The following is a 71,886-nucleotide window of genomic DNA, read 5'->3' as shown; positions in this document are numbered from 1 at the left end:
TCATCCAAAGGCCATCTAGATGGTTTTATAAGACCATAGGTAAGGAAAGGGACCCTCAAAGGCCATCTAGATGATCTTTTAAGGCCATCAGAAGACCGTAAATAAGGAAAGGGACTCTCAAAGACCATTTAGATGGTTTTATAAGACCATAGGTAAGAAAGGCAGCCCTCAAAGGCCATCTAGATGAGCTCATCAGGCCATCAGAAGACCACAGAGAAGGAAAGGGACCTCAAAGACCATCTAGACAATCTCATAAAACCATAGGTAAGGAAAGGAACCTCAAAGACCATCTAGACAATCTCATAAAACCATAGGTAAGGAAAGGGACCCTCAAAGGCCATCTAGATGCTCTCATAGGACCATAGGTAAGGAAAGTGACCTCCAAAAGCCATCTAGATGGTCTTATAAGGCCGTAGCTAAGCAAAGAGACTTTCAAAGACTATCTAGACGATCTTATAGGACCATAGGTAACCAAAGAGACCCCCCAAAACCAGGTAGACTTAGGTCAACCCAGGTCTAAAGTTTAGGACAGGGGGCAGGTAAATGACCTTGGAGGGCCACATCCGGCCCACGGGCCTTAATTCGGAGACCCCTGTCTTAAACCTACACCTGTTGATAGACTATAAGATAGCTGGCATTGCCTCCCCCATATACGACGGGAAGTTGTTGCCAACTGTGAAAGCCACCCACTGCATGACTATCAGCCTCCTTCCAGTAGACGCAAATCAAGGAAAAGCTTCGTGAGAACCGCCACTCCTCTTTTTGGTCTAAAAACTATTTAACTGCTTGTGATCCCTTTATTTTATCCGTTTTAAACTTATTTATCATGCAGTGGTTTTGACACAAAATAAAAAATGTGGGAATGTGAGCGTATGAGTTCTAATATGATGATGACTACCAAAAAAGTGCATTATTGTAATGTTAGTCCCTTAACTGGAGAAGCTTAGCAAGCACAACAATATCCTTTAGAAGGACATGATTGCATTAGCTTTGTTCTTTTTTCTTTCTTTTTTCAGAGCTCTGTTCACCAGTAGTTGGAACAATTCAGAGAAGAGAGTGTATAATATCCCCGGCATTACCCCAGACATGATGAAGCTCATTATCGAATACGCCTACACAAGGACAGTCCCCATCACTGTGGACAATGTGGAGAGGCTTCTGGTGGCGGCCGACCAGTTTAACGTGATGGGCATCGTCAGGGCCTGCTCCGACTTCATGAAGTGCCAGCTGTGTCTGGAGAACTGCATTGGCATCTGCAAATTCACAGAGTACTATTACTGCCCGGAGCTGCGGCAAGCGGCCTACATGTTCATCCTCCACAACTTCGAGGAGATGGTGAAAGCGTCGACCGAATTCCTGGAGCTCTCGGTCAATGAGTTTAAAGACATCATTGAGAAGGACGAACTCAACGTGAAGCAGGAAGACGCTGTCTTTGAGGCCATCCTCAAATGGATTGGCCACGATCCTCCCAACAGAAAGCAGCACATGGCCGTCCTGCTCCCAAAGGTGAGCCCTTTTGCAAATACTTGGTCCTGTTGCGCTTCCAGTTCAGTGTTGTGGTTCAGTCTGATGATGAAGGGAGATTTGAAAGGGGATTTGGGTTCCACATCAATGCTTTGCTCCAAAGGTCGGGTTAGCAAGTTACTTTGTGGGGAGACCTAGTCATCTTTTTGCATTTGTTTGCTCAGCTGCCTGCCAAGTGGGAAACATCACTCATCTGGTGGATTCTGAAGGCTCGTGCCATAATAAATTGGTTAAATCATCAAGTGCTGCAAGATTCTTGTCACTTTTACTATTTGTCAGAGCAGGCAGTGGCAAATGCGTCCTGGTTTGTGCAGCTGTCAGGATCTTTCCCTCTTGTTGAGCTAAGAAACCTGCCTGGAGGCCATCATAGTTTCCAAAACATCAGAGGAAGAAACCTGATTAGAGTGGCTGTACTTATGACCTGGGAGGAAGCTGGGTTATTATTAGCTCCCCAACTCTCCCTAGAAAGAGAAAATAAAGGTTCCTTGACTCTCAGAACTGGTCTCTATTATTATATTTGTCCAAGTTATGTCTTTCCATTTTTCTGAGACTGATGGGTGCTGCTTCATCACATAAGTTGTATTGCACTATGACTACTGGGGTTGATTGCAGTTACTCATGTTTAATAAGCCTATCTCACAAAACAAAACCTGGGAAGTTTCTTGGTTTTCACCCGTTTCCTCCACTGTTGTAGTTCAGCCCATGATTTTGCCTGCTCCTAATGTCAATGACGAAGTGGATCATGGGATTTCTGGACCTGCAAGCCAGCATGAGATTTTAAGTCGGTCTGTGTCTCCAGCAGTTAGTGAAAGGCATATTCCAGAGAGAGGCCCAGCTGCTGCTGAGGAGTTTTTCTCTAGGGAAGCAACGTCAAAGGCTGAAATCAGTTCAGAGAATGAGATTCCAGGTGGAGAGCTTATTGAGCTGATAGATAGGAGACTTAGTTTTCGTAAACTTTGGGCTGCGAACATAATCGTTGAAGGTCACAGCGCTTGTTAGAAAAAAAGCCATTATCAGGTAGTCAGGGAAAGCGCCATGGTTTCATGTCTATATTAGTGAGGCCATAGGGATTTTCCAGCAGTCTGGTCAATGTTAGTAATTAAGGCAACATCTTTTGCCAAGTTCTGGTCAAATTTGCTAAGGGAATTCTAGTTTCATGTCTTTGTTCATGTTTCATGCTTCCAAGTTTGAAGGATTGTTCCTGGATTTTTGCTTTGGGTTTTATGTTGCTTGTGTACTCTGGTTCTTTTGTATCTCTGTGTTTATAAATATACTCTTCTACCTTGAATCTTGTGGACTATTTCATCCATTTCGGCTTTGACATTTTCACTATTTTTGCTGAACTGATTTTTACATATAATCTTCAATAAACTGCTTTGCTGATTTACCTTGGACTGAAGTGTGGTGGTTACGTAGAGGTGCAACCTGCTCTGGAGTAGAACATCCACTCATAGTCCCATAAATCTTCCTTTCTTTTTTTCAGGTCCGCCTGGCCTTGATGCATGCCGAATATTTTATGAACAATGTCAAAATGCACGACTACGTGAAAGACAGCGAGGAGTGCAAGCCCATTGTTATCGATGCCCTGAAGGCCATGTATGACCTGAACATGAATGGTCCGTCCAGCTCCGACTTCACCAACCCGCTGACCCGGCCCCGCCTACCCTACGCCATCTTGTTTGCCATCGGCGGCTGGAGCGGCGGGAGCCCAACCAACGCGATTGAGACGTATGATGCCCGTGCAGACCGCTGGGTGAACGTCACCTGCCAGCAAGAGAGCCCCCGGGCCTACCATGGTGCCGCCTACCTGAAGGGCTACGTTTACATCATCGGGGGCTTTGACAGCGTGGACTACTTCAACAGCGTCAAGCGATTTGAGCCCGTCAAGAAGACGTGGCACCAGGTTGCGCCGATGCACTCGAGGCGCTGCTACGTAAGCGTCACCGTCCTGGAAAACTTCATCTACGCCATGGGTGGCTTTGATGGCTATGTGCGCCTCAACACGGCAGAGAGGTACGAGCCCGAGACCAACCAGTGGACCCTGATAGCCCCTATGCATGAGCAGAGGAGTGACGCAAGCGCTACCACGCTGTACGGGAAGGTAAGTGATGACGGGCTATCCCCAGTGTGGACAAAAGTGCCATATTGAGCAAACTGCAGGGTCTGTCAGGGACTTGGAGACCCCGACTAACTGATGAGCAAGGTCTCACCTGTGCCCATTCGTCAGACCACTCTGCAAACTGCGAAAGTGGCACTGACCAAGAACGACAACTTCGCTGATTTATCTCTGCTGAAGCCAGCAGCATTGAAGCTTTTATTTACATTATTTACAGTACTAATTAACCAAAGCTATCAGGACACATGTTGCATCCACAAGCTCAAACATGGAGCACGTCCGTCTCTCTCAAAGTCCGTTCTCTGTGCACTGAAGCACCTCCTCTGCATTGCACAGCCCGTGATGCATCTTCCTGTCACGTAGCACAAACGGAAGTCCTTGCCATTTGCCCTTCCAGCAATCAATCAGGGTTGGCTACGATTATTTATTTATTTATTTATTTACAGTATTTATATTCCGCCCTTCTTTCTCACCCCGAAGGGGACTCGGGGCGGATTACAATGAACACATATATGGCAAACATTCAATGCCAACAGACAACAACATACATTAGACAGACTCAGAGGCATTTTTAACATTTTTCCAGCTTCACGATTCCGGCCACAGGGGGAGCTGTTGCTTCACCGTCCAGTAGTGGCTGTACTTCCGCATTCCTTTCCTCGTGTTTTGCTGGCAGTTTTATGGTGTTGTAAATTAGCCTCCCGCATAAAGCGTCTCTAAATTTCCCTAATTGACAGGTGCAACTGTCTTTTGGGGCTGCATAGGTCAACAGCAAGCCGGGGTTATTAATGGTCGGAGGCTTAACCCAACCCGGGCTTCGAACTCATGACCTCTTGGTCAGTAGTGATTTATAGCAGCTGGTTACTAGCCAGTTGCGCCACAGCCCGGCCCCCACTTGACTGCTGGAATGCTTGCTGGAACGAACGCACACAATCCAACCTGTCAGTCAGCAGTCCTGCCGGCACCAGGTTTAACCCATTGCGCCAACGGGGCCTTTCCTTTTCAGTGGAAACGCATCATTCAACTACGATTCATGCACATTGCTACACTAGGGCAGATCCAACGTTGTAGGATAAGCCCTGACCGAGGGCGATCTTATTCCTCTCCTGTATGATTTTTTAAAACTCTTTTCAAGATTGCGTAGAAGTTCAAACTGTTGAAATGTTGCAATATTTTATCTCCTTTTTTATTTCCTTTTTTTTTTTTAAAAAAAGGTCTATATCTGTGGCGGATTCAATGGGAACGAGTGCCTGTTTACGGCGGAAGTGTACGACGCCAAGGTTGATCAGTGGAGCTTGATCGCACCCATGAGGAGCAGGCGGAGCGGCATTGGCGTGATCGCATACGGAGAACACGTCTATGCAGTAAGGCCAGGCTCCGTTTGCGCCTGCAAGTCCTCTTTTTGCCTTGCCCTTTTCTCACCTCTTCACTCGCCCTGTTTTCCCCCCAATCAGCCAAAGTTTGTGGGTTTTCTGGATCCATGATCATGTTTTGATTCTTGTTTCCCTGGATTTATGCTCATGTTATGACTCTTGTTTTCCTGTACCTTTTGGTTTATCTGAATTATTGCTTTACTCCTCACCAGGTTGGTTGGGCGTTTTACTTATGGACTACCTTTTGGATTTTGCTTTTCTTATCCCTTTCGGTGATTTTTGTATATGTACTTCAAAAAACTGTTTTACTACTGCTTTTGGAGTCCCGATTGGCGCTAAGGGCAAGGTGGTCTTTGCTTTTTATCATCTCAGTGTTTTATTATTTTATTGTATTATATTATTGTGGTTTCAACTTGTTTATCTGTTTGATGATGTTTATTTATTTATTTACAGTATTTATATTCCGCCCTTCTCACCCCGAAGGGGACTCAGGGCGGATTACAATGAACACATATATGGCAAACATTCAATGCCAACAGACAAACAACATTCAGTTTTAGACAGACACAGAGGCATTTTTAACATCTTTCCAGCTTCACGATTCCGGCCACAGGGGGAGCTGTTGCTTCACCGTCCATTGGTGGCTGTTCTTCCTCTTCTTTTCCTCGTGAGCAGTTTTATGGTGTTGTAGATTAGTTAAATTAGCCTCCCGCATAAAGCGTCCCTAAATTTCCCTAATTGACAGATTCAAATGTCTTTCGGGGCTGCTAGGTCAACAGCAAGCCGGGGCTATTTTTTTTTTTTTTATGGTCGGAGGCTTAACCCGACCCGGGCTTCGAACTCATGACCTCTCGGTCAGTAGTGATTTATAGCAGCTGCTTACTAGCTAGCTGCGCCACAGCCCGGATGTTGTTTATATATGCATTTTATTTTGTTTACTGTTTGTTCTTTGGGCTTCGCCCTATGTTAGTCGCCCCGAGCCCCTGTGGAGAGATGGAGGCGGGATAGAAAAATAAACTATTATTATTATTATTATTATTATTATTATTATTATTATTATTATTATTATTATTAGAAACACAACAAGATGAGTCCACAGCAGACACTCTGCTGGCTGTTATATTGGATCACAGGTTGGACACTTCCCAAGTGTTATATATTATTATTATTATTGACACAACGACGTTGTATGACACAGCAAACGAGATAGATATGCTGGATTTCGTTTCACAAAATCACAAGTCGAACACTTCCCAAGTGTCTAGGACTGTGTGATGTATTTTCGGATGATGCGCGCAGATCCCAGTAGGGTGGCCTTTTGCAGTTGGCAGATCGTAATTTTGTCAATGTCTATAGTTTCCAAATGCCGGCTGAGATCTTTTGGCACGGCACCCAGTGTGCCCATCACCACCGGGACCACCTGCACTGGTTTCTGCCAGAGTCTTTTATATATAATAATATATTATTATTATTATTATTATTATTATTATTATTATTATTATTATTATTATTATTAGAAACACAACAAGATGAGTCCACAGCAGACACTCTGCTGGCTGTTATATTGGATCACACGTCGGACACTTCCCAAGTGTTATTTATTATTATTATTATTATTATTATTATTATTATTATTATTATTATTAGAAACACAACAAGATGAGTCCACAGCAGACACTCTGCTGGCTGTTGTATTGGATCACACATCGGACACTTCCCAAGTGTTATATATTATTATTAATTATTATTATTATTATTATTAGGAACACAACAAGATGAGTCCACAGCAGACACTCTGCTGGCTGTTATATTGGATCACACGTCGGACACTTCCCAAGTGTTATTTTTTATTATTATTATTATTATTATTATTATTATTATTATTATTATTATTATTATTATTATTATTATTAGGAACACAACAAGATGAGTCCACAGCAGACACTCTGCTGGCTGTTGTATTGGATCACACATCGGACACTTCCCAAGTGTTATATATTATTTATTACTAGCTTTTCCCGGCCACGCGTTGCTGTGGCGTTGTCTGGTGGTGTTGGTGAGAAATTGTTGAGGTAGTGGTGGTATTGAATGTCTGTTGTATGGTTGTCTTTATGTTTAGTATGCACACTGAAGTGGATTATATGGCAGTGTGGAGTCAAGATAATTCAGTTCAAAGCAGATAATATAAGATTATAAATGGGTTATATAGCTGTGTAGAAGGGCCTTGAGTCTACACTGCCATATAATCGAGTTGAAATCAGAGAATCTGTGGAAGAGGCCTAAGTGAGGCCTAACTGTGCCTGTCCCCTGGACTGAGTAGGTTGCTAGGAGACCAAGTGGGCGGAGCTTAGCCTTCAAACTGGCAGCAATTGGATAAAAACTATTATTCCTCTCCCTGTAATTAGGACTTTATTTTTCTTTTCTTTTTGTTGTATCAACCTAGAGCCGTGAATGATGGGTTGTGTTGTCAAATTTCGAGGTTGGGGGGCCTGTAATTTTGTTGTTTTGTCCGCTGCCCTGATGCCATCCCTCTTTTATATATATAGATTATTATTATTATTATTATTATTATTACTATTATTATTATTAGAAACACACCAAGTTTTATTATTATTATTATTATGAGTCCACAGCAGACACTCTGCTGGCTGTTGTATTGGATCACACATCACTTCCCAAGTGTTATATATTATTTATTATTATTATTATTATTATTATTTGGCCACAAAAGACACAGTCATCCAATCAATCTGCAGGTGGCAGCGTGTCAGCAAAAATGGCTAGGCGTGTCAGTGCTGACACGCATGTCTTAGGTTGGCCATCACTTCAATAGGACAATGGAATGCTTTGACTGTTGGACTAGGACAGTGGTTCTCAACCTGTGGGCTCCCAGATGTTTTGGCCTTCAACACCAAGAAATCCTAACAGTTGGTAAACTGGGAGTTGTTGGCCAAAACATCTGGGGACCCACAGATTGAGGACCACTGGACTAGGACCTTGGGATTGAGACATGGAGTTGGCCAATGGCAAAGTTGGCCCATGCTTGGTCTAAAGCAACCCACATGGTGGTGTTTTGCTCCCTGCAGGTGGGCGGATTCGACGGGGCCAACCGCCTCCGGAGCGCGGAAGCCTACAACCCGGTCGCCAACACCTGGCGGACGATCCCCACCATGTTCAACCCTCGGAGCAACTTTGGCATCGAAGTGGTGGACGACCTCCTCTTCGTGGTGGGTGGTTTCAACGGCTTCACGACCACGTTCAACGTTGAGTGCTACGACGAGAAGACGGACGAGTGGTACGACGCCCATGACATGAGCATCTACCGCAGCGCCCTGAGCTGTTGCGTGGTGCCGGGGCTCCCCAACGTGGGGGAGTACGCGGCCAGGCGGGACAATTTTGTGGGGTCGACCCCGAGAGATGAGGTCAAGTACTCCTCATCCACCAGCACGCTCCCTGTGTGAAACGCTCTCTCTCCTTGACTAATAAAGCCCTCTAAGCAAGAACTCTATGCACAGCTGGGTTCATCTTGTCTTTCCCTCCAAAAAAAAGTATCATAGATGAACTAAGAGTGTCTTAACAACCTAATTTGTTTATTCTGTAGACAGCCAAGGAGCTGGAAAGATGCAGAGGATAGTGGCAGGCCAATGATAGGGCTTTGCCATGTCTGCACTTGTTGCTTTAACACAAAAGCAGTCGGGGAGGATTCTTGAGGGATTCAGAAATAAAGAACTTCAGAATGCCATGGCTACTTACTGTGCAAGAGGGGAAGTGTTTGTAAATCGTTCTTGTTTTGCTCCTCTTAAGATTTCAGCTTACTTTTCCAGTCTGCCTGATGAAGAGCCCTTTGCAAGTAGACAGTTCGCATATTCCTGCACCGACAGAAGTCAATCCAATAAAACCCATTCGCACAGACTGTCCATTTTCTATTGCTTATTGTCTGAAATAGATTAGCAACGTCACATTGTACTAAACCAGTGATGGCCAACCTATGACACGCGTGTCAGCACTGACACGCCTAGCCATTTTTGCTGACACGCTGCCGCATGCAGATTGATTGGATGATGCCAGGGGATGATGGGGTGCAGAGTGGATTCCAAAATTCATCATCCCGGTCTCACCTCCTTCTCCAGACTGTATTCCCATGCGGAGAATCAGCACTGGTCAAGAAAAAACTCCAGCAGGCGAAGTCCAACTGTTGATTAACTTTATTTACATAACTATTTACAGTTTGCATTTCTCGGCTTCAGAGCATAGCATTCATAGTCCATCGTTAGCGAATGCTCAAGCCGAACTCCACAGATAAGATAAGAAACACAATCCTCTGTCCAGAGGAAGTTCCGACTCCCAAAGGCCTGATAGGTCATAGCAATCACAACAGGCTGTCAGTCAAAACTAGCCTGCTGTCAACTATTTCATTACTGAAAAATACACACTCTTGCTCATCAGCAGTAAACACTTGATTTACATTTCATACAAATACAACCATACTCCAACAGATGACTATGTATTTTGTGGCCAAATTTGGTGTGATTTGGTCCAGTGGTTTTGTAGTTTACTCCATGGGAAATATGCACATTACACACACACACACACACACACACACACACATATATATACAGTAGAGTCTCACTTATCCAAGCCTCACTTATCCAAGTTTCTGGATTATCCAAGCCATTTTTGTAGTCAATGTTTTCAATATATCATGATATTTTGGTGCTAAATTCATAAATACAGTAATTACAACATAACATTACTGCGTATTGAACGGCTTTTTCTGTCAAATGTGTGTATAATATGATGTTTTGGTGCTTAATTTGTAAAATCTTAACCTAATTTGATGTTTAATAGGCTTTCCCTTAATCCCTCCTTATTATCCAAGATATTCGCTTATCCAACGTTCTGCCGGCCCGTTTATGTTGGATAAGTGAGACTCTACTGTATAATAATATTTTAGTAAATTGAACAAAGCAAGGTATAAATAAATTTATATATTTATTTATACCTTGCTTTATCTCTCCCAAAGGGGACTCAAAGCAGCTTGACATAAAAGCAAGGTATAAATAAATATATAAATTATATAATATAATTAATAATATAATATAATATTTTAGTAAATCGAATAAAACAAGGTATAAATAAATACACACACACACACACATATAATATTTATTTATACCTTGCCTTTATGTAAAGCTGCTTTGAGTCCCTTTTGGGAGAGATAAAGCAAGGTATAAATAAATATAATATTTTAGTAAATCGAATAAAACAAGGTATAAATAAATATTATACACACACACACACACACATATATATATATATATTAATATTTATTTATACCTTGCTTTTATGTAAAGCTGCTTTGAGTCCCTTTTGGGAGAGATAAAGCAAGGTATAAATAAATATAATATTTTAGTAAATTGAATAAAACAAGGTATAAATAAATATTATATATACACACACACACACACACACACATATATAATATTTATTTATACCTTGCTTTTATGTAAAGCTGCTTCGAGTCCCTTTTGGGAGAGATAAAGCAAGGTATAAATAAATATAGTATTTTAGTAAATCGAATAAAACAAGGTATAAATAAATATTATATACACACACACACATATATATAATATTTATTTATACCTTGCTTTTATGTAAAGCTGCTTTGAGTCCCTTTTGGGAGAGATAAAGCAAGGTATAAATAAATATAATATTTTAGTAAATTGAATAAAACAAGATATATATATATATAATATTATATTATATTAATTTATACCTTGCTTTTATGTCAAGCTGCTTTGAGTCCCTTTTGGGAGAGATAAAGCAAGGTATAAATAAATATAATATTTTAGTAAATCGAATAAAACAAGGTATAAATAAATATTATATACACACACACACATATATATAAAGTATTTATTTATACCTTGCTTTATCTCTCCCAAAGGAGACTCAAAGCAGCTTGACATAAAAGCATCAACACACAATCGAAAATATTATTATTAGATTATTATTATTATTGACACAACAACGTTGTATGACACAGCAAACAAGATAGATATGCTGGATTTCGTTTCACGAAACCACAAGTCGAACACTTCCCAAGTGTCTAGGACTGTGTGATGTATTTTCGGATGATGCGTGCAGATCCCAGCAGGGTGGCCTTTTGCAGTTGCCAGATCGTAATTGTGTCAATGTCTATTGTTTCCAAATGCCGGCTGAGATCTTTTGGCACGGCACCCAGTGTGCCCATCACCACTGGGACCACCTGCACTGGTTTCTGCCAGAGTCTTTGCAGTTCCATCTTGAGGTCCTGAGAGCGGCTGAGTTTTTCCTGTTGTTTTTCACCTGGGATGGCGACATCAATGATCCAAACCTTTTTCTTTTCCATAACTGTGATGTCTGGTGTGTTGTGTTCCAGAACTTTGTCAGTCTGGATTCGGAAGTCCCACAGTATCTTTGCGTGCTCATTTTCCACGATCTTTGCTGGTTTGTGATCCCAGATTATTATTATTATTATTATTATTATTATTATTATTATTATTATTATTATTATTATTCGATTGACTAATATATTATTATAAATTATTTTTTTTATTATTATTATTACTGTTATTCATTTATACCCCTCTTTATTTCCCCCAAAGGGGACAAAAACATAAAAACATTAGCAAACAATTTATAAATATACCAGCCTTATTATTATTATTATTCGATTGACTAATATATTATTATAAATTATTTTTATTATTATTATTATTATTACTGTTATTTATTTATACCCCTCTTTATTTCCCCCAAAAGGGACAAAAACATAAAAACATTAACAAACAATTTATAAATATACCAGCCTGACATTTGCTTTCTGACTGGAGAGGCCTTCCAAGGCCTCAAGCGGAAGCTCCAGCAGCCAGCGCTTTCCTAGAGCGGCCCACCGGAAAGAAGGCAGCGTGCCGCCGCGAAACAGCGCCCGGGCGAAAAGGTTCCGCCTCCAAAAGGTTCCCTTTTAGCCGTTGCTCCTTCCTCCTCGAGGCGTGTTTCGTGGGGGCTTCTCTGCCGGACGGAGCGGATGGGGCTCCTCCTGGGCCTCTTCCTCCCCTTCCTCCTCATCCCCGGAGAGTCGCTGGGAAAGGATGGAGGCTGGTGAGAGAGGGAACCGAGGGAAGATTGATGCGAAAATTTATTCGAAAATGCATAAGGATGTGGGACAGGGGTCCCCAAACTAAGGCCCGGGGTCCGGATGCGGCCCTCCAAGGTCATTTACCTGGCCCCCGCCCTCAGTTTTATAATATAATATTTTTATATCAGTTTTAATAATATAATATATTGTATATACATATAATATTGATAAAATATTATAATGTTATACAATATAATATTAATAGTAATACCCTATAATAATATTAATTGTATGTTATATATTACATATTATATAATAGTATAGTGGTATAGTTCAATACAGTAATATATAATGCTAATATTGTGCTATGCTAATAATATAATATATTGTATGTACATACAGCTGCTCTGAGTCCCCTTCGGGGTGAAAAGGGTGGGATATAAATGTAATAAATAAATGTAGTACAGTAGAGTCTCACTTATCCAACGTAAACGGGCCGGCAGAACGTTGGATAAGCGAATATGTTGGATAATAAGGAGAGATTAAGAAAAAGCCTATTAAACATCAAATTAGGTTATGATTTTGCAAATTAAGCACCAAAACATCATGTTATACAACAAATTGGACAGAAAAAGTAGTTCAATACGCAGAAATGCTGTGTAGTAATTACTGTATTTACAAATTTAGCACCAAAATAACACGATGTATTGAAAACATTGACTACAAAAATGCGTTGGATAATCCAGAACGTTGGATAAGCGAGTGTTGGATAAGTGAGACTCTACTGTAAATAAATAATTAATTTTAGACTTAGGCTCACCCAAATTCTGACATGACTTGAAGGCACACAACAACAACAACAACAACAACAATCCTAATTAACTTGACTATCTCATTGGCCAGAAGCAGGCCCACACTTTCCATTGAAATCCTAATAGGTTTATGTTGGTTAAAATTGTTTTCATTTTAAAATATTGTATTGTTCTTTCATTGTTGTTGTTGCACTACAAATAAGACATGTGCAGTATGCGTAGGAATTTGTTTGTATTTTTTTTCCAAATGATAATTCGGCCCCTCCACAGTCTGAAGGATTGTGGACTGGCCCTTTGCTTAAAAAGTTTGGAGACCCCTGATGTGGGAGAACTACAACTCCCAGAATCGTGGGTCAGTCACCCCCAAATCCTGCCAGTATTCAAAGTTGGTTGTGTTGGGCCTGTGTGCTAAGTTTGGTCCATATCCGTCATTAGTGGGGTTCAGAGTGATTTCTGGATGCAGGGTGAACTATAACTCCCAGATTCTGAGGTCAATCACCCCCGAACCATTACTGTTAGTTATGTTTGGCCTGTGTGCCAAGTTTAGTCCAGATCCGTCATTGTTGGGGTTCAAAGTGTGCTCAGGATGTGGGTGAACTATAACTCCCTAATATACAGAATAGAACAATGGTAACAAACAAATTATAATCCTTACAGGGGCATGAGTAATGCACAACTGCAAACTGTTTATAGCATTACGTCAAACATTATATTCATGCTTGTATGTTTTTTCAGTGACAGATAAGTATATTCAGTGCCTGAGTACAACACTTGGAATTTCAGTATTGTCCTACGCAGATAAAAGTCTTAGGAATACATGGTCAAAGAAATAAACAACTGATAATTTCTTCTGTAAATTGTGGTTCACACTTTAGATAAATTCATCATTGTCCCATGCAAGTTAATGTCTCGTTCTACACTCCTTTATGTTTTACATTCCTTTATACGCATCTCCGAGACATTGAGTTGCATGGGACAATGATGAATTTATCTAAAGTGTGAACCACAATTTACAGAAGAAATTATCAGTTGTTTATTTCTTTGACCATGTATTCCTAAGACTTTTATCTGCGTAGGACAGGGGTCCCCAAACTAAGGCCCGGGGGCCGGATGCGGCCCATCGAAGCCATTTATCCAGCCCCCACGGCACAAGGGCAGAAAGGGGTTGGGCTCAATGACCCAAGGGGTCTCTTCTTCTCTTAAAGTCATCATCATCATCATCATCATTATTAGAAACACAACAAGATGAGTCCACAGCAGACTCTCTGAAGGTTGTTGTATTGGATCCCACGTTGGACACTTCCCAAGTGTCTAGGACTGTGTGATGTATCGGCAAATAATGCACGCAGATCCCAGTAAGGTGGCCTTCTGTAGCTGGCAGATGGTAATTTTGTTAGCATCGATTGTGTTTAAGTGCAGGCCAAGGTCTTTAGGCACTGCACCCAGTGTGCCGATGACCACTGGGACCACCTTGACTGGCTTGTGCCAGAGTCTTTGTAATTCGATCTTTAAATCCTATATCGTGTCAGCTTTTCCAGTTGTTTCTCCTCAATCCTTCTGTCACCTGGGATTGCAACATCGACAATCCATACTTTGTTTTTTAACACAATTGTGAGGTCAGGAGTATTGTGTTCCAAAACCCTGTATTATTATTATTATTATTATTATTATTATTATTATTATTATTATTATTTATTACATCACTTCTACCCCGCCCTTCTCACCCATCAGGGAACTCAGGGCGGCTTTATTAACATTGAGGCTGGGTGGCCATCTGTCAGGGGTGCTTTGCTTGTGCTTTTGGTGCACAAAGGTAGAAGAGAGTTGGACAAGATGGCTCAAGGTGTCTCTTCCAACCCTCTTTATAATTTTTTTTATTATGATCATTATTATTAACATTGAGGCTGTATTTCTTTCTGTTTGGTTTTTTTTTAACTTCAAAATAAGAGATGTGCAGTGTGCAAAGGAATTTGTTTATAGGTTTTTTTCAACTATAGTCCGGCCCTCCAACGGTCTGAGGGACCATGAACTGGCCCCCTGTTTAAAAAGTTTGGGGACCCCTGGCGTAGGACAATACTGAAATTCCAAGTGTTGTACTCAGGCACTGAATATACTTATCTGTTACTGAAAAAACATACAAGCATGAATATAATGTTTGATGTAATGCTGTAAACAGTTTTCATTTGTGCATTACTCATGCCCCTGTAAGGATTATAATTTGTTTGTTACCATTGTTCTATTCTGTATATTAGTTAGTAATAGGACAACTGTATCTCTAAACGTATTATAGATTTCTGTGTACTTTAGTGTGAACTATAACTCCCACCCAGGTTAGTCAGTCCGTCCAAACACCTCCAGTATGTTCTGTTGGTCATCAAGGTTCTGTGTGCCAAGTTTAGTCCAGATCAATCAGTGGTGGGTACAGAATGCTCTCTAGATGTGGGTGAACTACAACTCCCACCCAGGTTAGTCAGTCCCTCCAAACCCCTTCGGTATGTTCTGTTGGTCATCGGGATTCTGTGTGCCAAGTTTGGTCCAGATCCATTATTAGTGGGGAAGAGAATGCTCTCTAAATGTAGGTGAACTACAACTCCCACCCAGGTTAGTCAGTCCCTCCAAACCCCTTCGGTATGATCTGTTGGTCATCGGGATTCTGTGTGCCAAGTTTGGTCCAGATTCATTATTAGTGGGGAAGAGAATGCTCTCTAGATGTGGGTGAACTACAACTCCCACCCAGGTTAGTCAGTCCCTCCAAACCCCTTCAGTATGATCTGTTGGTCATCGGGATTCTGTGTGCCAAGTTTGGTCCAGATTCATTATTAGTGGGGTACAGAATGCTCTCTAAATGTAGGTGAACTACAACTCCCACCTGGGTTAGTCAGTCCCTCCAAACCCCTTCGGTATGATCTGTTGGTCATCGGGATTCTGTGTGCCAAGTTTGGTCCAGATCCATTATTAGTGGGGAAGAGAATGCTCTCTAGATGTGGGTGAACTACAACTCCCACCCAGGTTAGTCAGTCCCTCCAAACCCTTCCAGTATTTCTGTTGGTCATCGAGGTTCTGTGTGCCAAGTTTGGTCCAGATCCATCAGTGGTGGGGTACAGAATGCTCTCTAGATGTGGGTGAACTCCCGTAAAATAAAATATTAAATCTTTCTCTTTGCACTTCAGGCCCGCAAACAAACGCGCCGCCTTAACGGAAGAAGAGAGCTGCACCATCGAAAGGCGAGACGCCAGTTTAACCTACTCCGAGTTCATTCAGCAGTAAGTAGGCTTGGTTGTAGCACAGCTGGTAAATCACTAGCAGTAATAAGATCTACCAACTGAAAGCCCGGTCGGGGTGAGCACCCGACCGTCAAGTCCTACTCACTGTTTACCTAAGCAGTTCGAAAACATATTATAAGCTGTAAGTAGAGAAATTAGGTACCACAAATCCAGCATCTGGAGGCGATGTTCAACTCCGGCCATGGGGAGGTGCTCTTGTTCCATTTTTCCATGCCGAGGAGGCTGTTGTCTGTAGACATCTCTGATCACGTTTTTCCAGCATGTATGCTTGGGGTGTCCTTTTACCTTCCCGCTGAGGCGGTACTTATTGATCTACTCGCATTGTATGCTTTCAAACAGCTACCCTGTTTCCCCGAAAATAAGACATCCCCAGAAAATAAGACCTAGTAGAGGTTTTGCTGAATTGCTAAATATAAGGCCTCCCCCGAAAGTAAGACCTAGCAAAGGTTTTGTTTGGAAGCATGCAGGATCGGTAAATGTACAAACCATAGATGGTTGTACATGGAAATAAAGGTAGTACAGTAGAGTCTCACTTATCCAACATAAACGGGCCAGCAGAATGTTGGATAAGCGAATATGTTGGATAATAAGGAGGCATTAAGGAAAAGCCTATTAAACATCAAATTAGGTTATGATTTTACAAATCAAGCACCAAAACATCATGTTAGACAACAAATTTGGCAGAAAAAGTAGTACAATACGCAGTAATGCTATGTAGTAATTACTGTATTTATGAATTTAGCACCAAAATATCACGATATATTGAAAACATTGACTACAAAAATGTGTTGGATAATCCAGAATGTTGGATAAGTGAGACTCTACTGTAACAAGAAATAATAATAATAATAATATAATAACTTTATTCTTGTATCCCACCTCCATCTCCCAGAAGGGACTCAGGGCACCTTGTACAGGCACAAGCCCAACAACAACATAAATTTACATACGAAGAGAAATTTAAGACAGTAATTTAAAAACAGTATAGCAATAAAATATAATATAGAAATTCTTGAAAGGATTATGCTAGTTTGCGATAACAACTACTGTACAGTAGATAATAAATTTTCATTTTTTTAAAAATTCAACCATAAATGTGAATTCTTCTTTGTGGAAAAATAAGACATCCCCTAGTGCATATTTGGGAGCAAAAATTAATATATTTTCGGGGAAACAGAGTAGCTTGGCAGAAGCTAGGGCTAACAGTTGGGAGCTCACCCGGACTCGTGGCCTCGAATTGCCACATGGATTTCCTGCAGCTAGTGGTTTAACCTGCTGAGGACTGAAAGTTTCAGTGACAAGGCTGAAGACTTTGTAAAACATGCAGTTTGGCTAAAGTGAAGCCAAACTGCATTAATTCTACAGTGCAGATGCTCCCTTACTGGGTTACAGGAGGAGGGGAAGAAGGGAAGATGAATGTCGATCCTATGCTTCTATGCCCATAATAAGTAGAGTGTCGAGAAAGTACACCACTCTTGAGATGACTTGCAGGACTCAAGAGCTGTGTGACAAACGGATATTGACAGCTGTTATTTGTGACACTGCACCTTCCTTCATTTTCCAGGTATGCCTTTTCTCGGCCGGTTATACTCCAGGGAATCACAGACAACTCGGTGAGTTAATGCTGTTTTCATTGTCTTGGGCGCATCTTCGGAGAGTATGGCTGCCATACCCTCCGAAGCCTGATTATTTATAAGGCAAATGACATATTTAAAAACTGTTTAAAGAGACTGTTTATCTATATATATAAAAGGGTAATGAAATTTCGGTCTAGGACAAAACAACAAAACTACACATCCCAGAAACACTAAACTTGGCAGCACAACCCCTCATCCATGCCTCTACGTTCATACAACAAAAAGAAAAGAAAAATAATGTCCTAATTAGAGGGAGAGGAATAATTGTTTGTATCCAATTGCTGCCATTTAGAAGGCTAAGCTCCGCCCACTTGGTCTCCTAGCAACCCACTCAGCCCAGGGGCCAGGCAGAGTTAGGCCTCACTTAGGCCTCTTCCACACTGCCTATAAAATACAGATTATCTGATTTCCCATACCACCATACTTCGCCACAGCAACGCGTGGCTGGGCACAACTTGTAATATATATGTCAAATGTGCCTATATATTAAGGAGAGGCGGGTAAGACATAACTTTATTATTATTACTATTATTGCTACTTTTAATGTCACAAAGGGTGTCCACCTAACAATGAATATATATCTATCTATCTATATAAAAGAGTGATGGAATCCTGGCGACTGACAAAACAACAAAACTAAACACCCCACAACCTCGAAAATTGACAGCACAACCCCTCATCCACGCCTCTAGGTTGATACAACAAAAAGAAAAGAAAAATAAAGTCCTAATTAGAGGGAGAGGAGTAATTGTTTTTATCCAAGTGCTGCCAGTTAGAAGGCTAAGCTCTGCCCACTTGGTCTCCTAGCAACCCACTCAGCCCAGGGGACAGGCAAAGTTAGGCCTCACTTAGGCCTCTTCCACACTGCCTATAAAATACAGACACCACCAGACAACGCCACAGCAACAAGTGGCCGGGCACAGCTAGTTCCCTATATTCTCTGTGAATTCAGAAAGACTGACGTATATATTGTTGCCCTGTTTGAACTCTTGAACTGAAGTAAAGATACTGTTACTTGCCTGAGTGACATTTTATTATACTGCAAGGTTTATCTTGATTCAGAAACGGTGGTAAAGCTCCTATGTATTTATTTCTACAACCCTCAACATAGTATTTATGTCCATGTTTTGCTTATTTATCAGATCGGGAGACTGCATGTTGTTTCATAATTTGGATGGGTTTGGGAGTCACTGTGGTTTTAGATTGTTCTCTTGCATCAAGGATGGAGAGTTTGGGCAAGGCATGCATTTTCCTCTCTTGATCTGCATCTCTCTGGCTCCAGGAGTTCCAGGCTCAATGTACCAAGGAGGAGCTTCTGGCCAAATTTGGGGACCGTCCCATCCGGCTGAGCACCGCCAATACCTACTCTTACCAAAAAGGTAAGGAGAGCATGACTGCCGGATACTTATCCAAACAGTGTTTGCAATGTGATGGAAGGAAGCGTCTTTACGAGAGATGTGTGCGATTTTTTCCTTTGTTTCCTTCGTGCTATCGTTTTGTTTCAACGAAACGAATGGCGTCATTTTTGTAGGAAACGCGAGGAGACACGAAAACAAAAGCCAAACAGTGATCCGTGCTTGCTTTCGTTTTCCTTTCGTTTCGGCCCCATAATAAGAAGCAGGTACTGACAGAGGGATGCTTTCCCATGACAGCTGATGTGTGCCAATGAGTGTTAATAATAATATTAATATAAATAACGATCGTTATTCTGGGACCCTCAGCTGAGTCTGGGAGAGGAGTGCCTCCCCATTATATCTGATGTGTGCCAGTGGGTCTTACTAATTATATAAATATATACATATATATTAATAATAATAGCTACTCTGGGACCCTCAGCTGCCTCCTCATTACAACTGATGTGTGCCAATGGATCTTAATAATAATAATTATTATTATATATATATATACTAGCTGTGCCCGGCCACGCGTTGCTGTGGCGAAGTATGGTGGTATGGGAAATAAAGTATTGAGGAATTGGTGGTAGTTAAGGTAAAGGGTCCCCTGGGCTGAGTGGGTTGCTAGGAGACCAAGTGAGCGGAGCTTAGCCTTTTAACTGGCAGCAATTGGATAAAAACAATTATTCCTCTCCCTCTAATTAGGACTTTATTTTTCTTTTCTTTTTGTTGTATCAACCTAGAGGCATGGATGAGGGGTTGTGCTGTCAATTTTCAAGGTTGTGGGGTGTTTACTTTTGTTGTTTTGTCCGCTGCCGTGATGCCATCACTCTTTTATATATATATATATATATATATATATATATATATGTATGTATACACACACACACACGCACACACCCTGTTTCCCCGAAAATAAGACATCCCCAAAAAATAAGACCTAGCAGAGGTTTTGCTGAATTGCTAAATATAAGGCCTCCCCCAAAAGTAAGACCTAGCAAAGTTTTTGTTTGGAAGCATGCCCGGTGCCCGCCAAACAAAACACCAGAACTTGCAGGATCGGTAAATGCACATACCAGTTGTACATGGAAATAATGGTAATAATATATTAATGTTACATTATTTATATTTATATAGTAGTAACAAGAAATTATTGTCAGGAGTCATAGTTTGTCTGGTTTGGTTATGTTGGTTTGTGATGACAACTACTGTACAGTATATAATAAATGTTCATTTTTTGGTTCAACAATAAATGTGAATTCTTCTTCATGGAAAAAATAAGACATCCCCTAAAAATAAGACCTAGCACATCTTTGGGAGCAAAAAATAATATAAGACACTGTCTTATTTTCGGGGAAACACGGTGTGTGTGTGTGTGTGTGTGTGTGTGTATATATATATATATAGTGATATATATATAGTGTGTATATATATATATATAGTGATAGCTACTCTGGGACCCTAAGCTGAGTCTGGGAGAGGAGTGACCCGATGTGTATCAATGGGTCTTTATATATATATATATATATATATATATATATATATATATATATATAAATAAATGATAGCTACTCTGGGACCCTAAGCTGAGTCTGGGAGAGGAGTACCTCCCTATTATATCCGATGTGTACCAATGGGTCTTACTAATAATATTAATATATATATTAATAACGATAGCTACTCTGGGATCCTATGCTGAGTCTAAGAGAGGACTGCCTCCCCATGACATCTGATGTGTGCCAATGGGTCTTACAATATATTCTTCACACACATACCTTCTCCTTGTTGCAGTTGACCTCCCCTTCCAGGAATATGTGGATCAGCTGCTGGAACCCCAGGATCTGGACTCTCTTGGGAGCGGTAAGTACTTCAACTCCCACAAGTCACGAGGCTTTTATCCCCAAGGCCACCGGAGGCTCCAATGCGATATGACATATAGACAGACAGAGAGGCAATTTAACATTGTCCAGCTTCCGGCTTCATGAGGATATGCTCGATTCTGGCCACAGGGGGAGCTGCTGCTTCATCATCCACTGTGACACCGAGTCCTTGATGGGTTACTTCCTCATTCTTCTGAACGCTGCTAGATGTCATAAATTAGTTAAATTAGCCTCGCCACATAAGCGGTTCCTAAATTTCCTACTTGATAGATACAACTATCTTTCGGGTTGCTTAGATCAACAACGAGCAGGGCTATTTTTATTGCACTGCCCAGAATGGAACACCGTGCGATTCCAGTTGTGATTTGACCAAGGCAGAATGGAAGGGTAGTATGACTTGTGTGGATCTAGTCACTAGACTCCTCTATTTTGTTTCCTTTCCCCCCCAGAAACACTCTACTTCTTTGGGGACAATAACTTCACCGAATGGGGCTCTCTGTTCCAAAGATACAGGCCCCCACCTTTCCGAATCCCGGGCACCACGGGCGCCTACAGTTTTGGGATCGCTGGTCAGTAAGGAGGGCGGGTGAGTGGGTGGCGGTTTTTTTTTTAAATTGTTGATTGACTTGTTTTATTGCTTTTTTTAAATATTGTTGATGTCCACGCTTGGCCCCATGTAAGCCACCCCGAGTCCCCTCGGGGAGATGGGGCGGGGTATACAAATATTATTATTATTATTTTATTATGACACAGCAAACAAGATAGATATGCTGGATTTCGTATCACAAAATCCCAAGTCGAACACTTCCCAAGTGTCTAGGACTGTGTGATGTATTTTCGGATGATGCGCACAGATCCCAGCAGGGTGGCCTTTTGCAGTTGGCAGATTTATTATTATTATTATTATTATTATTATTGTGGCACCTGCAGGGAGATGTCAGACTCAGCACCTGCTGTAATATTCAAGTGATTCACTTACACGAGAAGTGTACATATATGTATATAATTGTATAAATACTAGCAGTGCCCAGACACGTGTTGCTGTGGTGTATGGGAATGCTTTGTTGGCCCGGTGGAATAGCAGTGAATAGCCTTGCAGCCTCAAAGCCTGGCCGTTTCCTTCTTATAGGAATCCTTGTTTGGTGAGCTGGAATGCAACGGAATTGGATTTCTGCTTGGAAGGTTCAGTACTTGCGTTCTAGGGGAATGGTTTTTTGGGGTTCTAGAATTGCATTGAATAGCCTCGCTGCTTCAAAGCCTGGCTGCTTGCTACCTAGGGGACTCTGTGGTTGGTCAGCTTCAACAGTACGGAGTAGTATCGCTGCTTCAAAGCCTGGCCACCTTCTGCCAAGATTAATCCTTTGTTGGTCTGGTCAAATTGCACTGAATAGCCTTGCAGCTTCAATGCCTGGCTGTGTCATACCTGGGGGAATCCTTGTTTGGCGAGCTTGAATTGCACTGAATAGCCTTGCAGCTTCAGTGCCTGGCTGTGTCATACCTAGGGGAATCCTTGTTTGGCGAGCTTGAATTGCACTGAATAGCCTTGCAGCTTCAGTGCCTGGCTGTGTCATACCTAGGGGAATCCTTGTTTGGCGAGCTTGAATTGCACTGAATAGCCTTGCAGCTTCAGTGCCTGGCTGTGTCATACCTAGGGGAATCCTTGTTTGGCGAGCTTGAATTGCACTGAATAGCCTTGCAGCTTCAGTGCCTGGCTGTGTCATACCTAGGGGAATCCTTGTTTGGCGAGCTTGAATTGCACTGAATAGCCTTGCAGCTTCAGTGCCTGGCTGTGTCATACTTAAGGGAATCCTTGTTTGGCGAGCTTGAATTGCACTGAATAGCCTTGCAGCTTCAGTGCCTGGCTGTGTCATACCTAGGGGAATCCTTGTTTGGCGAGCTTGAATTGCACTGAATAGCCTTGCAGCTTCAATGCCTGGCTGTGTCATACCTAGGGGAATCCTTGTTTGGCGAGCTTGAATTGCACTGAATAGCCTTGCAGCTTCAGTGCCTGGCTGTGTCATACTTAGGGGAATCCTTGTTTGGCGAGCTTGAATTGCACTGAATAGCCTTGCAGCTTCAGTGCCTGGCTGTGTCATACCGAGGGGAATCCTTGTTTGGCGAGCTTGAATTGCACTGAATAGCCTTGCAGCTTCAGTGCCTGGCTGTGTCATACCGAGGGGAATCCTTGTTTGGCGAGCTTGAATTGCACTGAATAGCCTTGCAGCTTCAGTGCCTGGCTGTGTCATACCTAGGGGAATCCTTGTTTGGCGAGCTTGAATTGCACTGAATAGCCTTGCAGCTTCAGTGCCTGGCTGTGTCATACTTAAGGGAATCCTTGTTTGGCGAGCTTGAATTGCACTGAATAGCCTTGCAGCTTCAGTGCCTGGCTGTGTCATACCTAGGGGAATCCTTGTTTGGCGAGCTTGAATTGCACTGAATAGCCTTGCAGCTTCAATGCCTGGCTGTGTCATACCTAGGGGAATCCTTGTTTGGCGAGCTTGAATTGCACTGAATAGCCTTGCAGCTTCAGTGCCTGGCTGTGTCATACTTAGGGGAATCCTTGTTTGGCGAGCTTGAATTGCACTGAATAGCCTTGCAGCTTCAGTGCCTGGCTGTGTCATACCGAGGGGAATCCTTGTTTGGCGAGCTTGAATTGCACTGAATAGCCTTGCAGCTTCAGTGCCTGGCTGTGTCATACCTAGGGAAATCCTTGTTTGGCGAGCTTGAATTGCACTGAATAGCCTTGCAGCTTCAATGCCTGGCTGTGTCATACCTAGGGAAATCCTTGTTTGGCGAGCTTGAATTGCACTGAATAGCCTTGCAGCTTCAATGCCTGGCTGTGTCATACCTAGGGGAGTCATTGTTTGGCGAGCTTGAATTGCACTCAATAGCCTTGCAGCTTCAGTGCCTGGCTGTGTCATACTTAAGGGAATCCTTGTTTGGCGAGCTTGAATTGCACTGAATAGCCTTGCAGCTTCAATGCCTGGCTGTGTCATACTTAAGGGAATCCTTGTTTGGCGAGCTTGAATTGCACTGAATAGCCTTGCAGCTTCAATGCCTGGCTGTGTCATATCCTTGTTTGGCGAGCTCGAGTCGCACCTTCAATCAAAGAGCCTCTTTGAAGCTTGGCTACTTCCTTTGTAGGAAAATCCTTGTTTGGCCAGCTTGAATTGCACTGAATAGTCTTGCAGCTTAAAAGCCTGGCCGCTTTCTACATACAGGCATGGTGTTTTTTTATTATTATTATTATTATTATTATTATTATTATTATTATTATTATTTTATGGTCACTCCTTGGAAAGCGATTAGTTTTGTGGCCAAATTTGGTGTGATGTGGCCCAGTGGTTTTGTTGTTAACTTGGTCCTAATTATGCACATTACATTTATATATATAGACTAGCTGTGCCCGGCCACGTGTTGCTGTGGCGTTGTCTGGCGGTGTTGGTGAGAAATTGTTGAGGTAGTGGTGGTATTGAATGTCTGTTGTATGGTAGTCTTTATGTTTAGTATGCACACTGAAGTGGATTATATGGCAGTGTGGAGTCCAGATAATCCAGTTCAAAGCAGATAATATAAGATTCTAAATGGGTTATATAGCTGTGTGGAAGGGCCTTGAGTCTACACTGCCATATAATCCAGTTCAAATCTGATAATCTGTGGAAGAGGCCTAAGTGAGGCCTAACTGTGCCTGTCCCCTGGGCTGAGTAGGTTGCTAGGATATCAAGTGGGCGGAGCTTAGCCTTCAAACTGGCAGCAATTGGATAAAAACTATTATTCCTCTCCCTGTAATTAGGACTTTATTTTTCTTTTCTTTTTGTTGTATCAACCTAGAGGCGTGGATGATGGGTTGTGTTGTCAAATTTCGAGGTCGGCGGGCCTGTAGTTTTGTTGTTTTGTCCGCTGCCCTGATGCCATCACTCTTTTATATATATATAGATAGATATCGCCTAGACCAGGCATGGGCCAACTTGGGCCCTCCGGGTGTTTTGGACTTCAACTCCCACAATTCCTAACAGCCGGTAGGCTGTTAGGAATTGTGGGAGTTGAAGTCCAAAACACCCGGAGGGCCCAAGTTGGCCCATGCCTGGCCTAGACTATAGGAATGAAGGTTTTGTGGTGGTGAAACAACACACATCATCTTTCTTCCTTTTGTTTTCTACAGGATCCGGCTCAGGTGTGCCGTTCCATTGGCACGGCCCTGGCTTCTCCGAAGTTATCTTTGGCAGAAAGGTGAGAAGCACCTGTGGTTAAATAACACTATGTAACAAAATGTGCAATTTTTTTTTTCCGTTCCCGGTTGGAAAGTGTTATTTCCCGTTTCACTGTGCGGTACTTATTTTGAAAGTAGTTGTTCCACTCCCGGAACTTCGTTGTTTTGTGGTTGCTGCAAACTAGGTAGAATTGGTTGAAACTCATTGAGAAACTAGAGCAAAATGTGCTATAGCAGGACGTCATGCAAAAATAAATATTTTGCAATTTAATAAACTTTTCCCATTTTTTTTATTATGGAACCAATTTGGAAATACAGTAGAGTCTCACTTATCCAACATAAACAGGCCGGCAGAATGTTGGATAAGCGAATATGTTGCATAATAAGGAGGCATTAAGGAAAAGCCTATTAAATATCAAATTAGGTTATTATTCTACAAATTAAGCGCCAAAACATCATATACAGTAGAGTCTCACTTATCCAACATAAACGGGCCGACAGAACGTTGGATAAGCGAATATGTTGGATAATAAGGAGGCATTAAGGAAAAGCCTATTAAACATCAAATTAGGTTAGGATTTTACAAATGAAGGACCAAAACATCATGTTAGACAACAAATTTGGCTGAAAAAGCAGTTCAATACGCAGTAATGCTATATAGTAATTACTGTATTTACGAATTTAGCACCAAAATATCACGATATATTGGAAACATTGACTACAGAAATGCGTTGGATAATCCAGAACGTTGGATAAGCGAGTGTTGGATAAGTGAGACTCTACTGTACAACAAATTTGACAGAAAAAGTAGTTCAATATGCAGTAATGCTATATAGAAATTACTGTATTTACGAATTTAGCACCAAAATATCGTGATGTATTGAAAACATTGACTACAAAAATGCGTTGGATAATCCAGAACGTTGGATAAGCGAGTGTTGGATAAGCGAGACTCTACTGTACTTGTGGAATAATGTCCAGGGTGAGAGAAAGAACTCTTATCTGTTTGAGGCTAGTGTGAATGTTGCAAATCACAAGCTTAATTACCATTTAATGGCCTTGCAGATTCAAAGCCTGGCTGGTTCTTGTCCTGGGGGAATCCTTTGTTGGGAGGTGTTAGCTGGTCCTGATTGTTTCTTGTCAGGAATTCCCGTTTTCCGAATGTTGTTCAGAATATTCCAAGCAACATTCTCAAAATAAGTGGATCCTTATATAGTAGTGTCGAAGGGGGCATTTCTGGTTCCTTTCAGGTGAGCCGCTGCATCTTTCTGTCTCCTCAGCGCTGGTTTCTGTATCCACCAGAGAAGACGCCCGAGTTCCACCCAAACAGAACAACCCTGTCTTGGTTGCTGGATACGTACCCTTTTCTGCCGTCGTGGGAAAGGCCCATGGAATGTACCATTCACCCTGGGGAGGTAGGTACCGTATATACTCAAAGATAAGCCGAGTTTTTCAGCCCTTTTTATGAGCTGAAAAAGCATATATTTCTCCCCTCCCTTATCAGTGTTTTATTTTCCAAAGCCTCTCTCGCTCTTAACCAAGGGAATGTTTTGAAAAGGGAAAGAAGCCCTTACAAGAAGAATGTGTATATATACATATATACCGTATATACTCGAATATAAGCTGAGGCACCTAATTTTACCACGAAAAAACTGGGAAAACATTGACTCCAGTATAAGCCGAGGATGGCAAATTTCAGAAATAAAAATACAGTAGAGTCTCACTTATCCAACATAAACGGGCCGGCAGAATGTTAGATAAGCGAATATGTTGGATAATAAGGAGGCATTAAGGAAAAGCCTATTAAACATCAAATTAGGTTATGATTTTACAAATTAACCACCAAAACATCATGTTATACAACAAATTTGACAGAAAAAGTAGTTCAATACTCAGTAATGTTATGTTGTAATTACTGTATTTATGAATTTAGCACCAAAATATCACGATATATTGAAAACATTGACTACAAAAATGCGTTGGATAATCCAGAACGTTGGATAAGCGAGTGTTGGATAAGTGAGACTCTACTGTAGATACCAATAAAATTACATTAATTGAGGCATCAGTAGGTCAAATGTTTTTGAATATTTACATCAAGCTCAAATTTAAGATAAGACTGTCCAACCATTATTCTCATCTTCTTCAATGTAAATGGGCTTATGTATCCTTTTAATAATAATAGAGTAAAATAATCCATGTAATAATAATATAATATTACAATCCATGTAATAATAAATAGAGTAAAATGATAAATGCAATAATAATAAGAAGAAGATCAGAGTGAAATAATAAATGTATTAATAATAATAAACATAGAGTAAAATAGATGTAGTAGTAGCAACAATAATAGAGAAAAATAATAAATTTAATAATACCAATAATAATAGAGTAAAATAATAAATGTACCATATATTCTTGAGTAAAAGCTGACCCAAATATAAGCCAACCAGGACCCTCACCTGAGTATAAGCCGAGGGGGGCTTTTTCAGTCTTAAAAAAAGGGCTGAAAAACTAGGCTTATACTCGTATGTGTGTGTATGTGTGTGTGTGTGTGTGTGTGTATATGTATATATATATATATATATATATATATATATATATATATATATATATATATATATGAATGAACAAATATTTCATGGAAAATGCTATTATAAGATTAATGGGTGTGTGTGTGTGTGTGTGTGTATACACACACACACACACACCCATTAATCTTATAATAGCATTTTCCATGAAATATTTGTTCATCTCTGCTACAGATATATAGGCATTTCCCCCTGCAAGCCTTTGCAGTCCCTATGTACTTTAATATTTGTATCTATCTATATATACATTATTTTTATATACGAATTTTCACCTCGCATGTTTGCAAGTCTTTGCAAATCTTATACAGATATATTTATCTATATCTAGAGAGATGTCTAAATAGAAATATATGAATATAAAGGGCTTGCAAATATTGCAGGGGAAATGCATATAGAGAGAGGATTTGCAAACATTTCAGGGGGAAATGCATATGTGAAATTGGTATATATAATTATAGATCTATAGCTCTGCATTGTTTATATAGGCATTGAATGTTTGCCTGTTAGTATGTTGGAAGCCAGGCTGAGTCCCCATGGGAGATAGATAGGGTGGATACAAATGATGTTTTTATTATTATTATTGTTATTAATACCATATTGTTTTTGTTGACACTACTTTTCCACTTATAGAGCTAGTTTACTGTTTTTCTTTGAAATATGGTAAATATTCAAAAAAAATAGATACCAATAAAATTACATTAATCGAGGCATCAGTAGATTAAATAATGTATATACTGTATATACTCGAGTGTAAGCCTAGTTTTTCAGCCCTCTTTTTAAGACTGAAAAAGCCCTCCTCGGCTTATACTCGGGTGAGGGTCCTGGTTGGCTTATATTTGGGTCAGCTTATACTCAAGCATATATGGTACATTTCTTATTTTTCTCTATTATTGTTGCTACTATTACATTTATTTTACTCTATTTTTATTATTATTAATACATTTATTATTTCACTCTGATCTTATTATATTTATAGTTATTATTTTACTTTATTACTACATGTATTATTTTCCTGTATTTTTTTAATTATTATTACTACATGTATTATTTTCCTCTATTATTATTAAAAGGATACATAAGCACATTTACATCGAAGAAGATGAGACTAATGATTTAACCAGAGTCGGACAGTTTTATGTAAATATTCAAAAATATTTAACCTGCTGATGCCTCAGTTAATGCAATTTTATTAGTATCTATTTTTATTTCTGAAATTTACCACCCTCGGCTTATACTGGAGTCAATGTTTTCCCAGTTTTTTTGTGGTAAAATTAGGTGCCTCGGCTTATATTCGGGTCGGCTTATACTCAAGTATATACAGTATCTATTTTTATTTTGAAATTTACCCGTAGCTGCTGCGTTTCCCACCCTTGGCTTATACTCAGGTTAATAAGTTTTCCCATTTTTTGGTGGTAAAATTAGGTGCCTCGGCTTATGCTCGAGTATATACGGTATCTATTTTTATTTTGAAATTTACCCGTAGCTGCTGCGTTTCCCACCCTTGGCTTATACTCAGGTTAATAAGTTTTCCCATTTTTTGGTGGTAAAATTAGGTGCCTCGGTTTATGCTCGAGTATATACGGTATCTATTTTTATTTTGAAATTTACCCGTAGCTGCTGCATTTCCCACCCTTGGCTTATACTCAGGTTAATAAGTTTTCCCATTTTTGGTGGTAAAATTAGGTGCCTCGGCTTATGCTCGAGTATATACAATATCTATTTTTATTTTGAAATTTACCCATAGCTGCTGCATTTCCCACCCTTGGCTTATACTCGAGTCAATAAGTTATCCCAGTTTTTTGTGGTAAAATTAGGTGCCTCGGCTTATGCTCGAGTATATACAATATCTATTTTTATTTTGAAATTTACCCATAGCTGCTGCATTTCCCACCCTTGGCTTATACTCGAGTCAGTAAGTTTTCCCATTTTTTTTGGTGGTAAAATTAGGTGCCTCGGCTTATGCTCGAGTATATACGGTATGTTGCTATCATGTTGGATAGGAAATACAGCAGGCAGCTTTCCTTAACCTTAGTGATGTCCAAAGCCAATATTAGTTTGTTTGTTTCGTTTATTCTTTGTGTTAGTTTGTTTGCTTCGTTTATTCTTATCGCAGCTACCTGCCAATATAGGCGCTCAAAGCAACTAACAACAGCTAGTTGGACATTGAATTCCAAGTGCATTTGATGATTCTTGCCTTTGGGACTCTGGAAATAGTGGCATTAGCCACATTTTCTGCATTTCCCTCACCCTTACAGCTCCAAAACCCGCCCCGTCTAAATCTCCCGAAAGTAGAGATTATGCGCTCTGCGGCAGACGGCAAACATTTCCCAGTGAAATTCTCAGCGGGTTGCTTAGCAAGCAGCCACCCTTTTTCTCTTTGTTTGAGGGTGTTTTTTCCCCTTCCTTTCAACCTTTCTGCAACCGTTTCAGCTGCTGAAACTCAACGCGGCCTGCCCTACTTAAAGTGAGACTCGGTAAGCCCTGAGTCAGGGGAAAAGAGACTTTAGAGCTGCTCAGCAGGAGAGAAGCATCCTCACCTTGAGCTGGGCAGATAGATATTTTGCAGAATTCTTCCTCTCCAAAAACCTATTGTTTTCTTTTTCTCCCAAGTTCTTCTTTCTTGCAGTGTAAAGCAATAGATACACTATGTTGTCGAAGGCTTTCATGGCCAGAATCACTGGGTTGCTGTGAGTTTTCCAGGCTGCCTGGCTATGTCCCAGAAGCATTCTCTCCTGACTTCCGCCCACATCTATGGCAGGCATCCTCAGAGGTTGTGAGGTGTGTTGGAAACTAGGCAAGTGGGGTTTATATATCTGTGGAAAGAACTCTTGTTCTCAGTTGTTGCTGAGTTTATGCTTTTATGATTTTTATATGTTTTTATGTTTTAATTCATTATACAGTAGAGTCTCACTTATCCAACACTCGCTTATCCAACATTCTGGATTATCCAACGCATTTCTGTAGTCAATGTTTTCAATATATTGTGATATTTTGGTGCTAAATTCGTAAATACAGTAGAGTCTCACTTATCCAACACTCGCTTATCCAACTTTCTGGATTATCCAACGCATTTCTGTAGTCAATGTTTTCAATACATCATGATATTTTGGTGCTAAATTCGTAAATACAGTAGAGTCTCACTTATCCAACACTCGCTTATCCAACATTCTGGATTATCCAACGCATTTCTGTAGTCAATGTTTTCAATATATTGTGATATTTTGGTGCTAAATTCGTAAATACAGTAGAGTCTCACTTATCCAACACTCGCTTATCCAACATTCTGGATTATCCAACGCATTTCTGTAGTCAATGTTTTCAATACATCATGATATTTTGGTGCTAAATTCGTAAATACAGTAGAGTCTCACTTATCCAACACTCGCCTATCCAACATTCTGGATTATCCAACGCATTTCTGTAGTCAATGTTTTTAATACATCATGATATTTTGGTGCTAAATTCGTAAATACAGTAGAGTCTCACTTATCCAACACTCGCTTATCCAACATTCTGGATTATCCAACGCATTTCTGTAGTCAATGTTTTCAATATATCATGATATTTTGGTGCTAAATTCATAAATACAGTAATTACTACATAACATTACTGCGTATTGAACTACTTTTTTCTGTCAAATTTGTTGTTAAACATGATGTTTTTGTGCTTAATTTGTAAAATCATAACCTAATTTGATGTGTAATAGTCTTTTTCTTAATCCCTCCTTATTATCCAACATATTCACTTATCCAAGCGAGACTCTACTGTATTATTATCGACACAAAGACACAATATAACACAGCAAATTATATATGCTGGATTTCGTATTACAAAATCACAAGTCGGACACTTCCCAAGTGTCTAAGACTGTGTGATGTATTATTGTTGTTGTTGTTGTTATTGTCTGCTGTAGGCAAGTGTGAATGTTGCATTTGGCCAGCTTGATTAGAACTGAATAGCCTGGGTGCTTCCTGCCTTTGTTGGAAAGTGTTAGCTGGCCCTGATTGTTTCCTGTCTGGAATTAAAAATGAACAAAATCTGGCTCCCAGTATTAAAAAAAACCTCTAGAATCAGGACGGTAAATAAAGAGAAACACTCAGAAAATGGGAATTCCAGCTAACACCTCCCAATAAAGGATCGCCCCAGGCGCGAAGCAGCCAGGCTTTGAAACTGCCAGGCTATTCAATGCTATTCAATGCTATTCAAGGTGGACAATTGCAACATGCCTCAAACAGACAAGTTATTTCTCCCACAAATATATAAACCCCACTTGCCTATTTCCAACACAGCTCACAATCTCTGAGGATGCCTGCCATAGATCTGGGTGAAAAGTCAGGAAAAAATGTTTCTGGAACATGACCATACAGCCTGGAAAACTCACAGTAACCCAATATATATACTCATTTATTAAATCGACTTCATGTATAACTCAAAGGCAACATTACGGGTTTTGATACAACCCACAGGTAAGTCAAGTTGTTCCACGGAGGAAGGAAAACCTGCCAAACTTTGGATCCCGCTCCCCTTGTTCCAGCTCTCATTCTGCTTTCCCCCACCGCTTTGCCATTCCCACAGGTTCTGTACTTCCCAGACCGCTGGTGGCACGCCACACTCAATCTGGACACCAGTGTTTTCATCTCAACGTTCCTGGGCTAGCCAATCCGCATGGCCATATCCTGGGATTCCTGCCCTCTCCAAAGCTGTTTTATATGAAGTTGCAAATTTGATGTTGGTGCCCAAGCGACCACGGGACTATCATAGAATAAAATCATAGAATCATAGAGTTGGAAGAGACCTCACGAGCCATCCAGTCCAACCCCCTGCAAGAAGCAGGAAAATCTCATTCAAAGCACCCCCGACAGATGGCCATCCAGCCTCTCCTTAAAAGCCTCTGTGACATGGTCTGTGACATGGCGTGTTACATCAGGCAAGGAGATGGCAGGCAGATGCTGTGACACTTGTTGATATTCAGACAGCCGGAACCAGTTCCAACTATGAAGTATCTCTTGTCAGAACTTGGTAGTTTTATACAAGGGTTGAATGAAAAGTAATTTTTCCACCTTGCTAACTCCTGAAGAGATGGCAGTCCTGGTCTGCGGCAGGTCCTGGCTTCTTCAGTAGACTCTCCTCTACAGTTCCATTTGGAGGGAAGCCCTAGCATTGAACTGTTGTGTTGTTAAAGGGCGAAGTATGGAACCCTGCGAAGACGGGGAAGCCTTAGCATTGAACGGTTGTGTTGTTAAAGTGAAAGTATGGAACCCTGCGCAGATGGGGAAGCCTTAGCATTGAACAGTTGTGTTGTTAAAGAGCGAAGTATGGAACCCTGCGCAGACGGAGAAGCCTTAGCATTGAACGGTTGTGTTGTTAAAGTGCAAAGTATGGAACCCTGCGCAGACGGAGAAGCCTTAGCATTGAACGGTTGTGTTGTTAAAGAGCGAAGTATGGAACCCTGCGCAGACGGAGAAGCCTTAGCATTGAACAGTTGTGTTGTTAAAGTGCAAAGTATGGAACCCTGCGCAGACGGAGAAGCCTTAGCATTGAACGGTTGTGTTGTTAAAGTGCAAAGTATGGAACCCTGTGCAGATGGGGAAGCCTTAGCATTGAACAGTTGTGTTGTTAAAGTGCAAAGTATGGAACCCTGCGCAGATGGGGAAGCCTTAGCATTGAACAGTTGTGTTGTTAAAGTGCGAAGTATGGAACCCTGTGCAGACGGGGAAGCCTTAGCATTGAACAGTTGTGTTGTTAAAAGTGCAAAGTATGGAACCCTGCGCAGACGGAGAAGCCTTAGCATTGAACGGTTGTGTTGTTAAAGTGCAAAGTATGGAACCCTGTGCAGACGGGGAAGCCTTAGCATTGAACAGTTGTGTCGTGAAAGTGTGAAGTATGGAACTTTCATTTCAAGCGACAGCATCCTGGGTACCCATCGTGCACAGATCTTCCGAGAGCCAAGCAAAGCAATAATGTGACCCACACGTTCTTGTGAAATGCCGATTATGCTTTACATTTCTCTCTGAGTGATACAACGATCGTCCTGAATCAATCTGTCAAACTTTTGCTTGTGAAACTCGATGGTTGTTGTCACAGGACATCCAACTCTTTGTCATGCAAGTCAGATGTTCCCACCTCAACATCTTTAAACTTACTCGCCCAACGACGCACAGGACTCACTTCAACACAATCCCCATAAACAGCTTGCATTCTCTGACGAATCTCCTTTGGGGTGATACCTTCTGCCGTCAAGAATTCAATAACTGCATGTTGCGTATGTCTCACTGACAGACTGTCTGCGCAGGGTTCCATACTTCGCACTTGAACAACACAACCGTTCAATGCTAAGGCTTCCCTGTCTGCACAGGTTCTATACTTCACACTTTAACAACACAACCGTTCAATGCTAAGGCTTCCCTGTCTGCACAGGTTCTATACTTCACACTTTAACAACACAACCGTTCAATGCTAAGGCTTCCCTGTCTGCACAGGTTCTATACTTCACACTTTAACAACACAACTGTTCAATGCTAAGGCTTCCCTGTCTGCACAGGTTCTATACTTCACACTTTAACAACACAACCGTTCAATGCTAAGGCTTCCCTGTCTGCACAGGTTCTATACTTCGCACTTTAACAACACAACCGTTCAATGCTAAGGCTTCCCTGTCTGCACAGGTTCTATACTTCACACTTTAACAACACAACCGTTCAATGCTAAGGCTTCCCTGTCTGCACAGGTTCTATACTTCACACTTTAACAACACAACCGTTCAATGCTAAGGCTTCCCTGTCTGCACAGGTTCTATACTTCACACTTTAACAACACAACTGTTCAATGCTAAGGCTTCCCTGTCTGCACAGGTTCTATACTTCACACTTTAACAACACAACCGTTCAATGCTAAGGCTTCCCTGTCTGCACAGGTTCTATACTTCGCACTTTAACAACACAACCGTTCAATGCTAAGGCTTCCCTGTCTGCACAGGTTCTATACTTCGCACTTTAACAACACAACCGTTCAATGCTAAGGCTTCCCTGTCTGCACAGGTTCCATACTTCGCACTTTAACAACACAACCGTTCAATGCTAAGGCTTCCCTGTCTGCACAGGTTCTATACTTCGCACTTTAACAACACAACCGTTCAATGCTAAGGCTTCCCTGTCTGCACAGGTTCTATACTTCACACTTTAACAACACAACCGTTCAATGCTAAGGCTTCCCGCCAAATGGAACTGTAGAGGAGAGTCTACTGAATAAGCCAGAACCTGCTGCAGACCAGGACCGCTATCTGTTGAGGAGTTACGAAGGTGGAGGCATTACTTTGAATTCAACCCTCATATTTCTCAGTACAAGAAGTGACTTGTTGTACATTTTCTATATACATTCCTCTTTCCTTGTAACTGCCTTCAACGTGGGTGATGTTTGATGGTAGTTGTAGTCAACTATCCAACAAGTCCAAGCGCCCGCCCTGCGGTCTCCTAAAAAAATACAGTGACCAGAGATATGAGGATGCCCTTCTTATGTGTCTCTTTTGGATTGAAGCAAATTGTCATCAGTAAGAAAGGAAACTGCAAAGCTGAAACCATGGAAGAGCGAGCCATGGCAGTCCTCATACCGTGCTAAGTGGAACATTTACCAGCAGGTGGAAATGATGTTCCTGTTCTTCAGAGAACAGTACTAACGTGACTCGCCTTTCCGATCTACAGTTAAGATGTACTTGCTTTTATTTGTGTCCTGGGAAATAGCGAGGACAGGCGGTGGGGAGAGAGAGCATTAGGGATTGATATCTTATTGCATAACGGGCATTAAAATTAAATTTTGAATTAAAATATTTGTCATAAAGCTGAACTGTTGTGAATTTGCTGATGTTACAGAAACAGAGAAGTCAAAAGGAAAGGAAGAATGAGTAACAGCTGACTCTGGAGCAGGCCTGGGCCAACTTGGGCCCTCCAGGTGTTTTGGACTTCAACTCCCACAATTCCTAACAGCCTACCGGCTGTTAGGAATTGTGGGAGTTGAAGTCCAAAACACCTGGAGGGCCCAAGTTGGCCCAGTCCTGCTCTGGATCCTTATAAAGCCATAATGCCACCATCCATGTGCAAGACAGAAGTGCCCGTAACTATACTCTTTCTTTCCAACAAGGAGTACTACAACAACAACAACAACAACTCTTTGTTGTTGTTGTTGTTGTAGAGTAGAAAGCAACCCATTACATGGGAACAGAATCCTGGCTCTTTGGAGTGGAAGAACTCGATTATGAAACGGAGACATTGCTCTGGAGTTCTGGCTCAGATCATTTGCTTTATTCAGCCAGACAAAGCTGCAGAGAGCTCACAAAAGGTCCGTTTGATAGGCATCCCGTTCCACCGAGATGGGCCACTTTTCACATTTAATGGGGGTAAAAAACATCCCATGCCATTTTGTGACCAACTAAGGGTGCGGCTACACTGCAGAATTAGTCCAGTCAAACATGGCTCCATGCTATGGAATCCTGGGAGTTGTAGTTTGCTGAGGCACAGCACTTTGGCAGAAAAGATACAGTCAAACAGCAACTCCCAGGACTGTCTCGTAATGAACCGTAGCCGTTAAAAGTGGTGCCAATCTGCAGTCATTCTACACAGTGTAGATGCATACGAAAATGCACCAAAGCAGACACAGCATTTTTTTAGTTAAGTAGGTTGACAATGGATTTGTTCCATGGGGAGTTATCAACAAGAAATGTTAAATCCTTAACTTTCCCTAACAGTGCATCAGGAGTCTATATAATGCATTGTCGAAGGCTTTCATGGCCGGGATCATAGGGTTAGTTGTTTTTCGGGCTGTATGGCCATGTTCCGGAAGTATTCTCTCCTGACGTTTCGCTGACATCGCCCTTACCTGACAACCATAGAATCATAGAATAGCGGAGTTGGAAGAGACCTCATGGGCCATCCAGTCCAACCCCCGCCAAGAAGCAGGAAATCACATTCAAAGCACCCCCGACAGATGACCATCCAGCCTCTGTTTAAAAGCCTCCAAAGAAGGCTTCTGAGGATGCCTGCCTCTGAGGATGCCTGCCATAGATGGGGGCAAAACGTCAGGAGAGAATACTTCTGGAACATGGCCATAGGTAAAGGTTTCCCCTGACATTAAGTCCAGTCATGTCTGACTCTGGGGGTTGGTGCTCATCTCCATTTCTAAGCCGAAGAGCCGGCGTTGCCCGTAGACACCTCCAAGGTCATGTGGCCACTGGCATGACTGCATGGAGCGCCGTTACCTTCCCACCGAAGCGGTACCTATTGATCTACTCACATTTGCATGTCCGTAGACACCTCCAAGGTCATGTGGCCGGCATGACTGCATGGAGTGCCGTTACCTTCCCGCCGAAGCGGTACCTATTGATCTACTCACATTTGCATGTCCGTAGACACCTCCAAGGTCATGTGGCCGGCATGACTGCATGGAGTGCCGTTACCTTCCCGCCGAAGCGGTACCTATTGATCTACTCACATTTGCATGTCCGTAGACACCTCCAAGGTCATGTGGCCGGCATGACTGCATGGAGCGCCATTACCTTCCCACCAAAGCGGTACCTATTGATCTACTCACATTGCCATGTTTTCGAACTGCTAGGTTGACAGGAGCTGGAGCTAACAGCGGCCGCTCCCGCCGCTCCCGGGGTTTGAACCTGGGACCTTTTGGTCTCCAGCTCAGTGCTTTAATGCACTTCGCCACCGGGGCTCCCAACATGGCCATACAGCCCGGAAAACAAACAATAACCCTATATAATGCAGTCGCAGCACACGTCTCATGATGCAAAAAAAAAAAAACCCTGGCGCATGAGTTTGCACAACCGTGAAAATACTGCAAAACAAAAGTGTTATTAAAGGGGAAACATTTTAATTGAAAGCAACCCCCCAAAATGCTCCTTTTGAGTGGTTTAATTGATAAAACAACTACCTGGAAGGAGGTTAATGATCTCAACAAAACCCAAATTCCAGTCGACACCTGCAAAATATCTCTTGGTGGGCCCATTTCCCCTCCCAGTCCCCGATATTTATTTACAAAGAAAAAAGAGATGGAAAAAGAATCCACCCAGGCAGGAATAAATGGAAAGAGGAAACAAAAAATAAAACCTTTGTTAGAGAGAGAGAAAAAGCAGGCAAGAAACGACAGCTGAAAGCCAAGTCGGGGAGTGGAGGAGGGAGACGGATCCGGCCTCTCTGGCGTTTCGCTTACCACAGGAGCCGGACCCAACGACATCAGCAGCATCGTTACGGAAGGGAGACGTGTGCCGAGTGAAGGGACGTGAGCACGGCTTGGGGATTGTCCTTCATGGGTCGCGACGGGTTCCAAAGACTGTCTTCTTTGCCTCACTTCTTTAAGGCCTGCCTAGGCATCTCCGCTGCATCGAGCCTTCCTTCTGCCCATCTTAACCAAGCCACAAAAGAAGCCAAGGAAACTGGGAGGCCTCGGAGCTCTCCGGCCCTCGCTTGCCAAAAGAAAGGGCACAGGCAGGCAGACGGATAAATACGAGAGTAAGGCATGGTGCTGCTGCTGCTGGCCCAGCAAGTTCAGAGAGCCGTCCAAAGCGGCTGGGCACACCTGGCCTCTTTCCGTCCCCTCCAAGAGTCATCAGTAATCTTCTACCCAGCCGTTTTCGGATATGAACGCGTCTATCACCTCCTTCATGGCCAGGTTGGGGATCAGCTGGTCCTGGGTCAAGGGGCTTCGGGTCACTGGGTCAAAGTGGCCGACGCGCTGCAAAGGACGTAGAAAAGATCACTAAGGCGGGCATAAGGATAACGGGTCACAGAATCAGATGGTCAGATGAATGGAGACACCACCCATTGCGTCCAAAACACCTGCCTGGTCTAGCAGCTCCAAAATGGTCTGGAGTCCCAGTTTGAATATCCCATTAGTTCACAGGGAATGTGAGAATGTGAGAGCAAAGATGATAATAATAATAATAATAATAATAATAATAATAATAATAATAATAATAATAATGGAAAAATCATTGAAAGTGAGGGCATAAATATGCCTAATGGCCAAACAATAAAGTGTCACCAGCCAGAGGCCTATAAATATCTGGGCATACTACAGCTGGACAACATCAAGCATGAACATGTGAAGACTGTGGTCAGTAAAGAATACACACAAAGGGTCCGAAAAATTCTCAAAAGCAAGCTCAATGGAGGCAACACCATCAAGGCCATAAACACCTGGGCCATACCTGTCGTAAAATATACTGCTGGCATCATAAACTGGACACAGGTGGAACTGGACAATTTGGACAGAAAAACAAGAAAACTCATGACCATTCATCATTCACTGCACCCTCGCAGTGATGTTGACCGGCTATATCTGCCTAGAAGATCAGGGGGCAGAGGACTCTTACAAGTCAAACAAGCAGTCAAAGAAGAAGAACATGCCCTGGCAGAAGATGTAAAGCAAAGTGAAGAACCTGCTTTGATTGAAGTCAAAAATCAGAAACTTCTCAAAGCACAGCAGACAAAAAACCAGTACAAGAAAACCGCACTACAAACTAGAGCTGACAGCTGGCACAACAAAACATTGCATGGAAAGTTCCTTGACAAAATTGAAGGAAAAGCTGATAAGGAGAAGACCTGGCTCTGGCTCACGAATGGGACCCTGCTTATGTATCCTTTTAATAATAATAGAGTAAAATAATACATGTAATAATAATAATACAGGGAAATGATACAAGTAATAATAAATAGAGTAAAATAATAAATGCAATAATAATAATAAGATCAGAGTGAAATAATAACTGTATTAATAACAATAATAAAAATATAGTAAAATAAATGCAATAGTAGCAACAATAATAGAGAAAAATAATAAATGTACCATATATTTTCGAGTATAAGCTGACCCAAATATAAGCCAACCAGGACCCTCACCCGAGTATAAGCCGAGGAGGTTTTTTTCAGTCCTAAAAAAGGGCTGAAAAACTAGGCTTATATACGAGTATATACAGTATGTTTTCTAGCATCTAATGATTGCTGATTGTGAGGCTGCCCTGAGCGCCCCCCCCCCCCCCAAGGTGAGAAGGACGGGATATAAATGTCCGAAATAAATAAATAAATTCACATTTGCCAAAAGGATATATGCCCAGAGACTGGGTATAGTTGTTTTCCAATAGAAGGAGTAATTTCTCCAACCCTCATAGCCCACCCAAACGGCTACAGCTCTTCTGTTACCTGGAGATGCTCTTCTATGTCCTTCCGGTCGTAGGTAATCCCACTGGGTGTGATGCAGGGCTCTCGCATCAATTCAAAGCTGATCTTCCCACACAAATAGTCAGGGATGTCCCGTTTCTAGAAAGAAGGGGAGACAGAAGAGATTGGAGACTCAGTCCAACCAGGCAAGGATGGGCAACCTTTTGCGCTTGGTGTGTCAAAATAGTTTAAATAACAAAAATATATAATTGTAATATATCACTGTATTTAATAAATCAAAAACTATTTACTACCATTATTTCCCTGTACAACAATCTATGGTACCTCTTGCAATTTCCACACCGATTTCTCTCTATTGTAGCTTCAATGTAGTCATGAATAATATAATAATAATATAATAGTAATAATATAATAATATACTACAATAATAATAGAATAATATATTGATACATATATAAGGAGCCCCAGTAGCAAAGTGTGTTAAAGCACTGAGCTGCTGAACTTGCAGACCGAAAGGTCCCAGGTTCAAATCCCGGGAGCGGAGTGAGCGCCCGCTGTTAGCTCCAGCTTCTGTCAACCTAGCAGTTCGAAAACATGCCAATGTGAGTAGATCAATAGGTACCGCTCCAGCGGGAAGGTAACGGCGCTCCATGCAGTCATGCCAATGGCCACATGACCTTGGAGGTGTCTATGGACAACGCCGGCTCTTCGGCTTAGAAATGGAGATGTGCACCAACCCCCAGAGTCATGAGTGGACTTAACGTCAGGGGAAATCTTTACCTATATATATATATATATATATATATATATATATATATATATATATGTGTGTGTAATGTGCATAATTCCCATGGAGTAAACTATAAAACCACTGGACCAAATCACACCAAATTTGGCCACAAAAGACATTGGTCATCCAATCAATCTGCATGCGGCAGCGTGTCAGCAAAAATGGCTAGGCATGTCAGTGCTGACACGCGTGTCATAGGTTGGCCATCACTATCCTATCCGGTGTCACTAGTCATCTTAACCCAAAGACGGATGTCTGAATCCATGAAAAGTGGAAATCAAATAAAGCACTGTTAGCTACACAATAAATAAGGGCTTTAAAAGGCCAAACTGGGCCTAGGAACGTATCTATAGCTCACCTTCCGCTTCTCATCCACCTGGGAGAATAATTCATCCATGTCTGCAAGGTATTTCTCCTGGAACAGAAAGAAATGCTTTTAGCAGAGCGTGACACCTCCAGATGTGGGGGCTACAGCTCCCATCGTCCCCATCCAGCAGGGCAGCAAAAGCCAAACAGAAACTGAAAATGGCAAGAACATAAGCAACTTCCCAGTAAGTTAGACTTAGGGTAAATTCCTTGTACGATTAACATAAACAAAAAGTGTTTCCTATAGCTCTTCGGAATTTCTTTTATTAATTAGTTGTTTTTATATTCTACTTTTCATTCATTAAGCAAAGAGACCTTGATGTTGGTCCAAGATCACCCAATGGGTTTCACATTTTAATAAATAACAACAACAACAATAATAATATACTACTAATAATAATACATCACACAGTCCTAAATGCTTGGGAAGTGTTCGACTTGTGATTTTGTGATATGAAATCCAGCTTATAGATCTCGTTTGCGGTGTCATACTGTGTCTTTGTGTCAATAATATACTACTACTACTACTACTACTACTACTACAGTAGAGTCTCACTTATCCAAGCTAAATGGGCCGGCAGAACCTTGGATAAGCGAATATCTTGGATAATAAGGAGGGATTAAGGAAAAGCCTATTAAACATCAAATTAGGTTATGATTTTACAAATTAAGCACCAAAACATCATGTTAGACAAGAAATTTGACAGAAAAAGTAGTTCAATGCACAGTAATGTGGATTACTGTATTTACGAATTTAGCACCAAAATATCACAATGTATTGAAAACATTGACTACAAAAATGCATTGGATAATCCAGAACTTGTGGATAAGCGAGTCTTGGATAAGTGAGACTCTACTGTAATAATAATAATAATAATAATAATAATAATAATAATAATAATAATAATAATAATAATAAATTATTATTGGGAAGTGTCCGACGTGTGATCCAATACAACAGCCAGCATAGTGATCTTGTTTGATTTGTACTAATCTTACTGTGTATCAAAGGAGCCCCCGGTGGCCAAGGGTATAAAAGCCTCGTAACTTAAAGGTTGGGTTGCTGACCTGAAAGCTGCCAGGTTCGAATCCCACCCGGGGAGAGTGCGGATGAGCTCCCTCTATCAGCTCCAGCTCCATGCGGGGACATGAGGGAAGCCTCCCACAAGGATGGTAAAACATCAAAACATCCGGGCGTCCCCTGGGCAACGTCCTTGCAGACGGCCAATTCTCTCACTCCAGAAGCAACTCCGGTTGCTCCTGACACGAAAAAAAAACAAAAAAACTGTGTATCAAATATTATTATTATTAATAATAATAATAACAATATAAGCAAAGTTAAAACACAGATAAAACAAAGGGCATAAGGACATATAAGCACGCACGCACACACACCATATAAATGAAACTTGTTCCTTGACAAAGCACAGACTATATGCCCAGACCGGGAGCCTCCCTTTCAGAATCTGCTTCATAGGTATGTTAGCTAAGGGAATAGAATGCTTAAAACTGCCAGCCACCATACTAAAAATGTCACATTTATCTTGTTTGTAGCATAGGAAGAAAACTACTGATCCCTTTTCTCTAAAGTGCTGCTGAAATGGAACAAGATCCCTTTTAAGAGGTGATGGGAGCAGAGAGCTCTGCCAGAGCCTGGGCGATGGAGGTCCAATGGCAGGCTGCCCACCAAGGACGGTGCTGCCAAGCAAAGCTGTTCTGTAGGGTGATACTGAAGACCTCCTTATGTAATATTACAAAGAAAAAGTCCATGAGTGCAGTCCCCGATTACATTTGTATAAGCCTCGAAGAACATTCCAGTCACTGTAGAGCAGTGGTTCCCAACCTTTTTTTGACCAGAGATCACTCTCCAACTTTAGTACCAAAAGGGTTACGAATCTGTTTTTGGTCAGCTTTAGATTCAGTTTGGTTCTTTGGGGTGCCGATTCAGAAAACTGCATTGGATAGACCACATCTGCTCTGGTTTCTGATACAGAACATATGCCATCCAGTAGTTGCCAAATAAAATAAATAAAGAAGATCGGGGCTCGCGGACTGTATTTCATCTTCGCGACCCACTGCTAAGTCACGGCCCACGGGTTGGGAACCATTGTGACACTAAAAATACAAAGTGACACTATTCCAGTAACTGGAACACCAAGGAAGGCTATCTATGAGCCTCCAGCGGCTGTGACGCTTCTTGGCCTGCTGGAACCAATGGGCACCAATGTCCAATAACCTCTGGAAGGCTACAGAATGACCACCCCTGTCTTCAATAAAGGGTTGACCCCACACCAAACTGGTCCTCACATGTTTGGCTTCAATGTTGGCCAGCTGTGCCCGACTTCGGTTTTCATCCACATTCTCCTCTTCCTGTGCCCGTCGGCATTCATCTAACTCCCTGCGGGGGAATAATAATATTATAAAAATAATAAAACTTTATTTCTAGACCACCCTCACTCCGCAAAGGAACTCAGGGCGGTTTACACACACAAAAATCAGGCAAACATTCACTGCCTCAAATGAGTACAAACACATCAAAAATACAAGACAATGCAGAGTAACTGTAACAACAATAAGAGAATTACCGTATATACTTGAGTATAAGCCGACCCGAATATAAGCCGAGGCACCAAATTTTACCACAAAAAAACTGGGAAAACATTAACTCCAGTATAAGCCGAGATACCAATAAAATTACATTAATTGAAGCATCCGTAGTTTAAACGTTTTTGAATCTTTACATCAAACTGTAATTTAAGCTATGACTGTTCAACTCTGATTAAATTATTTTCCTCTTCTTCAATGTAAATGTGCTTATATATCCTTTTAATAATAATAGAGTGAAATAATAAATGCAATAATAATAATAATAAATGCAGTAAAATAATAAATGTATTAATAATAGAAATAAAGTAAAATAAATGTAAAAGTAACAACAGTAATAGAGTAAAATAATAAATGTAATACAGTAGAGTCTCACTTATCCAACATAAACGGGCCGGCAGAATGTTGGATAAGTGAATATATTGGATAATAAGGAGGCATTAAGGAAAAGCCTATTAAACATCAAATTAGGTTATGATTTTACAAGTTAAGCACCAAAACATCATGTTATACAACAAATTTGACTACAAAAATGCGTTGGATAATCCAGAACGTTGGATTAGCGAGTGTTGGATAAGTGAGACTCTACTGTAATAATAATAATAATAATAATAATTAATAGAGTAAAATAGTAAATGTAACAATACCAATAATCATAGAGAAAAATAATAAATATACCATATATACTTGAGTATAAACCGCCCTGAATATAAGCCCACCAGGACCCTCACCTGAATATAAGCCGAGGAGGGTTTTTTTCAGTCCTAAAAAAGGGCAGAAAAACTAGGCTTATACTCGAGTATATACGGTATCGAAACGAAAATAAAACAGAAACAATCCAATAAGATATAATAAACAAAAACATGAGTAGCAGAATCAACAAGTCCATCAGGAAGAGACCCAAGGTGGAGGGAAGGACAATGACTCTTCAATAGCACAGCACCTGCTTTGCACTGCAAAGATCCTGAGTTTAATATTCCAGGTAAGGATCGAAGCAGAAGCAATGCGAAAGACTTCCACCTGAGAACATGGTGAGCAATACTGAACCAGCCTGTCAAACAGGCTGTTATGGCGCATGGACTCCTTTTGGCATGTGCCAAAGAGTGCTAGAGAACAGCTCTTTTTTGGATAACAATTCCCAGAATCCCTGAACCACACTGTCTTGGGAACCCAGGAGCTGTAGACAATTAAGTTCCCCAAGTTCAGAGTTAACAACAGCATATAATACATGGACCCCACACTCTGCCAACATACAGTGGAATCACACTGGTTTAGTTGAATATACAGTTCTGGAGGTAATCAAGCCCTGAGTCTGAACTAAAAAGGTCATCAAATTGCTCCCTGTGAGGTATATTTCCTAGATTGTACCACACTTGACTGTGTGGCAGAAAGTTCTCTTTATTCAAAACAACAGCAGCAGAATAGATCCCACACTGAAGGATAATATCAAGGACAAAATTCATGACTAGTCATGTTAATTTTCAAGGTACAGCCATCTATACTCATTAAGATGTTCTTAATATCATGTTTGTTCACTGCCATTCAACTTATTATTATGTATATTTACTTGTGAAAGGTTGTTGTCTAAGTCCATCAGCACTCTCAACTTTTCCAAACTGGCCAAGGAAGAGGCAGAGGAAAAAGATTTGAGGAGGACTCCCCTTCCCTGCCACCCAAAACAGAAGGAACATTGCCTTTAACAGGAAAAAAGGTTACTCAACCCTTCTCAAGCAAGATGGTGGGTGCTGGATTCCAGCAACATCTGGAAGGCCACCTTTGAAAATCTTACCTCTCAAACTCTCCCCTTTGCCAACAAATACACTAGTCTGGAGGCAACAATCCCAACCTCCCTTATGGGACTGTTGTAATGCTTGCATATGCACCAAGTTATTATATTGATGTCAGGATCTCCAATCCTTGACATCTCTGCTGACAAGGAACAGATGCCAGCCATAAAGCAGGCCGGCCATAAAACATCAATTACCCTCTGGTATGTGGGAGCCCCTATATATGTGGGCCAAAAGAAGGTTCTGGCATTTGGTACAATAAAAAACTTGTTGGAATCTACCCGCGTGTGTCTTGGTGCTTTTCTTTGGAAGACGGACCACAGCACAACTGGGAGAAGAGAACCTCACACTGCATTATGCGACTGTAATACAAAGACTCTCCACACCCTCCTCTACTGTAGACAGGCATCCCATACCTTTCTTTCTCCGCCATGATAAGTTTGGTAAGATAGGAATGCAACTCGTTTTCCTGGTTGATCCGTTTCTCCTCAATGTTGTTCCAACGCTTCTTCTTGGCGATCCGCAGAGCGCTTGGAATGTCGTCCCCAAAGTTCAAACGTTGCTCTTTGGCTAAGTTGTAGGCTGGAAAGGAGGGGAGTAGGGGCAGAAACAGAGGTGCTGTTAAAAAACTGAGATCAGAAATCCAAGTATTGCACCCAAGGACTTTTCATACTGCACAATTGTGCTGTATACCACTGTCATAGCTGCATCTTAGAGAATTCTGGAGTTTATAGCTGGGTGGGGAACAAGAGTTCTTTGGAAATTCCAGCACTCCAAAGGATGGATTCATGAAATTTAAAGTGCAATCAAATTGAAGCTTTGGCTGGGATTACAAGGTAATTAAACCTCGGGAATCTGACTTAGGTTATTATTATTATTATTATTATTATTATTACAATATTTATATCCCGCCCGTCTCACCCAACAGGGGACTCAGGGCGGCTTACAACAAAACACATATATAAAAATTGTACAATGCACTATAAAACAGTTAAAAATTATCAACTTACATCGGACATTCATAAAACACATTATAAAATACAGATAGGCGTGTTCAATTTTAAAAGACTGGGTCTGTCGATTGAGTTCCAACGTACATAATAATAATTAATGCTGCCAATTGTTATTCGAAAGCCTGGGCCTTTCCTGAATGTATAAACACATGGATGTCTTTATTATTCAGCACAGATTCCAAATACTGGGTTAGCATACAAAGTAGCACACAGAACAGTTGGCCTTCTTGACTATTTTGGCCAACAATTCCCATAATTTCTTACTCTTGGCAATGTCAATGGAGCTGATGGGAACTGCAGCTCTCAACACTTAGAGAGCTAAAGGTCTTGTGGCAGAATGGCATGTAAACAAAGACGTGTAGCCAAAGGCTGAGCTCTCAATCAGCCACAATCAAAATGTACTTCACAAAACTATTTTAAACCTCTGGAAGAAAACATGTGCCAAATTATCCAGGACTAGAAGCTTTTTCAAAATGAGAAGCTGAGTTGAAGCTCCTGGGCAACTGCCTCATCCAAATTCTTACATAAGAGAAGAATGTGGCAGAACCAGTAAACTTCCTAAAGCCAGGAGAGAAAACACGTTTGCTACAAGCGTTCAGAGCTGGATCATAACAGGAAGCCAGAGGTTCCCAGACTGGGAATGAGGACACCACATTATGTCCTTTTCTTGCAAGGCTATAAGGAAAAAAGCAACAGCAGGGCTGTTTGCTAAGCGACTGTTCACACTACTACACAGTTATGGCGACATTATATGGAATCCCAGTCTTTGTAATTTGATAAGGCACAAGAGAGAATTCTAAAAACCTCACCCTGGACTGCAAATACAAGGAGTTCGGTTTAAGAGGAATACCAGTGGTAAACTTCAGCAGTGTCAAAGGCCACCAGAGGTAAAAATGAGGGGAAAGCCCATACAATCGACCCTCCATATCCAAGGATTCTGCATTCATGGATTCAACTATCCACAGGTTGAAAATATCCAAACAAAAAATTCCAAAAAACGAAGCTTGTTCTTGCCATTTTACTATGCTATTGTACATTGTACATCTTTTCAGAGGGACATACAAAACATGCATCCAAAGGGGAGAGCAGGCCCTTCTCATAGTACATCTATGAGTACATTGTACATCCATAGATCCTGGAACTAAAACTCAGTGGAACCATGGGCCCGGGCTGTGGCGCAGGCTGGAGAGCAAGCCAGCTGCAACCAGTTGCAATGAATCACTCTGACCAGGAGGTCATGAGTTCGAGGCCCGCTCAGAGCCTATGTTTGTCTTATCTTTGTTCTATGTTAAAAGGCATTGAATGTTTGCCTATATGTGTAATGTGATCCGCCCTGAGTCCCTTTCGGGGTGAGAAGGGTGGAATACAAATGCTGTAAATAAATAAATAAATAAAAATTGTGCCTGCCACTTTATGATCCTGGGAAAAATAAACAACCCAGAATTATCAACATAACAAAAACAATGCAACTGAACATTGTTCCAGTTTCAATGGGTCTCTCCATTTGGGACTCTCTGGAGAGGATTCCCGCTCGGCCATTCCAGCTCACCTCTTTGAAGATTAGCGATGGCCTCATCGTAGTTCTCCATCTCCATCTGGCATTGGCCCAGGAAGAAGTGGGCTTTCACCGACTGGCTGTCCAGTTCCAGGGCATGCTTGCAGTCGGCCAAGGCCTTGTCGTGTTGCTGCATCTTCAGGTAACATAAGGCCCGGTTGGTGTAGTAGACGGCCACCAAAGGATTCCGATTCTGAAATGGGAAGGAGTGCAAAAAGGGTCAAGACATTTCATGCACATCATCGCCAAGGTAGAAAAAAATATGGCTCCCCTTTCCTGTAGCGTGGCAGGGAAACATTGCACCTACGAAACACCACAAACCATGCTGGTTGCAGAGTTTGGAGAACCGTAGCCCAAACCAACAAGATCTCTGAACTTCTTCCTGCCTCTGTTTCATTTAAACAGCAGGGAGAAGGAACCCTTCTTTTCAGAGGGACATACAAAACATGCATCCAAAGGGGAGAACAGGTCCTTCTCTGAAACCTCTATAATCAGTTGCTGCAGCGACCATCTCATTCTCACCGGCCTCAAGGTATCTAGGACAAGTGGGTGGAGATCTGAAGTAGATCAGCAAGGATTTCTTGTTTTAAACTAGAGTAACACAGGTAAAAATAGAAATTGATTTTGATTCGGAAAATATGTGACCTCTGTCCAATTCTGATGCTCAACATAAATTCCTGGCCTGCACCAGGTTCTGAATAATGGATTCTGGGTGTTTAATTTAAAAACCCAAAGTACATCCTGACAGCCTGAAGCCTTTGGTTTCAAATGAATTATTGGCTGAGATGAGGCTTACTTCTACATCTAGTCCAACTGTGTACAATACAATCCATACCTGCCAGATTCACCTACTTGGTACCATCATTGGGAACACACCACCCAAACGTTCCTATCATGACCCAGTTTTATGAAGAAGTAATGTTGCTTTCAAACTGAATCAGATCCTTGATCCAAGGTGATTCCATGATATGCCTCCAGTCAAAGTACAGTCAAAATATTGGTTTACAGATATCCATGGGATCATACAGAGAATGCCAATTTACAATCTTGCCAAGGAACTAAGTCAAAGACCGATCAAATCTGCTGCCTTATTGGTATCTAATCCCCCCCCTGGAAAACCACACTCTACAAAGTTTAGCCTCAGGAATTTGCAAAGAAAGGACAGCGAATCTCTTCCAGCCTGAGAACCAAGCCCCTGGAGTGACAATCCAGTGACAAGTGGGATCAATGATAAATCAGTCAGGCCAGAAATAACAACACTTTTCATCTTAGAGCTTTTGTTCTTAGTAACTAAGCTTTAGAAGAAGAATTTTAGACTTTTAAAATGAGGGAAGGGAAAACACACAAAGCTGGGAAACCACAAGACAATGGTATTATGGAAAAGGGGGCATGGAAATCAAGGGACCCATAAGAGAATTGGATTTGGCCCCAGGGCCTGAGCTTCTACAGCGGTCCTGCAACTCCTGGGATTAAGATTAAGCAGGACTGCATGGAACAATGCTGGCAAAACTAACCTGAATCTTGATTAATGGGTTTGGTTTACAGGCATGCAAGATGATTAAGCAAAGGTTGAAACGCCTGCATGCAGAAAGGGAGTTTGGATCAACCTTGACACGACAGCAGTACGTGTGAAAAAGATCTTGGAGTCCTCGTGGACAACAAGTTAAACATGAGCCTACAATGTGATGCAGCGGCAAAAAAGCCAATAGGATTTTGGCCTGCATAAATAGGAGTATAGCATCTAGATCCAGGGAAGTCGTGCTACCCCTCTATTCTGCCTTGGTCAGACCACACCTGGAATACTGTGTCCAATTCTGGGCACCTCAATTGAAGGGAGATGTTGACAAGCTGGAAAGCGTCCAGAGGAGAGCGACTAAAACAATCAAGCATCTGGAGAACAAGTCCTATAAGGAGCGGCTTAAAGAGCTGGGCATGTTTAGCCTGCAGAAGAGAAGGCTGAGAGGAGACATGATAGCCATGTACAAATATGTGAGGGGAAGTCATAGGAGGAGGGAGCAAGCTTATTTGCTGCTGCCCTGCAGACTAGGACACAGAACAATGGCTTCAAACTACAAGAAAGGATATTCCACCTGAACATCAGGAAGAACTTCCTCACTGTGAGAGCTGTTCAGCAGTGGAACTCTCTGCCCCAGAGTGTGGTGGAGGCTCCTTCTTTGGAGGCTTTTAAGCAGAGGCTGGATGGCCATCTGTCAGGCGTGCTTTGAATGAGATTTTCCTGCTTCTTGCAGGGGGTTGGACTGGATAGCCCATGAGGTCTCTTACAACTCTACGATTCTATGATTTCCCCCGTACTGCTACAGATTATTTCAATTCAAAGCAAGCCTCTGGGCTGCATAGAGTTTTCTCAAAGTCCTTAGAGAGAGTCCTTCTGCAGGTCTATCTTGCAGTGAATTTAGCATAAACCAAGGAAAACACGACCCTTTCAGGAAATTTTATGCTCCAGTAGCTGTCACCTAACAGGAGTTAGAACAGGTCTGGGCAAACTTCGGTCCTCCAAGTGTTTTGGTCAACTCCTACAATTCCTAACAGTCTACCAGCTATTAGGAATTGTGGAAGTTGAAGTCTAAAACACCGGAAAGGAGGGCCAAAGCCTCTGCTACACACATAGATTCCCCAATATCTTGCAATACTCATTTGGAGAGAATTGTTTTCCAAACAAACCATGCACTTTTGACGAACTCCTAGAGTGGCCACTCAGAAACTAGTTGCTGGGAAATGTTCCCTTTTTGCAACATAATCAGTTTAATAACCCCAGAGAACCAGCTAGATTCAGTTAAATGAGAGGCAGGCAGACAGGCAGGAGAGAGTATTCTCGATTTAACAGGGAAAGACCAAACATCTCCTTCTGTCCTTCCAACCCTGAAGAATTGCCACTCGGGGAGACACAGCCTCTGTTCAGCTCTGGAGCTTCTAGGTGAAGATCCAGCTCTCAAAAGTGTAATTTGACAATCTGGCTTTCAAGCATAAGAGCCCTGCTGCCACTGGGGAGCCTTGCTGAATGAACAAACCCAGGGAAATAAAGAATACAATAGCACACGAGCTCTCCCTCGGCTATTTTGATACAAATTTTTCTATTCACCAGACCCACAGCAGAAATATGGAATGTGAGAAGCATGCATCAAGGAAAGCCAGACACAAGAAACAGAACATATAAGCACTGAGATACATGGGATGTGTGAGTGGGCTAAAATAGACAGGAATAGGATGTTCAAAGTCAGATAATTACAAAGTGTATAGGCTTAGAGGAAGGAAGCATGATTATTGAATGAAGGAACATCAACAATAAGAGATATGCAGATAAAACCCTACTACTAGCAGAAATGGAATAATAACTCAAGAACCTCAAGGAAGTGCAAGTTTACAGTTGAACATTAAAACTAAAATTTATATAACTTCTAGATTTTCCTTACTTTGACCATCAATCAGAATAGAAGAAATCAGAAGTAGACTAAGAGTTAGAAGAGCAGCTATGAGGGAACCAAACAAGATATTGAAGTGTCAAGAAACATCACTGAATACTAAAGTTATTATTGAAGCCTATGGCATTGTATTTCTAATTTCGTTGTATGAGTGAAAAAACTGATTCTGTGAACTGCTAAAAGACAAATCAATGTCTGGAAACCAAATCAAGAGCCAATCAAGTCTGGAAACCAAATTGAATAAACTGAGATTGGTGTACTTTGGACATATTATGTGAAGGCATGACTCACTAGAAAAGACAATGACGTCGGATAGGAAGCAGCAGGAAAAGAGTAAGACTACATTCCAGAAGAATGGACTCAGAGAAGCAACGGCACCCTAACTTAAAGTTAACTTGAGAGACGTAAACAACAATGGAATTCTCATCACATTCAGTTAGCACCCTATTCACAAGCCTGTTCTCTATGTTAATTTTGCTTGTTTCTCATTTAAATCTGATAGATAAAAGATGAAGAAAAACAATAACATCCAAAACCTAGCCCATAGCAGTCTGCACATAAATGTGGATCTTAACGCAATGTTTCTCAAACTCCCAAATTCCAGGCATTTTGGATTCCAGCTCCCAGAATCCCCGAGTATTGGCCAAGGGAGCTGAAGTCCAAAACATCTCAAAGTCTAGGGTTTGGGAGTCACTGATTAATGGCGGAAAAGGCTGAAAAAGACTCAGATAAACCTCCCCATATCAGACACCCCATCCCAAAAGAGCAGTCCACATTCAGACGAAAACACAGAAATACTCTTCTCTATGACATAACCCAGAAATTACTATTCAGAGATATACTGCCCCTGAACATGAAAATCTTCACCTTAGCCGCAACCCAAGCAACAACTACCCTCCTCCTCCCTGTTTGGAAAATGTTCTGACCTCAAAGCTGAAACTTGAATTGTTTGTGCCCATTCCTGATCTGTTGACAGAAGGTTCTGTTGTGGCCTCCTCCACCTCCTCCTCCTTCTAGGAATGAGGAAATATCCGCCTTGGCACATTTGCACTGAGGATGGTTTTGGGGTTAATTGCATGGAGAAACATTCCTGGCTCCAAAGAGGAGCTGAGTCACATCCGATCCTAAGCACAGACACCTCTCCACGGTCATTGGGAAGAGGTCAGTTAAGATGGCAGGCAAGTGAGGATGGAGGTCATTGATGATGGCTTCTCACACTCCACAGGTCTTTTTGACAGACTGCACTATCCACAGCTTGAAAAGATTACAAGAAGCCCTAGTTTTGCTATTTTATATAAGGCGCAACATTTTACTGCATCACTATATATACATAGTGATATATATCCATCACTATATATACATACTGGAGCCCCGGTGGCGAAGTGCGTTAAAGCATTGAGCTGGAGACCGAAAGGTCCCAGATTCAAACCCCGGGAGCGGCGTGAGCGGCCACTGTTAGCTCCAGCTTCTGCCAACCTAGTAGTTCAAAAACATGTCAATGGGAGTAGATCAATAGGTACTGCTCCAGCGGGAAGGTAGTGGCACTCCATGCAGTCATGCCAATGGCCACATGACCTTGGAGGTGTCTACGGACAACACCGGCTCTTCGGCTTAGAAATGGAGATGAGCACCAACCCCCAGAGTCGGACATGACTGGACATAATGTTTAAAGTTGCTAGTTTAAAGTTTGCTAGTTTAAAGTTGCCTAGGTCAACTGGCCAGCATGACACCATGGAGCGGTGTTAAGGTAAAGTAAAGGTTTCCCCTGACGTTAAGTCCAGTCATGTCTGACTCTGGGGGTTGGTGCTCATCTCCATTTCTAAGCCGAAGAACCGGCGTTGTCCGTAGACATTTCCAAGGTCATGTGGCCGGCATGACTGCATGCAGCACCGTTACCTTCCCGCCGGAGCGGTACCTATTGATCTACTCACATTGGCATGTTTTCGAAATGCTAGGTTGGCAGGAGCTGGGGCTAACAGCTCCCGGGATTTGAACCTTTCGGTCCGCAAGTTCAGCAACTCAGTGTTATAACACACTTTGCCACCAGGGGCCTAATATACAGTAGAGTCTCACTTATCCAACATTCTGGATTATCCAACGCATTTTTGTAGTCAATGTTTTCAATATATCGTGATATTTTGGTGCTAAATTCAAAAATACAGTAATTACTACATAGCATTACTGCATATTGAACTACTTTTTCTGCCAAATTTGTTGTCTAACATGATGTTTTGGTGCTTCATTTGTAAAATCATAACCTAATTTGATGTTTAATAGGCTTTTCCTTAATGCCTCCTTATTATCCAACATATTCGCTTATCCAACATTCTGCCGGCCCGTTTATGTTGGATAAGTGAGACTCTACTGTATATTCTAGGCCTCTGTGTGTATTTATATGTGTACATATAGGTAACGATAAAGTTTTCCCCTGACGTTAAGTCCAGTCATGTCTGACTCTGGGGGTTAGTGCTCATCTCCATTTCTAAGCCGAAGAACCAGCGTTGTCCGTAGACACTTCCAAGGTCATGTGGCCATTGGCATGACTGCATGGAGCGCTGTTACCTTCCCGCCGGAGCGGTACCTATTGATCTACTCACGTTGGCATGTTTTCAAACTGCTAGGTTGGCAGGAGCTGGAGCTAACAGCGGCTGCTCACGCTGCTCCCGGGGTTTGAACCTGGGACCTTTGGGTCTCCAGCTCAGTGCTTTAACGCACTTCGCTGCAAAAGCGGTACCTACTGATCTACTCACATTTGCATGTTTCCGAACTGCGAGGTTGGCAGAAGTTGGGGCTAATAGCAGGAGCTCATTCTGCTCCCTGCATTCAAACTGTCTATCTTTCAGACAGCAAGTTCAACAGCTCAGCAGTTTAACCTACTGTGCCACTCTATATATGTATGTACATAGAGTATAACAACAACTTTATTCTTATAACCTACAGGCTGCTAGCAATTGTGAGAGCTGGAGTCCAAAACACCTGGAGAGAAGGCCCAAGTTTGCCCATGCCTGGTATATACCATAGTGTGGGGCAGGGGTCCCCAAACTAAGGCCCGGGGGCCGGATGCGGCCCATCAAAGCTATTTATCCGGCCCCCACGGCACAAAGGCAGAAGGGGGTTGGGCTAAATGACCCAAGGGTCTCTTCTTCTCTTACAACCATTATTATTATTATTATTATTATTATTATTATTATTATTAACATTGAAGCTGGGTGGCCATCTGTCAGGGGTGCTTTGCTTGTGCTTTTGGTGCACAAAGGCAGAAGGGGGTTGGACTAAATGGCCCAAGGGGTCTCTTCCAACCCTCTTTATTATTATTATTATTATTATTATTATTATTAACATTGAGGCTGGGTGGCCATCTGTCAGGAGTGCTTTGCTTGTGCTTTTGGTGCACAAAGGCAGAAGGGGGTTGGACTAAATGGCCCAAGGGGTCTCTTCCAACCCTCTTTATTATTATTATTATTATTATTATTATTATTATTATTAATAACATTGAGGCTGGGTGGCCATCTGTCAGGAGTGCTTTGCTTGTGCTTTTGGTGCACAAAGGCAGAAGGGGGTTGGACTAAATGGCCCAAGGGGTCTCTTCCAACCCTCTTTATTATTATTATTAACATTGAGGCTGGGTGGTCATCTGTCAGGAGTGCTTTGCTTGTGCTTTTGGTGCACAAAGGCAGAAGGGGGTTGGACTCAATGGCCCAAGAGGTCTCTTCCAACCCTCTTTATTATTATTATTATTATTATTATTATTATTATTATTAATAACATTGAGGCTGGGTGGCCATCTGTCAGGGGTGCTTTGCTTGTGCTTTTGGTGCACAAAGGCAGAAGGGGGTTGGACTAAATGGCCCAAGGGGTCTCTTCCAACCCTCTTTATTATTATTATTATTATTATTATTAACATTGAGGCTGGGTGGCCATCTGTCAGGAGTGCTTTGCTTGTGCTTTTGGTGCACAAAGGCAGAAGGGGGTTGGACTCAATGGCCCAAAGGGTCTCTTTCAACCCTCTTTATTATTATTATTATTATTATTATTATTATTATTATTATTATTAACATTGAGGCTGGGTGGCCATCTGTCAGGAGTGCTTTGCTTGTGCTTTTGGTGCACAAAGGCAGAAGGGGGTTGGACTAAATGGCCCAAGGGGTCTCTTCCAACCCTCTTTATTATTATTATTATTATTATTAACATTGAGGCTGGGTGGCCATCTGTCAGGAGTGCTTTGCTTGTGCTTTTGGTGCACAAAGGCAGAAGGGGGTTGGACTCAATGGCCCAAGGGGTCTCTTCCAACCCTCTTTATTATTATTATTATTATTATTAACATTGAGGCTGGGTGGCCATCTGTCAGGAGTGCTTTGCTTGTGCTTTTGGTGCACAAAGGCAGAAGGGGGTTGGACTCAATGGCCCAAAGGGTCTCTTTCAACCCACTTTTTAGTGTTGTTGTTGTTATTAATTATTATTGCTCGGTGGCCAACTATAGTCCGGCCCTCCAACGGTCCGAAGGATTGTGAACTGGCCCCTTGTTTAAAAAGTTTGGGGACCCCTGGTGTGGGGTGTGTATAGCATGGTGTGTGTGGCCTGGTCTACTCACGATGGCCCTCCCGTAGCAGGCGGCGGCCTCGGGGTACTTGCGGCCCACGAAGAGGCGGTTCCCCTGCTCCTTGTACTCCTGGGCGGAGCGGCTCTTCTCGGGGCTGTGGCCTCCTCCCACCCCGCCGCCTCCGCCGGGGCCTAGGCCCAAGCCGCCCACTAGGCCTCCTCCTCCTCCGCCGCCTCCGCCTAGTCCGAGCCCGGGCCCGGCCAGCCCCGCGCCTCCGCCTTCCTTCTCCTTCTCCTCTTTGCCCTTCATGGCGCCGCCCAGGCAGAAGCAGCAACAGCCGGCCTTGCTGCCGCCCTCCCGCCCGGAGGACCGCTCGCCCCGGCCTCGCCTCGCCGCCACAGCCCGGCTCGGGCCCCCGGGAGGCGGAGGAGAAGCCCCAGCAGCACTAGCACCAGGCCCGGGAACGAGGCTCAGGAAAGAGGCAGGCCTCTGCGCCCGCACTAGGCCCAGCCTCCTTCAGGAAACACCTCCCGTCGCCGCCTCATCCCGTTGGGGCTTCCGCGCGCGGAGCACTCCGGGAAATGTAGTTCGGAGCGGCGCCTTGTGTGATTCTCCGACGCCTCCCCGGACTACATTTCCCACAATGCGCCCCGCGCCAGAAGAAGGGCTGCCCGCTTTTAAAGCCTGAATGGGATGAAGTTTGTGTTTGTTTTTTTGAGAACTAGCTTTCCTGAGGTGAATCATGATTATTATTATTATCATAATGTTTATTTATGTCCTGCCAACCTAGCAGTTCGAAAACATGCCAATGTGAGTAGATCAATAGGGAAGGTAACGGCGCTCCATGCAGTCATGCCGGCCACATGACCTGGAGATGTCTACGGACAACGCGGGCTCTTCGGCTTAGAAATGGAGATGAGCACCAACCCACAGAGTCGGTCACGACTGGACTTAATGTCAGGGAAAAAACTTTACCTTTACCTTTATTTATACCCCGCTTTATTTCTCTACAAGGAGACTCAAAGCGGCTATGTATCTATTATTAATATTAGAATGTATTATTACTATTATGGTGATATTATTAACGTATTATTATGTTTATGTATACCCCACTTATTAGTATTAGAATGTATTATTATGATTATAGTTATATTATTATTAATATATTATTATTCATGTATTATTGTGTGCATTTATATCCCACTTTCTAAGGAGATTCAAAGCGTCTATGTATTTTTATTTTTATTATTAATATCCTGCTCTTTCTCCCCACAAGGAGACTCAAAGTGCCTGTGTATCTCTTATTATTATTATTATTATTATCTCTATGTATCTATTATTATTATTATTATTATTATTATTATCCTGCTCTTTCTCTCCACAAGGACACTCAAAGCAGCTATGTATCTATTATTATTATTATTATTATCCTGCTCTTTCTCTCCACAAGGAGACTCAGTGCCTGCGTATCTATTATTATTATTATTTCTATGTATCTATTATTATTAATAATAATAATAATAATATCCCGCTCTTTCTCTCCACAAGGAGACTCAAAGTGCCTATGTATCTGTTATTATTATTATTATTATTATTATTAATATCCCGCTTTCTCTCCACAAGGACACTCAAAGCAGCTATGTATCTAATAATAATAATAATAATAATAATAATATCCCGCTCTTTCTCTCCACAAGGAGACTCAAAGTGCATGTGTATCTATTATTATTATTATTATTATTATTAACATCCCGCTCTTTCTCTCCACAAGGAGACTCAAAGCAGCTATGTATCTATAAATAATAATAATAATAATAATAATAATATCCCGCTCTTTCTCTCCACAAGGAGACTCAAAGTAGCTATGTATCTATTAATAATAATAATAATAATAATAATAATAATAATAATAATATCCCGCTCTTTCTCTCCACAAGGAGACTCAAAGTGCATGTGTATCTATTATTATTATTATTAACATCCCGCTCTTTCTCTCTACAAGGAGACTCAAAGCACCTATGTAAATATTATTATTACTACCGGTATGTGTATTTCTGCCCCGCTTCTCTCCACAATTGTGATGAGTCATGGGCCATGTAGTCCCGTTTCTGGCACTGTAGTGCCAGATGAAGAGGAGAACTTGGGTTTTTCACCGTCTCAGTCAGAATTGGAAACTTCCCAGCCAGATTTGGGAACCTTGCACCTGCAAGAGATTTGTCTTCCAGAAGTCTGTCAAACAAGCCCTGAGCCTAAATCTCCTGTGTTTTCTCGCCATGAGTTTTGTAAACAACAGAGGGGAGTTCAAGCAGCGTCTCGCAGGAGTGCTAGGATAGCTGCTAAGAATTCAGCTGATTAAGCCTGCTTTCCATGGGAAACTTTAAGGAGTCATGCATCTGGACTCAGAGATTAGCTTTCGTTTCTGGTTCCCCAGAGAACTGCTCTTTGGTGGGAAAACTAGACCCTATTTAGGTGTTTTGCCCACAAAGGGATCTTGCGGAGTCAATTCGTCAGCTACTGGAGTAAGTTGTGTGTGGACAGCGCGCTCCGTTTCCAAGCCTCGTTCCTGTTTCAAGCCTTGTTCCTGATTCCAAGCCTTCGCTCCGTTTCCAAGCCTTCGTTCCCGTTTCCAGCCTTGTTTACCTCCACGGACCTTGCCTTGTTTTCCAGGACTCAGCCTTGCCTTGTTTTCCGGATTTTGCCAAGTAATTCCACGGATCTTGTTCTTGCTCCTCGTTCCTTGTTGCCCTGTATCAAGCCTTGTTTCAAGTTACTCCCTAGCCTCGCTCAAGTTTCATGGACTAAAGGACGTTGTCATCTCCCCTCACTTTGCCTGGCAAAGTGAGTGTTTCGGTTATTGGATTACAACTTTGGACCTTAATATTTCATATTGGACATTGTTTCTTTGGACTAATTTTGACCTTTCCTGAAAGGTCTACTTCTGGACTATTTCATACACTTGCTTTTATTAACTTTATATATTTCCTTAATAAAGATATTAGATAGATTCTGGCCTCTGTGTATGGTTATTGGTGCTCTGCAGCCTGGGTCGTGACAACAATGAGGCTGTATTAGAATGTATTACCATAGGATATATTATTATTAGTATTATTATGTTTGTTTATTTCTTTCTAAAAGGAGACCATTGGTCGAGAGATGGCACTCAAAGGAGGTCTTTTCAGCTGCGGTGACCCTGTCTTCTGGAGAGCGATTGGGGGTCTCTATCAGGACGCCTTGGGCGCCAAGGGCAGCAAGCGGAAGGAACTCATCGCCTTGGATCAATGGTAAACCCCCCTGCCATGCTCAGCTTATCCGGAGAGGATGCATCTGTACTGTTGCACAAGTGCAATTTTGAAAAGACATAGGTTGGAATAATTGAATTCAGTGATATTTGCAAAGGATAACTGCCCAACAAGTGTACTTAATAATTGCATAATTATTAATTATTGTTGTTCTATTTATATTCTGTTATATTGTATTGTTCTGGGCATGGCCCCATGTAAGCCACCCCGAGTCCCCATTGGGGAGATGGTGGCGGGGTATAAATAAAGATTATTATTATTATTATTATTATTATTATTATTATTATTATTATTATGTATTAATCACTGCTTTGATTTGCAACAACACTGTATTGATAATTGCCTAATAGCTTAAATATTACGCAACTTGATAGCGGTCACTGCTAAAAGTTAGTTTTAGTTCGCTCTAACAGCCTCCTTGACCCGACATGGAACTTCAAAGAACAGATTTAATCAGTTGTTTTGTTAAGACTTCAAATCTTAAGCACAGGGCAATATAGTAGAGAGGAAAAACTGTTTGACACAGCAAGGCCATAAATCTTCTCATAAGCAATGGGAATCAACAAGGAGGTAATATAGGAGGTGATAATAATATTATAATGTAATCTATATATATAAAAGAGTAATGAAATTTCGGCCTAGGACAAAACAACAAAACTACACATCCCAGAAACACTAAACTTGCCAGCACAACCCCTCATCCATGCCTCTACGTTCATACAACAAAAAGAAAAGAAAAATCAAGTCCTAATTAGAGGGAGAGGAAGAATTGTTTTTATCCAATTGCTGCCAGTTAGAAGGCTAAGCTCCGCCCACTTGGTCTCCCAGCAACCCACTCAGCCCAGGAGACAGACAGAGTTAGGCCTCTTCCACACTGCCTATAAAATACAGATTATCTGATTTGAACTGGATTATATGGCAGTGTAGACTCAAGGCCCTTCCACACAACTATATAACACATTTATAATGGAATTAATGTCAGGGGAAAACTTTTACCCTTTACCTTACCTACCACCAATTCCTCAATACTTTATTTCCCATACCACCAGACTTCGCCACAGCAACGCGTGGCTGGGCACAGCTAGTACAATATAATAATAATACACTATTACAATTGTATATTTATATTACATGTAATATTACGAATATTGCAATATACTCGTATAGTACAATATAATGATATATAATGCTTATATAGTGCTTATATTGTGCTATACTAATAATATAATATATTGTATGTACCGTATATACTCGAGTATAAGCTGACCCGAATATAAGTCGAGGCACCTAATTTTACCACAAAAAACTGGGAAAACATTGACTCCAGTATAAGCCGAGATACCAGTAAAATTACATTAATTGAGGCATCAGTAGTTTAAATGTTTTTGAATCTTTACATTAAACTGTAATTTAAGATATGCCTGTTCAACTCTGATTAAATCATTATTTTCATCTTCTTCAATGTAAATGTGATTATGTATCCTTGTAATAATAATAGAGTGAAATAAAAAATGTAATAATAATACAGTAGAGTCTCACTTATCCAACATTCGCTTATCCAACATTCTGGATTATCCAATGCATTTTTGTAGTCAATGTTTTCAATGTATCGTGATATTTTGGTGCTAAATTCATAAATACAGTAATTACAACATAACATTACTGCGTATTGAACTACTTTTTCTGTCAAATTTGTTGTATAACATGACGTTTTGGTGCTTAATTTGTAAAATCATAACCTAATTTGATGTTTAATAGGCTTTTCCTTAATCCCTCCTTATTATCCAAGATATTTGCTTATCCAAGCTTCTGCCGGCCCGTTTATGTTGGATAAGTGAGACTCTTCTGTATTTTCGTCTTCTTCAATGTAAATGTGATTATGTATCCTTGCAATAATAGTGAAATAATAAATGTAATAATAATAATAATAATAAATGCAGTAAAATAATAAATATACAGTAGAGTCTCACTTATCCAACATAAACGGGCCGGCAGAATGTTGTATAAGCGAATATGTTGGATAATAAGGAGAGATTAAGGAGAAGCCTATTAAACATCAAAATAGGTTATGATTTTACAAATTAAGCACCAAAACATCAAGTTATACAACAAATTTGGCAGAAAAGGTAGTTCAATATGCAGTAATGCTATGTAGTAATTACTGTACAGTAGAGTCTCGCTTATCCAACATAAACGGGCCGTGAGAACGTTGGATAAGCGAATATGTTGGATAATAAGGAGAGATTAAGGAGAAGCCTATTAAACATCAAATTAGGTTATGATTTTACAAATTAAGCACCAAAACATCATGTTTAACAACAAATTTGACAGAAAAAGTAGTTCAATACGCAGTAATGCTGTGTAGTAATTACTGTATTTACAAATTTAGTACCAAAATATCATGATGTATTGAAAACATTGACTACAAAAATGCGTTGGATAATCCAGAACGTTGGATAAGCGAGTGTTGGAGAAGTGAGACTCTACTGTATTTACAAATTTAGCACCAAAATATCACGATGTATTGAAAACATTGACTACAAAAATGCATTGGATAATCCAGAATGTTGGATAAGCGAATGTTGGATAAGTGAGACTCTACTGTAATAATAAATAGAGTAAAATAATAAATGTATTCATATTAATAAAAAATAGAGTAAAATAAATGTAAAAGTAACAACAACAATAGAGTAAAATAATAAATGTAATAATAATAATTAATAGAGTAAAGAAATTGTGGGAGTTGAAATCCAAAATACTTGGTGGGAGGGCCGAACTTGGCCCAGGCCTGAAATAGATTGATTGTAAAATTTATGATGAAGATGTTATTGCAAAAATTATTATTTTTTAAATAAAGAGGGAGGATTTTTCTCTAAAAGGCTGCCTTTCAACACCCTTCCCTTACCCATATAGGTATCAGGAGGAGCTCCCAATTGCTGTGGCAGAGCGGGAGAAGAAATGTTTAAGAAAAGAGGAGGTGGTGAAGCTGATGGAGTGGAAGCTTTGTGTAAGTAGTATATTTATTTATACCCCGCTTTTCTCTCCAACAGGGAGACTCAAGGCAGACTTGAGGTCCAAAAGGCTACATTTTCCAAGCTCTGTTAAGGATATTGTGTTATGTACTGTATATACTCGAGTATAAGCCTAGTTTTTCAGCCCTTTTTTTAAGACTGAAAAAGCCCCCCTCGGCTTATACTCGGGTGAAGGTCCTAGTTGGCTTATATTTGGGTCAGCTTATACTCGAGAATATATGGTACATTTATTATTTTCCCCTATTATTATCAGTATTGTTACATTTATTATTTTTCTCTATTATTGTTGCTACAATTACATTTATTTTACTATATTTTTTATTATTATTAATACATTTATTATTTCACTCTGATTTTATTATTTTACTCTGTTTATATTACATGTATTATTTTCCTGTAATTATTATTATTATTATTACATGTATTATTTTACTCTATTATTATTAAAATTATACATAAACACATTTACATTGAAGGAGATGAGAATAATGATTTAATCAGAGTTGGACAGTCTTATCTTGAGCTTTATGTAAGTATTCAAAAACATTTAACCTACTGATTCCTCAATTAATGTAATTTTATTGGTATCTATTTTTATTTCTGAAATGTATCCCCCTTGGCTTATACTTGGGTCAACGTTTTCCCAGTTTTTTTGTGGTAAAATTAGGTGCCTCGGCTTATATTCGGGTCGGCTTATACTCGAGTTTATATGGTAATTACTAGAATGTTGCACTGAAGCTCAGCAGACCCTGGCTCAATTCTGTAAGACATTATCTTGACCTCATTGGAAGAAATGTGGTATGTAAATGTCAATAATATATTATAATATATTGTATAAACATATAATATTGATAATAATATTATAATGTAATACAATATAATAATAATACACTATTACAATTGTATATTTATATTACATGTAATATTACGAATATTGCAATATACTCGTATAGTACAATATAATGATATATAATGTTTATATAGTGCTTATTTTGTGCTATACTAATAATATAATATATTGTATGTACCGTATATACTCGAGTATAAGCCGACCCGAATATAAACCGAGGCACCTAATTTTACCACAAAAAAACTGGGAAAACATTGACTCCAGTATAAGCCGAGAGTGGTAAATTTCAGAAATAAAAACAGATACCAATAAAATTACATTAATTGAGGCATCAGTAGGTTAAATGTTTTTGAATCTTTACATAAAGCTCAGATTTAAGATAAGACTGTCCAACTCTGATCAAATCATTATTCTCATCTTCTTCAATATGTTTTTGAATCTTTACATAAAGCTCAGATAAGACTGTCCAACTCTGATCAAATCATTATTCTCATCTTCTTCAATGTACTTATGTATCCTTTTAATAATCATAGAGTAAAAAATGTGTCTAAGGGATTTCTGAGAAACATTCACATAGAAACATATATATGTGATGTCCATTTCCAGATATAACTATGATGTATATGTCTTTCTGATGTCTTTGGACATATAGTGAAACATATTTTATTGTAGCATATGTCCATATCCTATTTGCACCTTATCCCAGGGCTCGGGCTGTGGCGCAGGCGGGAGAGCAAGCCAGCTGCAATTAACTGCAATGAATCACTCTGACCAGGAGGTCATGAGTTCGAGGCCCGCTCGGAGCCTATGTTTGTCTTGTCTTTGTTCTATGTTAAAAGGCATTGAATGTTTGCCTATATGTGTAATGTGATCCGCCCTGAGTCCCCTTCGGGGTGAGAAGGGCGGAATATAAATACTGTAAATAAAATAAATAAATAAAAATAAAATAATACATGTAATAATAATAATAATAATAATAATAATAATAATAATAATAATAATAAATACAGGAAAATAATACATGTAGTAATAAATAGAGTAAAATAATAAATATAATAATAATGATAAGATCAGAGTGAAATAATAAATGTATTAATAATAATAAAAAATAGAGTAAAATAAATGTATTAGTAGCAACAATAAGAGAGAAAAATAATAAATGTACCATATATTCTCGAGTATAAGCTGACCCAAATATAAGCCAACTGGGACCCTCACCCGAGTATAAGCCATGGGGGGCTTTTTCAGGCTGAAAAAAAAGGCTGAAAAACTAGGCTTATACTCGAGTATATACAGTATATTTAACTTGTAAGCCGCCCTGAGTCCCCTTCGGGGTGAGAAGGGCAGGATATAACTGTCGCTAATAAATTAATAAGATAAATAAATAAACAAACAACCTCACGGGGAATAATGGCGGGGTTTTCTCTTTCAGAGAGGGAAATTTCGTCCTCGGCTGCAGCAACTGGTGGCCACGAACTCCAGTGAAATGGTAGAGGAGTGCACCAGAAAGGCCTTCCAACTCCTTCCCGACATATCAGGGGCTGTACAGGAACTCTGCAAGCTGAAGGCTGTGGGACCAGCCACGGCTTCAGGTAGGAAGTGATGCATTTAATAATTACTGTATATACTCGAGTATAAGCCAAGTTTTTCAGCCCTTTTTTAGGACTGAAAAAAAACCCCTCCTCGGCTTATACTCGGGTGAGGGTCCTGGTGGGCTTATATTCAGGTCGGCTTATACTCAAGTATATATGGTATATTTATTATTTTTCTCTATTAATTATTATTACATTTATTATCTATATATATAAAAGAGTGATGGCATCAGGGCAGCGGACAAAACAACAAAACTACAGGCCCCCCAACCTCGAAATTTGACAACACAACCCATCATCCACGGCTCTAGGTTGATACAACAAAAAGAAAAGAAAAATAAAGTCCTAATTAGAGGGAGAGGAATAATAGTTTTTATCCAATTGCTGCCAGTTTGAAGGCTAAGCTCCACCCACTTGGTCTCCTAGCAACTCACTCAGCCCAGGGGATAGGCAGTGTTAGGCCTCACTTAGGCCTCTTCCACAGATTATCAGATTTTAACTGGATTATATGGCAGTGTAGACTCAAGGCCCTTCCAAACAGCTATATAACCCATTTAGAATCTTATATTATCTGCTTTGAACTGAATTATCTTGACTCCACACTGCCATATAATCCACTTCAGTGTGCATACTAAACATAAAGACAACCATACAACAGACATTCAATACCACCACTACCTCAACAATTTCTCACCAACACCACCAGACAACGCCACAGCAACGCGTGGCCGGGCACAGCTAGTTTTACTCTATTATTGTTGTTACTTTTACATTTATTTTACTCTATTTTTATTATTATTAATACATTTACTATTTTACTCTATTTATTATTACATTATTTTACTGCATTTATTATTTACTATTATAATCCTGTATGTGTGTACATATATAGAGAGTGTATATAGAGTGAGATGTGTATATAGAGTGAGAATAACCCTGTATGTATGTATTATGATAATAATATTATAATGTAATACAATATTATACTAATTAATAATAAAATATAATATTAGTTATGTATTATTTATTAAATGTAATATTACTAATAATATTACCATGGAATTATGTAGTACAATATAGTAATTTAATTTCTTATATTGTGCTATGCTAATAATATATTGTATGTACATTTGAATTGTAAGCCGCTCTGAGTCCCCTTCGGGGTGAGAAGAGCGGGATATAAATGTAGTAAATAAATAAATAATAAATAAATAAATAAATATGTGTACATAGTAAAGGTAAAGGTTTTCCCCTGACATTAAGTCCAGTCGTGTCCGATTCTGGGGGTTGGTGCTCATCTCCATTTCTAAGCCAAAGAGCCGGCGTTGTCCATAGACACCTCCAAGGTCATGTGGCCATTGGCATGACTGCATGGAGCGCCGTTACCTTCCCACCGGAGCAGTACCTATTGATCTACTCATGTTTGAATGTCCATTCTTCTGCGTAGAAATTTTGCCACATCCAAAGGACCACTGAAATGCGAAAGGTTTCACAAGTATGAATCTGTGAATCTGCGCTATCTATCCTCCATGCCATTGGGTCTCTCTCCTTCCCTTACAGCCATCCTGACGGCAGGAGCCCCAGAGACAGCAGCATTTATGGCTGATGAAGTCCTGGAGTCCATCCCTGGCCTCAGCCCTGTCCAGTACACCCTCAAGCACTACTTGCTCTTCTTAGACAAAATCCAGAATTGTGCTGAAAAGTTAAACAAAGGTAAGAAGCCATCACTGTCCCCTTTAGGAGCCAAAAGTATGAATATGCACACAAATACGCAAGCTGGGAAATCGCCACACAGTGGCTGCGACCCCCTCTGCACGTGTAGTATCTACACTCAGGCCACACAAGTATTATACACAATAGTATTCCACAATGTGGAAGTGACCAGGTGCTGTTGTATAAATACACATGATGAGGCATATATGTAATAATCACCCCTCCCTGATGATATCGACATAACTAGCACTTTTAGTCCAGTTTCCTCTGGATCTAATCCAAGATTTTATCATTATGCTTTTGTATGTGATTTTTTATGACTTGTTCTTATTGTTGTTTGATCTGTTTTATTGCTTTGTTTTGATATTGTTGATGACTGGGCTCGGCCCCATGTAAGCCGCCCCGAGTCCCTCCGGGGAGATGGGGCGGGGTATAAGAATAAAATTATATTATTATTATTATTATTATTATTATTGACACAACGACATTGTATGACACAGCAAACAAGATAGATATGCTGGATTTCGTTTCACAAAATCACAAGTCGAACACTTCCCAAGTGTCTAGGGCTGTGTGATGTATTTTCGGATGATGCGTGCAGATCCCAGTAAGGTGGCCTTTTGCAGTTGGCAGATCGTAATTTTGTCAATGTCTATTGTTTCCAAATGCCGGCTGAGATCTTTTGGCACGGCACCCAGTGTGCCCATCACCACTGGGACCACCTGCACTGGTTTCTGCCAGAGTCTTTGAAGTTCAATCTTGAGGTCCTGAGAGCGGCTGAGTTTTTCCTGTTGTTTTTCTTCAATGCGACTGTCACCTGGGATCAGGTGACAGTCGCATTGATCCAAACCTTGTTCTTTTCCACAACTGTGATGTCTGGTGTGTTGTGTTCCAGAACTTTGGCAGTCTGGATTCGGAAGTCCCACAGTATCTTTGCGTGTTCATTTTCCAATACTTTTGCAGGTTTGTGATCCCACCAGTTCTTAACTGCAGGGAGGTGATACTTGAGGCATAGGTTCCAATGAATCATTTGGGCCACATAGTTGTGCCCAAATAATAATAATAATAATAATAATAATAATTATTAGTTCCCGGTGGCGCAGTGTGTTAAAGCGCTGAGCTCCTGAACTTGCAGATCAAAAGGTCGCAGGTTTGAATCCGGGGAGTAGAGTAAGCCCAGCTTCTGCCAACCTAGCAGTTCGAAAACATGCCAATGTGAGTAGATCAATAGGTACCGCTCCGGTGGGAAGGTAACAGTGCTCCATGCAGTCATGCCAATGGCCACATGACTTTGGAGGTGTCTAAGGTAAAGGTAAAGGTAAAGGTTTCCCCTGACATTAAGTCCAGTCATGTCTGGCTCTGGGGGTTGGTGCTCATCTCCATTTCTAAGCCGAAGAGCCGGCGTTGTCCGTAGACATCTCCAAGGTCATGTGGCCACAGGCATGACTGCATGGAGCGCCGTTACCTTCCCGCCGAAGCGGTACCTATTGATCTACTCACATTGGCATGTTTTTGAACTGCTAGGTTGGCAGAAGCTGGTGCTAACAGCGGCCGCTCACGCCGCTCCCGGGATTTGAACCTGGGACCTTTCGGTCTGCAAGTTCAGCAGCTCAGTGCTTTAACACACTTCGCCACCGGGGCTCCTGGAGGTGTCTACGGATATTCAAATGTGAGTAGACCAATAGGTACCGCTCCAGCGGGAAGGTAACACTGGCGCTCCATGCAGTCATACCAATGGCCAAATGACCATGGAGGTATCTACGGACAACGCTGGTTCTTCGGCTTAGAAATTGAGATGAGCACCAACCCCCAGAGTCAGACATGACTGGACTTAACGTCAGGGGAAATCTTTACCTTTACCTATGTAATAGTCAGTGGTATTGTGCAGTGCACGAGTAAAATCACTGTGTGCAAATGCAGTGAGCAAAAAGACAGTGCACAGAGGAACATGGCATGTAGGATTGAATCAGAAAGTAGCTGTTACCAAATTTGGTTAACGTAGCTATGTGTTTCTCTGCAAAATCAACATATCCTGTTTCCCCGAAAATAAGACATCCCCAGAAAATTGGGCCTGGGCTGTGGCGCAGGCGGGAGAGCAAGCCAGCTGCAACCAGCTGCAATGAATCACTCTGAGTTCGAGGCCCGCTCGGAGCCTATGTTTGTCTTGTCTTTGTTCTATGTTAAAAAGCATTGAATGTTTGCCTATATGTGTAATGTGATCCGCCCTGAGTCCCCTTCGGAGTGAGAAGGGCGGAATATAAATGCTGTAAATAAGTAAATAAATAAATAAAATAAGACCTAGTAGAGGTTTTGCTGAATTGCTAAATATAAGGCCTCCCCCGAAAGTAAGATCTAGCAAAGTTTTTGTTTGGAAGTATGCCTGCCAAACACAACACCAGAGCATGCAGGATCAGTAAATGTACGTACTATAGATTGTTATACAGTAGAGTCTCACTTATCCAACATAAATGGGCTGGCAGAACGTTGGATAAGCGAATATGTTGGATAATAAGGAGAGGTTAAGGAGAAGCCTATTAAACATCAAATTAGGTTATGATTTTACAAATTAAGCACCAAAACATCATGTTATACAACAAATCTGGGAGAAAAAGTAGTTCAATACGCAGTAATGCTACGTAGTAATTACTGTATTTACGAATTTAGCATCAAAATATCATGATATATTGAAAGCATTGACTACAAAAATGTGTTGGATAATCCAGAACGTTGGATAAGCGAGTGTTGGATAAGTGAGACTCTACTGTACATGGAAATAGTGGCAGTAACAAGAAATTCTTGATACGATTCAGTTTGTTTCGTTATGCTGGTTTGTGATGACAACTACTGTACAGCATATAATCAATGTTCATTTTTTTTTGTTCAACAATCAATGTGAATTCTTCTTCATGGAAAAATAAGACATCCCCTGAAAATAAGACCTAGAGCAAAAATTAATATAAGACACTGTCTTATTTTCGGGAAAACACGGTATTTGTCCACATTTATCAGTTACGCAATGCACACATTTCTGTCTTTATGAGGGGGCCGAAACAGATGTTTGCTCGGTCAGCATAAAGGGGGGAGATTTCCAGCCTTTGTTTAGTGGATATCTCTTGTAATCAAGGACAACCTGATAGTAACGTGCTTTTATGGCTTTTTCAGTGGCTAAGAGGGGAAAAGTGGCATTTGTGTACGAGAGAGAGGAGACGGAGGGTGGTTTTTGCTCAGATGACAGACCGCACTGCATAGAGTTCCAGGGTCTGAACTGTGGAACAGGATGGGCTAAGCTTTTCCCCATTTTCTCAGCCGACACAGAGAAAACGTGGACGCCTCATAGTGTGGAGCTGTGCCTGTGGACGTGGGCCGTGGCAGACCGACTGCGGTTGCCCTCGCTGCAGTCTCTGAGCCTGGAAAAAAGCCTGGAAAAAGCAGAAGCGGTTCATGATGGTGGTGCGGATGGTCCCAGAAAGAAGCAGAGAACGGAATAATAACACCCAGCCTGCCCTAGGCTTTCACCCCTGTCCTCAATTCCTCTGTGTACGGATGTTGAAGCTAAATTACACCCCGAGGTAGCACATTTCTTCCAGATCTAAGGAATGGTGAGGAGAACTCGTACTAATGTTAACTTAAGATCATACCCTGTTTCCCTGAAAATAAGACAGTGTCTTATATTAATTTTTGCTCCCAAACTTGCGCTAGGTCTTATTTTCAGGGGATGTCTTATTTTTCCACAAAGACAAATTCACATTTATGGTTGAATTTTTAAAAAATGAAAATTTATTATCTACTGTACAGTAGTTGTCGTCACAAATCAGCATAACCAAACTGTGAATCCTTTCAAGAATTTCTATATTATATTTTATTGCTATACTGTTTTTAAATTACTGTTTTAAATTTCTGTTCGTATGTAAATTTATGTTGTTGTTGGGCTTGTCCCTGTGTAAGCTGCCCTGAGTCCCTTCTGGGAGATGGAGGGGGGATACAAGAATAAAGTTATTATTATATTATTATTATTTCTTGTTACTACCTTTATTTCCATGTACAACAATCTATGGTATGTACATTTACCTATCCTGCATGCTTCCAAACAAAAACTTTACTAGGTCTTACTTTCAGGGGAGGCCTTATATCCAGCAATTCCGCAAAACCTCTACTAGGTCTTATTTTCTGGGAATGTCTTATTTTCAGGGAAACAGGGTAGTGCCTGCGATACCTGTTTCAAGCAAGACTCGCCACGGCGCAACCTGGCAGAATTGGTCTCGTTCTGGAGAGATTTTATTAGGAATTTTTACCTTGGCGTTGAGTCCATGTACAAATAACTCTGGTTCTTGGCAATTCTGTGAAATGTGCCTGATATGAACATTAAACAGCAGAAAGTATCTTTCTCAAAACAGGAAGGCTGTATCTTTCTTGTAGTTCAGTGATACAAAACAGTCTTCCGTTCTACTCACAACAAATTTTTCAAGGTACAATAGAGTCTCACTTATCCAACATAAACAGGCCGGCAGAACGTTGGATAAGCGAATATGTTGGATAATAAGAAGGGATTCAGAAAAAGCCTATTAAACATCAAACTAGGTTATCCATATATATAAAAGGGTAATGAAATTTCATCCTAGGACAAAACAACAAAACTACACATCCCAGAAACACTAAACTTGGCAGCACAACCCCTCATCCATGCCTCTACGTTCATACAACAAAAAGCTCCAGCTACTCCAGAAAACGGCCAGGCTTTGAGACTGCAAGGCTATTCACTGCTATTCCACCTGGCCAACAAAGGATTCCCATAAGCCACAGCAACGCGTGGCTGGGCAAAGCTAGTGATTTTATAAATTAAGCACCAAAACATCATGTTATACAACAAATTTGACAGAAAAAGTAGTTCATTACACATTAATGCTACATAGTAATTACTGTATTTACGAATTTAGCACCAAAATATCTTGATGTATTGAAAACATTGACTACAAAAATGTGTTGGATAATCCAGAACGTTGGATAAGCGAGTGTTGGATAACTGAGACTCTACTGTATCTCCAACAAAACAGCAACAACAGTAACGTTGACCTACCGGGAGGAACTGTTACATTTGCTGTCCCCGTTTTATACAAACAAATATCAACCAATTAACTATTACATTACTGGATTGCTGTGAGTTTTCCAGACTGTACGGCCATGTTCCAGA

General features: G+C 41.1%; 4 protein-coding genes and 1 long non-coding RNA gene across 8 annotated transcripts in view; 3 read left to right on the top strand and 2 right to left on the bottom strand.

Annotated features, from left to right (window-relative positions):
- The window catches only part of klhl10 (kelch like family member 10), a 12,965-nt gene extending 4,039 nt beyond the window's left edge, over nt 1–8,926 (top strand). For all 3 annotated transcript variants that reach the window (XM_016999040.2, XM_016999039.2, XM_003230044.4), the window contains exons 2-5: nt 1,017–1,506; nt 3,008–3,625; nt 4,855–5,004; nt 8,100–8,926. In XM_016999040.2, coding sequence (XP_016854529.1) covers nt 1,017–1,506; nt 3,008–3,625; nt 4,855–5,004; nt 8,100–8,474 — 1,633 coding nt within the window. In that variant the 3' untranslated portion in view covers nt 8,475–8,926. The remainder of the gene's footprint in view (nt 1–1,016; nt 1,507–3,007; nt 3,626–4,854; nt 5,005–8,099) is intronic.
- A 274-nt stretch (nt 8,927–9,200) lies between these two features.
- Nucleotides 9,201–11,948, bottom strand: LOC134294176 (uncharacterized). The gene is made up of 2 exons (XR_010001145.1): nt 10,790–11,948; nt 9,201–10,015 (listed from the first exon to the last, which is right to left on the bottom strand). It is a non-coding gene; the product is annotated as an uncharacterized LOC134294176 (long non-coding RNA).
- Nucleotides 11,949–11,998: 50 nt separating this feature from the next.
- jmjd8 (jumonji domain containing 8) lies at nt 11,999–35,780 on the top strand. 2 transcript variants are annotated; one of them, XM_062964354.1, is made up of 9 exons: nt 11,999–12,156; nt 16,116–16,208; nt 17,794–17,842; nt 19,149–19,245; nt 21,052–21,120; nt 21,590–21,709; nt 25,303–25,370; nt 26,631–26,765; nt 32,517–35,780. In XM_062964354.1, exons 1-9 carry the CDS (start codon nt 12,083–12,085, stop codon nt 32,595–32,597), a joined length of 786 nt encoding a protein of 261 aa, XP_062820424.1. In that variant the 5' UTR covers nt 11,999–12,082; the 3' UTR covers nt 32,598–35,780. The 2 variants fall into 2 exon arrangements, with proteins under 2 accessions (XP_062820424.1, XP_062820425.1); XM_062964355.1 differs by lacking the exon at nt 26,631–26,765.
- Nucleotides 35,781–37,789: 2,009 nt separating this feature from the next.
- stub1 (STIP1 homology and U-box containing protein 1) lies at nt 37,790–56,762 on the bottom strand. Its single transcript, XM_016998850.2, has 7 exons — nt 56,264–56,762; nt 48,227–48,425; nt 46,081–46,246; nt 43,581–43,671; nt 41,266–41,322; nt 40,139–40,255; nt 37,790–38,672 (listed from the first exon to the last, which is right to left on the bottom strand). Exons 1-7 carry the CDS (start codon nt 56,519–56,521, stop codon nt 38,547–38,549), a joined length of 1,014 nt encoding a protein of 337 aa, XP_016854339.2. The 5' UTR covers nt 56,522–56,762; the 3' UTR covers nt 37,790–38,546.
- Nucleotides 56,763–56,963: 201 nt separating this feature from the next.
- stub1-dt (STUB1 divergent transcript) lies at nt 56,964–70,708 on the top strand. The gene is made up of 6 exons (XM_062964356.1): nt 56,964–57,168; nt 59,348–59,493; nt 62,425–62,518; nt 64,826–64,985; nt 66,546–66,698; nt 70,005–70,708. Exons 1-6 carry the CDS (start codon nt 57,076–57,078, stop codon nt 70,184–70,186), a joined length of 828 nt encoding a protein of 275 aa, XP_062820426.1. The 5' UTR covers nt 56,964–57,075; the 3' UTR covers nt 70,187–70,708.
- Nucleotides 70,709–71,886: the final 1,178 nt, after the last annotated feature.

Source organism: Anolis carolinensis, unplaced genomic scaffold (assembly GCF_035594765.1).
Source record: "Anolis carolinensis isolate JA03-04 unplaced genomic scaffold, rAnoCar3.1.pri scaffold_13, whole genome shotgun sequence".
NCBI classification, from domain to species: Eukaryota; Metazoa; Chordata; class Lepidosauria; order Squamata; family Dactyloidae; genus Anolis; species Anolis carolinensis.
Note: the sequence above shows the minus strand (reverse complement) of the source record. Positions and strands in the feature narration are given on the sequence as shown.

What these genes read in the sequence shown, in the direction of transcription:
- jmjd8 (XM_062964354.1), top strand. Translation starts at nt 12,083, where the DNA reads ATGGGGCTCCTCCTGGGCCTCTTCCTCCCCTTCCTCCTCATCCCCGGA. An exon ending in TACTCCGAGTTCATTCAGCA is followed by an intron (nt 16,209 to 17,793) that starts GTAAGTAGGCTT and finishes TTCATTTTCCAG; the next exon opens with GTATGCCTTTTCTCGGCCGG. An exon ending in AAGTTATCTTTGGCAGAAAG is followed by an intron (nt 25,371 to 26,630) that starts GTGAGAAGCACC and finishes CTGTCTCCTCAG; the next exon opens with CGCTGGTTTCTGTATCCACC.
- stub1 (XM_016998850.2), bottom strand. Translation starts at nt 56,521, where the DNA reads ATGAAGGGCAAAGAGGAGAAGGAGAAGGAAGGCGGAGGCGCGGGGCTG. An exon ending in ATCATGGCGGAGAAAGAAAG is followed by an intron (nt 43,672 to 46,080) that starts GTATGGGATGCC and finishes ATTCCCCCGCAG; the next exon opens with GGAGTTAGATGAATGCCGAC. An exon ending in ACATAGAAGAGCATCTCCAG is followed by an intron (nt 38,673 to 40,138) that starts GTAACAGAAGAG and finishes CGTCCTTTGCAG; the next exon opens with CGCGTCGGCCACTTTGACCC.
- stub1-dt (XM_062964356.1), top strand. Translation starts at nt 57,076, where the DNA reads ATGACCTGGAGATGTCTACGGACAACGCGGGCTCTTCGGCTTAGAAAT. An exon ending in CTCATCGCCTTGGATCAATG is followed by an intron (nt 59,494 to 62,424) that starts GTAAACCCCCCT and finishes TTACCCATATAG; the next exon opens with GTATCAGGAGGAGCTCCCAA. An exon ending in GGGACCAGCCACGGCTTCAG is followed by an intron (nt 64,986 to 66,545) that starts GTAGGAAGTGAT and finishes CTTCCCTTACAG; the next exon opens with CCATCCTGACGGCAGGAGCC.